At 45.2% G+C, this 72,089-nt stretch overlaps 1 long non-coding RNA gene across 1 annotated transcript; it reads left to right on the plus strand.

The window, feature by feature from the left end:
* The first annotated feature begins 19,485 nt into the window (after positions 1-19,485).
* Positions 19,486-42,518, plus strand: LOC131394095 (uncharacterized). The gene is made up of 3 exons (XR_009216063.1): positions 19,486-19,514; positions 35,610-35,731; positions 42,467-42,518. It is a non-coding gene; the product is annotated as an uncharacterized LOC131394095 (long non-coding RNA).
* Positions 42,519-72,089: the final 29,571 nt, after the last annotated feature.

A 72,089-nucleotide genomic window follows, 5' to 3' on the forward strand; every position in this document is an offset into this window, starting at 1 on the left:
AAGCGGGGGGAAAAAACCTAAGGTCTGTGCATAGAAAAAAATTTGAAGAAAACACAACAAAGTGTTTACAGTGGTTATCTTTGGAAAGGAGAACTATGGTTGATATAGCTTTTAACATTTTCTGCTTCTCTAGGTTGTCAGATTTTCTCAAATGGGTTCATATATATAATTTTTAAAAGGGAAAAGTAGATAAGGAACTAAAAATATATTGCTTCCTCCTAGAAAAACAGCTTTTGCTGACTTGTCTTTCCTCTTCTGCTCCCTCTGAGGGATTCTGTGTGTTTTTAAGGGGCCGCTGTTACACCCTGAGAGGATGGAAGTGCCGCCAGCATAGAGGAGTGGGCCCTGGAGAGGGACTTCTCAGATGGATTTGGGTGCAGGTGGGTCTGGAGACCTCTGCCAGGGCTGCCTGCTCACCCAGGCCCCAGTGGGCCAGCTGGAGATGCAGGCTTTCAGGCCTTGGTAAAGATCTGGTGCAAACACCAGATGGCCTCACTGACAGAGGAGCCACAGGGTAAGCTCCGGCGACGGAGTTCCTGCCCCTCCAAGGCCTCGCCCAAGTCCAGCAGAGCTGAGGGGACTAGGAAGAGGGCAGGGGCTGCCACCACCGGTGGGACTCTAGCAGCCTTTCTCAAGTGACACCTTATGTGAAAACCCCATCAGCGGGATGGACTATGTAACTTGTGGCCCAGTGCAGAGAAAATATGCAGGACTCCTTAAAAAATGACAAAATTTCAAGATGGTGACAACAGAGCACTAAATCAAACATAGATTTTTCTAAACATGGATCACACGCCCCAGAAGATGGCAGAGGATGGGAGCTGCTCTTGTTGCCAGCCCTCCTGGCACCCTCAGTGCCCACCTGCTGCAGTGACCCCAAGGGATCTTAGAGGAACTCAGGGCTCTGGAGCAATCAGAGGAAATGCCACTGATGATGTGAAAAGAGCTAGGGCTTGAGACCCACGCAGAGCAGGCTCAAATCCACCTTATCCTGCTTCTGAGCTGTGTGACCTCCAGCAAGATGCCTAACATCTCTGAACCTCAGGCCTTCCCTGTAAAATATGAAGGTGAAATGACTTCACCCCTGTAAGTAATGAGACAATTTGAGGGCCTGGTACAGAGAAGTTGCTCAGTAAATGCTAGCTCTCCACCACCCCCTTTTGGGGGGACAACTTAGAAAAGCAAAAACACCCAGATTCTCCCATGCACGTGCCCTGTCACCACCTAAAGAGCCCTGGGGATCATGCCTTCTCACTGGCAGCTTAGCACCAGGCTGGGTAATGGGCCTCTGAGCGCCCCTGGCAGCCACATTTGCCGTGGCTCCCCTCCCAGCATCCTCTTCCCCGCCCATGGTCCCCAGCCAGCCAGCTCCAGAACACAGCCCGAGTCTCCTATCCCAGGATGAGCTGTAAGGATGCCAGAGAGACTTCTGCTACTTCCTGAAGCCCCCTCCTCTCCCAACTGTTCCTCCTCTGTCCTTGTTCATCACCCTCAGCTCCTACCACCCTGGAGACTTGGGAACCACCCCAATGTGTCTGGGGTTTGAGCTGAACGACAGAGGGGAAGCCAAAGGGACTCTGTCATGCACCCCATTTGTGGACAGGAAAACAGGCCCAGAGAGAAAGAGTTAACCCCCCTGGGAGTCAGGGCAGCCCCAGCCTAGGAGCCTGTGCTCGCATCCCTGCAGTGGTATCTGTCTTTCTTTGCCACATCAGATGCCCCTCCCTACTGCCATTCTCCACGTGTGCTCTCTGCTCCCTCTCTTTGTGATGACCAAGCACTTTGACTGTTGGAGGCGCCTGGTGCTTTCCTCTTCTGTGAGCTATCACAGGGGGCTGTCTCCTCTCCTAGCAGTTTGTGCCCTGAGGGCAAACCCCCACCCTGGGGTCTCACTCTCTCAGTACAACAAGAGCAGGGGCAGAACGTGCTGAGTGGACACAGAGACACCCTTGAGCTGTGTGGCACACGTCCAAAGATAGTAGCTCAGGAAATCACAAACATGCCACAGAGCCAGCTCCCCTCCCTTTCCAGGGCATGTGGCTTTGTCCCCTCAAGGCCACTTGCTGAACCACAGGATGAATGGGCTCTGACAATTGAACGAATGGAGCACTTTGAAAGCAAAATGGGACAGTTACCCACTCTCCACTTCCGGGTTGCTAAAAGTACCAAGCCTGTGCTTGAAGAGCAGCTGAAAATATCTAATGGAGAAATATTCAGTGCCAATGTAGGCTTTTCTATTTTTTCCATTCTCTGAGAACCTTGGCACATGAAATAATGGCTGTTCTTGGATCTGAACTCTAAAGAGCTAAGGGACTCACACACATGCTCATGGAGAGCTCAGAGACATGTGGATGCCCAGTCAGCACCCTCACTGCCCTGATGTCATCACCCCCATGCCAGTCTGCTCTCTTTGCCAGTTCTGGGATTTGTACGTGGTATCCTTTTCTCTTTAGGATTGTGGGGTATGTGTGTGGGAGTGTGTGTGTGGGTAAATGTAGTCTGTATGTAAAACTGATGGTGCTCTTCTCAGAGTCATCTACAGGACATCTACTCCCCAGGGACCAGAGCAAAAACCAGATGTAGTCAGGTGAGACGCTCTGCTCCCTGCACAGGCAACACTGGCAGTCTGGGAGTCTGATTTAAGGATTGGGCTGGGTGGGCAAAGCTCTGGAGAGCTGTGAGCCTGGGGACCCTGCAGAAGCCTTGGGCTACGGCCCACCCCTGCTAGGAGCCAATGTCAGGATGGTAGCAGGAACCTCTGAGCTCACAGAGCCAGCCTTTCCCTTATCCTGTTGGTCCCTTCTGAGGATGCATTTGCTTTGAATCCAGGTTGGCTTGGCTGACATCCAAGACCTGCTCAGTTGACCCTTGTCAACGATGACAATGGACAGTTGGGAATTTGGCTTATTATCCCAACTCGCCGGCTAGAGTCTAGCTCTGGCTAACCAACCTGGCTCAATGTCTGGCGTCTCAGCTGAGCCCTGCCCACTTGCCACCCCACAGTCTGGCCTTCTTTGCCCATCAGAGGTAAACCCTCATTTGCCACATCCCTTGGCTGCACTGCTCATTGGCTCCTGCCCCACCACAGTGCCCTCTCTGGAGACAGTGTCTTTAATCCAGAATGCATTTAGTCAGTGCAGTCATTGATGGAGGAATTAGTCTATGTTTTCTCTCTTTTGTTAGCAGTCAAGGTTTTGCTAAAGATCTCTGTACTTCTTGTTTTTCAAACAGCTGCCACACAACTCAGTTCTCTCTCCTTCCTTCTCCATTCCCTCTGGCCTCTTCCAAGCCTAAGAGATGCCCATCTCTGTCTCCCTTTGTGCCAATGCTGTCAGCATGTCCTGATGGAGTTCGTGTGGTGGCACCATGCTGGGCATGAGTGAGACAGCCAGAGGGGGATAAGTCAGATCCCTTCACTGGAGGAGCTTCCAGCCTAAGAAAAAGATCAGAAACCCACAGAGGTAACTTATACTCCAACAAGGTGAGGCCAGAACAGAGGTGGGCCTCTACTGCAGTGGGAGGGTCTCACCATGGAATCCACCAGCGCTACCCAGAGGTTTTGAAGGACAAAACAGGAGCCCAATTGGGCTGGCCCCGTGGTGTGGCAGTTAAGTGCATGAGCTCCGCTGCTGGCGGCCCAGGATCCAAACTGATGCATCGCTTGTCAGGCCATGCTGTGGTTGTGTCCCATATAAAAGTGGAGGAAAATGGGCACAGATATTAGCCCAGGGCCAGTCTTCCTCAGCAAAAAGTGGAGGAGTGGCATGGATGTTAGGTCAGGGCTGATCTTCCTCACAAAAAATAAAAAAAAGGAACTCAACATGTGTGCTAGAGTATAGAAGGAATTGGAGCAGAGGGGATGATGTGAACAAAGATGCAGAGTACAACAGGGTGTTGAGTTCAGGGCAGCAGGGGTGGGGATGGCAGGAGGAACATGGGAAACAGGAATCAAGGCATAGAGTGGGCCCTGCAGAGGGGCTGCCTGGGGAGGGGTCAAGGTGGCCCTCTCCATGTCAAAGTTGGTTTGTAAGCCTGATCCCAAGGCTACAGTTTTACCTTAAACCCTGAACTAAAGATCTCTGCAGTTTCTTGCAGAGTCAGCCTTCCAGGATTCTGAGTGCTCCCAAGCCAGGAAAATACCACGACCATCTCTAAACTCCTACCCTGCCCTGTAGGGCTGCCTGAGCCGTTCCAACTTACTTCCAATCATAAATGGGAGAAAAATAGCTATTAAAACAATGAAATGGTGTCAAACTGAGGATTCTAGAGGAGGGGAGGATTCTTCGCAGAAGAGGATGCTCCCTTTGTTTTAGATGGTCCTTGGAGCTTTTTGCTTACAAAAGATGAGGCACAAGAGGACTCTTTAGATCGGAAAGAAGAGACTGAGCAGACTGGATAGTTTTGCTTAATAACTTTGCTTTTGTTTGGGTGTGATCTCCCGTTACCTCTAGGGAGAGTTGGCTGCTGGTGGAGGCTCTGGGTGTAGAGGGTATAGAGGGAGTAGAGACAGGGCAGTGTCCTCGATGTCTGACCTGTGCACAGCCTGCTAAGAAGGGCCTAATGCCTGGTTTAAGGCTCTACTGTTGTTGCCTTGAAATTCTTAAGAGCCCTGCATTTTCAATTTGCACTGGGCCCAGCAAAGTGTTTAGCTGATCCTGAAAAAAGGTGTAGACAAGTGTATATTGGTAAAGGATTAATTACCAGCTCTCTGAAAGAAAAACTCTGACTGGTAGCACTGGCCAGTTTCCATGCTGTAAACATTCTTACCTTGGCCCATTTTAAGCTACCAAAGAGTGAATAACAAGCTTGCAAGATTCTTGAAAATTTCACAACCGACTTGCAAGTTGGTGTGAGCCAGCTCCAGCACATCACTGGATGTAAGGCGAGGGTCTTGGCAGATAAAGGGATTATGAACACCCCCCAGCACCACCAAAATGGCAGTTGGGAGAGTGTGGAGAGAGGCCAGCGTGAGGAGAGGAGGTCAGCAAGAAATCCCTGTAGCAGGAAAGGCTGAGTGACTGGAGGGCAAGGATGTCTTCTATTCAGCTTTCAGCTGTTTTCTGTTTCAGTACTGGAAACCCCCTCGAGTGTATCTAAGCCTTTCAGAAAGTCTGGTCCATACTTGGCCCATGTTGAGGGCTTTGGGAGTGAAGGAGGAGCCAGTTGGGTGTCATTAGAGCTTTCCTGGATACTCTGGTTCTCCTCCTGGGTCAGGGCAGGACTGTACTGCCCAGGGCCCTGAAGTCGGGTGCGGTCATGTGACTCGCTGTGTCCAATAAAACGTGAGCAGAGTTGTCAGGCATCATTTGCCTTGTTGCTTCCCCTGCCCTGGGACTGGTGAATTTCTTGATGGTGGGACCCCTGTCAGCCTGTGTCCCTGACTCTGAGTGAGAATGTGGTGGAGCAGAACACACAATGGACACACAGTGTGAGAGAGAAAGCATTCTTTGTTGTTTTAAGCCTCTGAGACTTGGGGGCTGTTTGTAATTGCAGCAGAATCTAGCTCCACCTGACGGACACATGGAGCGACCACAAGGGGGTAAGGAGCAGTCAAGACTGAGTGGAGACTGGCACTGTGAGAAGTGATACAAGAAGCCAGGAGAGCAGAATTGGAAGCCAGATGTGGCCAGGAAAATGGAAGACCCTGAAAATCCTCAGGAATACGTGGGATGGGTCTTGAGGAAGTTTTCTGGCTATCAAGTGGACCCTGAGAGCTTGAGGCCAGCCAGGTGACACAGTGGTTCCTGAATATGCACATTTTATATGGCCCGTCTCCCCAGCAAGGAAGGAATAACGTGTGTGGCAGGCACAGGCCACGGATCTACAGCCAGGAGACCCAAGGTTGAGCCTGGGTTCCAGCGCTGGAAGTGACCTTGGAGTGACCTTGGATAAGTCCTTTCCTCTTCTGTGGACCTCCCAGTTCTCAGATCCCTCCCAGCTCTGGCGTTCTATGACCCTCTGTCTTTGTCACAGGCATCACTCATCACTTACTTGGCTCCTCAGCACGTCCTGCCTACCTGATGGCCTACTTCCTGGGAAATGGGCTCTGTTTCACCTTCCTGGAGCCCCTCCAGAGCACACAGGTGCCCTCTGCTCTGCAATGTGTGTGTCTGTGTGTGTGTCTGTGTGTGAGTGAGGGAGTGAGAGAGAGAGAGAGAGAGAGAGAGAAAGACTACAGCCAGAAAGGTTTACCAAGCTGATCTTGCAAAGTCTTACTTAGGGGCCAGCCCCATGGCTTAGTGGTTAAGTGCACCCGCTCCGCTACTGGCGGCCCGAGTTCGGATCCAGGGCGCGCACTGACGCACTGTTCGTCCGGCCATGCTGAGGCGGCGTCCCACATACGACAACTAGAAGGATGTGCAACTGTGATATACACTTATTTACTGGGGCTTTAGGGAGAAAAAGGAGGACTGGCAATATATGTTAGCTCAGGGCCAGTCTTCCTCAGCAAAAAGAGGAAGATTGGCATAAATGTTAGCTCAGGGCTGATGTTCCTCACAAAAAAAAAACAGTCTCACTTAAAAAAATTGTTTTCCCTGGAGAGTAATGTACTCAGTTGGAAACGTTGCTCCAAATTCCCATTACAAAGGCCTCTGCTGCCACGCTGACACACACACACTTTCACCAAAACTGACCAGTTTTGTGCCCCCAGCACCAGAGTGGGCCCTGCCCTTTGCAGCCACCCATTCTCTTGCCTACCAACCCCCGAAAACTTTCAAGGCCATATGCGACATGAACCCATACCTTCTTTGGCCATAAAATGACTCGTTTTCTACCTGGGTTCACACTGCAAGCTCTATTATGGTACCAGTCACACTCTACCACAATCAGACCTTAAGGCTTGAAACTTCCATCTCTTTATTGCCTCCCACAGAACCTGATGTCCATTCATTCATCAAGTCCTTACAGAGTACCTACTATGTGCAACGCAGAAGGGATAAGTGATAAAGGACACCCCTGCCCACCAGACCAGGTGAGGGACAGACACCTGTGGAGCCGGCTCTGCCACGGCATGCTGAGGGTGGGAAAGCTGTGGCAGCAGGGGTCATGGAGCACATTCTGGGATGAGAGTCCCCAGGAGGAGGCAGTCGAGCTTGGTAGGATTCCACCAGGCAGAGAAGCGTGGGAGTGGCAGGGGCACTCCAAACAGAAGCCCCAGCATATGCAAAGGCCAAGATGTGCACAGCTCATGACCAGAGAGCACTGGCTGGAGCCCCAAGTGATGAGGGAAGAGGAGCCTGGGGAATAGGATGAGGAAGTGGTCAGCTGATCTTAAGCAGTTAGTGAATGAGTGAGTGAGTGAATGACACCCTTGATCATGAAGCCACTAACCTGGTACTGGCCCCTAGACCTATTCCTTTTTTCCCTAGCAAGGACTCAGCTTGGTTTCAGGGATATGTGTAGGGCTAGGATAGATCTCAGAATGAACCAGATGGTTTAGACACGGGACAAGCCCCCATCCCAGGACCCACTAGTAGTGTGGCAAGACTGGCAAGTAGACACGCAGACCTGGGTTCTAGTCCTGGCTCTGCCACCTCCCAGCTGTGTGAGCTTGGGCAGGTGCCTTGAGTTCTCTGAGCCTGCTTCCTCATTCCATCCTATGAGGGTGGTTATGGGGACTGACAAATAAAGCATCTCTGACAGTGCCTGCTGCAGTGTAGAGGAGGTGTGTGGAATCTGAAACTTTTGTTCAAGCTCAAGTTTCAAGCTGATGTGACCATTAGTTTAGGGCTTGGCAGCGGCACCGTAAGGTGGAATTGGAAACTTCAGACCTTTGAACATTCCAGGCAGAGCTGGCTTCAAGGGCATGTGATGGGGTCCTATGCTCAGAAGGCACAAAGCTTGGGGCTTCAAGTTCTGCAGTTGCAATCTTGAAGTTATTATTTCTCTTTGAATTTGTTTTCATGAGAAACATCTGATGGAACAATGGAGCACACCCCAGGGGCTTGGAGCCTCAGCCCTCATGTGTTGCTGCCTCCTGCTCCCTCCCTGGATTGGTTTCTCAGCTGCTCGCTCCCCACACGCCCGCACCCCAGAACCCATGACCTCCTCTATCCTCTGGGAGCAACTGGGTGGAGTCAGCCAGAAAGACTCACATTCCACAGTGAGTCACCCTCCACCCTCTGCAGGGGCCTTGGGGTAGGTGTAGACAGGACGGGTGCAGTGCACACCCGATGGTGTCTCAGGGCAGGGCAAGGAGACAATGCCTGGGCACTAGGTGGGTGACTCAGCAGGGACATCTTGCCCAACCCTCATCTAGGTACCAAGTGTATCATGGCACAGAGGTTAGAGGAGGTTGGAGGTTGAAATTGGGGGGTCTCCTGTCTGCCATGGGTGGGTTGGTGGTCTGTGAGAAGGGAAGATCGACTTCCCTGGCTCCACCCAGGGCCTTGCATTTTTCCCTTGCATCAGGCCCTACAAATCACGCAGCCAACCCTGGTTAGAATCTGTTTCTATTTTCCCATCCTCAGCTCAGAGTCCACGGTCCTTATGTGATGTGGCCAAATTGCTCTGAGCATCTGGTGCGCACTGGTGAGATGAGGGGGGAGAGGCAATCAGATCATTTGGCGCTGGGGTAGACAGCTGGTGAGGGGCGTCTAAGGGACAGAGAGCCAGCGCCTCCCAAGCTTTAATGTAAATGGCAATCAACTGGGATGTTGTGAAAGTGCAGATTCTGATTCCGGAGGTCTGGGCAGGGCCTGAGATTCTGCATCTCTAACATGCTCTTTCTTCATTGACCACAATTTGAGTAGTGAAGTTCTAGAAGGCTTAACCTAGGAACAGCGTGGCCTCCAGACCGATGCCCGGCGAGCCCCTGTAGGAGCTCTTATGACAGGCAGAGGGAACGACTGCTTAGAACTGAGCCAGCAGCCCACACTATGATGACTCACCAGTAACTCTGTGTCCCCGGACACTTCAGCTGATAATGTGGGAATGCTTAGTCAATGTGGTCATCAGCAGAGTAACTAAAAACTCGCCCATAAATAACCTCACTCAATCCTCACAACCTTGTCAGGCAAGTATAAAAAGGCTGCTTTATAGATGAAGGAATGGAGGCACAGAGGATGGGGGGATGTACTCTAGGTTGCAACTGTCAAGTGGCAGAGGTAGGATCTGAACTCAGATCTAATGAAAGCCTTTCCCACTCTGCCAGCATCACTAAATTTAAGTTTGGAGGCTGGCATAGCTGTGACTGGAAGCTGGTCCCCCTCCCCGTCATGTGCCCCCTGGTGCTCCCTGCAGGAGCCCAGAGTGTGAGGTGTTGGGCCTGTGCCTTGGGCCCCCTGGCCAGCCTCCTCTGCACCCCTAGCCAGCAGTCACCTCTGCCTTCAGCCACTCGATATTGATCTCCCCATCCTCGATCTGCTGCCGTAGCTGCTTGGCCACTGTCTTCTTGTCTCCACGATCTGCAGCAGGTGCAGGTACTTCTGCATCAGCGTTTCACGCTCCCTGGCCAGGATCTGGTAGCTGTGGACAGACATAAGTGGCAAGACACTGTCTTCTTGTCCCCCAGAGACCCAAGCAGAAATGAGGCTCCCCCACTGACTGCAATTAGAAGATCCTGACTCCCAGGCATGGTGAACAGGGCCTTGACCTGGCTGCAGTGCTGTTACCGACTGCTCTGGACCCTTCTCCAACTCCTGTCTCACACTCTGACCTCTGGTTCCTCTAACTGATCCTGTTCTCTCCCCTCCCCCTCCAGTCCACTCCCTGGGCCTTTGTACAGGCTCACTCTCTTGTTAAGGGTAATGCATCCGGTGACTTTAAGTTAAAGTCAATGCTCAAATTGAACAACAAAGCCTAGATAACAGCACATCTGTTTACAACATTGTTCACTGAATATTTTGAGTCCACTGTTGAGACCTACCAACTCAGAGAAAGAGATTCCTTTCAAAATATGACTGCTCACTGGCAAGTGCTGTTGTTCCCATGGAGAGACTGATGCTGGTGTGTGCCCCCCTCCACACACGCACCAAAGTTAGGAAAAGTCTTATGACTCACATAATAGAGGTCTCCGAGGAGAGCAGCGACAGAATCTCAAGCAGCTCTGAAATGGCTTGAGAGAGCAAAGAAAGGAGCCTGGCCTGGGCTTTTATTGTGGTTGGAGGTTTTAAAGAAATATTATTTAATGACACTTGTCAAAATTGGTAAGGCATATTTCATTCAGAACCACTGTGATACGCAGAGACCACCGTGATGGGATTCACAGCGGGGGAGAAATGAGATTGGGCTCGACTCTGAATGCAGCATGGGCAAGTGGGAATTCATGGCCAGGCAGCATGGTGGGGGTCAGGGGATGGAAAATTACTAAGAGAAAAAACAAGTGTTGGGGTTTCTGGCTAACCTGACCTAACAGGATTCTTACCAAAGAGAGGCCAGAGTGATCAGACACCACCTGAGGGATGGTGGAGGAGGAGGAGGAGCCTGAGCAGATCTCAATGGTGATCAGACATACGGGTGGGTGTTCTGGTTAAACTGACTTAGCAAGGTTCTTTCTAAAACTGGATTTTACAAGGAAGTGCACAGACAGGCCTACCAGAAGGTTCAGGAGCCTGACTAAAGTTTGGTCAAAGCAAGAAATCTTTGCCAGGGCTGAGACCAGGGCAAGAGTTGTGCGTACAGACAGGGATTGTGTGGTTGGATCCGAAGCCAGTGCCAGAGAAGGGAGACTCTGAACTTGTTCCTCAGCTTTCCAGGTGTGGACACGAGGGGAAGAGGGAGAGGAGAGGCGTAAGATGTCAGCACACATCAAAAAGTGTGGAGGACAAACATGCGTACAAAAATATGCATTCACAATGGCTTGTTTTTATAGAAAGAAACACCAACAGGAAGCTCAAGAATGATCAAAACTATGTACTGGGGGTGGCTGGAGTAACAGCGCTGGAGGGGACCCAGAAATGTTGGTAGTGACTCCTCTGAAGTTAGACTTTTCTATTTTACAGATTTATCTAATATAAACAGAAATTTACACATACCATGTTTTCCCATTTCACAGTCTTTCTTTAATTTTAACTTCTGTACATAGGAAACCATTCTAAGATTTAATTCCTTTAGCACACTAACGGTTACAAAAGAGTAACCATACGAAATGACATTTTCATATCTCTCGCTAAGTAAAAGGACAAGTTGCATCCTAGTTTGTCCTCCACTGTGTTTCATACAGGCAGGATTTTCAGGAATCAGTGGCATATTATAATGAAATAGGAGTTTGGGATTAGCTCCTTAAACATAGTAGGATTAGTTTGATTAGTTTTCTCCACATCAATTAAAATAGAAATTCCATTGCTTTAGCTTTTTAAATCTCAATGTACTCTAGGGACATGCCCACGCAAACAATGATGTAAAAACGAAAAACGCACCTGAAAACTTCAACACATTCATTTCACACCTTGAGATTCTCTTGCATAAAAAGAACAAAAATTCTCTTTAGTTCCACAATTTTCTTGCCTTATTGACATTATATCTCTCCATCAATTCACATTTTTCAGCCCAAGAAACTCAAAATGTTATTTCTCATACAGGAAATAAATTTACAAAGAGCTAAGGGAAACCAGAAACATAGGGCTGCACTGTTCAATCGATACAGGAATCCAAAGGAAAGAAACACAAATATTGGGATCAGCACAGATAAGCAGCCTGCTTCCCACAGGACAGAAGGAAAGCCACACGCAGAAAGTTAAACACATTCTAAAATCTCCTGGTGGAGACAGAAACCCTGGAGTGGGTCAGTTCCTGGTGCAGGAGCGTGGGGACACATGAGCAGCCACAGGAATGGACTCTGGGAGCTCATACACCCTCCCCTGCCTGGGGAGGAAGAGAAGGGCTCCATCTCTCAGCTTCCACTCTCACAAGCGAGGAGACTCTCGACAGGATGCAGTTTAAGGTTGTGACTCAAATGAACCCTAAATTCATAAACCCTAATCCAGACACAGAACTCCTGACATTCACAGACTTTCTCAATGTGCACAAATTACCCTATGCAGGTATCTACTCTGTGGGTGCAAAACTCCACCCTGTGTGTAGACATAGGCCCAAGGGGAGCACAGGGACAACCTCAGGAAGGGCAGCAACTCCCTCCCCCTGTGCAGGTGCCTTCCCAGCTTTCCAGGGCTCTGTAGCTTCTCTCAGCAGAAAGGCACCTTCTGCGGTCTATATGAGCAGAGAGGACATGCAGCAAGAAGGTGTGGGCCTCAAGTACTTCCCTGTGCATGCTCAAGGGGGGCTTAGCTTAGAGACCTTGACCCCAGGCCTCTGCTCCCAGTCACGTTGCTTTCGGCTACAGTGATCTTGTAAATGGCACAACCCAGTGCTTGAAGAATCCAGCAAATTCACACAAACCTACACTTTAATGGAAAGGAGGGAAGAAAGTAGTAAAGCACTTTTCTAGTTCAACAAGAAAAGCCACATGTATTTATTACTTTCAGAAAATAATGTTAATTAACTGTTGTTTCCATGGCAAGACACTGTTTTATAAACAATTAAATCATACTTAACACTTGCTGATCAAGTGTAAGCCCTGGAATTCCAGTTGAAAACACTGCATCCCAAAGAAAAGAACAGAACTAACAATATGACTACCCACGCTCAGGGGAGGCAGAAAGGGAAACAAGAATTTTTAACATATTCAATGTAATACTAGTATCTTTTACTTTTTCTGAAATTTACCTATTTCTTGCCTCTTTGGAAATATTTTATACTGCTTTTCAAACCCACTGATTACATAAACTTTAACTTTTGAAAACCTGAGGCTCCACTAAGTGAGTAAATCTTTTCAAGGTGACAAACCCAGGGAGGGGCAGTGCTGACAGGCCAGAACACCCAAGAAAGTTTGCACAGAGGAACCTCCACTCCAAGACCTTCCCGTAGGATGTCTGTGCCAGGAGAGAGCCTGGGAGGGGCACAGGGACTTCATACGACAGATTCCAGGTGGCCATTCTCTGCTCTCCTCTCGTGGAAAAGAGCCACAGACAAAATACAAATCTCACAGTCAACTCAGCCAAAAGCAAACTCCCAACAGCTCCCCACCAAGCAGGACAGCCCCCAGTCTCTCCAGCTGAGTTTCTTATTTCTTAGCTCAGGCCATAAACTCAGCACTGACTTCAACTCCCCCCTCCCCAGCCCACACCATTTCTCATCTGTACACAGTCCTACTGTCTCGATCTCCAAACACACCCAGAATTCAACCTCCTCTCTCCACCCTGACCTAAGCCTTCAAGGCCTCTTGCCTGGCTTATTGGAACAGCCTCCTAACTGGTCTCATTGCCTCTGCCCTGGCCCCTCTGTGGTATATTCTCAACAGAACAGCCAGATCAAGTCTGCTAACCTTTTGTCCAGCCATGTTGCTCCTTCTCTCAAAACCTTCCAAATGGTCACCATCTCATTCAGAATAAACGCCCAAGTCCTCACTATGACCAACAAGGCCCCATGATTGGGCCCAAGCCACCACTCTGCCTTCAGCTCCTGCTGCCCTCACTGGCTGTGCCCTGGCCACACTGGCCTCCTTACTGCTCCCAGAGCAGGCCACTTGCTCTTCCTCCTACACTGCTTTTGGGCCTTGTTCAAAACCTACCTCTGCAGTGAGACATTTCCTGGCCCTTTGGCAACTCCACCTCCCTCCAGCCTGGCACACAGCACTCTCCCACAGGAGTCACACCATTGGTGTCACATCTAGAACGTCACCCAGGGCATGCTTTTTGTGTTTTGTTCACTTCTCTCGCCCCAGGGTCTAGAACAATGCATGACACAAACCTTGCACTCAATAAGAAATGTAGCTTAACGAATGGATGACTGTAAAAACAACAAGGAACTGCCTAACACTTGGGCAAGGAAGGCCAAATCTGTAAGAACACCAGGGGCCAGGGGAGGCTGGTCCATTTATCAGCCCTAAAAGGACGCACAGCATCATGTTAGAAAGAAAACTCCCCACCACATCCTACAAATACTATACATCTTTTTAGCAGCATCAACAGAGCCCTTCAAATGTAAACAGCTTTTCTACTTTGAAGCAGCCTTCAGTGTCCCATTACCACTCATCACATGCCTACCGCTAACTTTAACATGATAACTTTCAGATCTAAGGTAATATGACTGACATTAAACTGTGTTTTCTACCTTACCCAAGTCTCTCTTGGGAATGATTGTAGGTATGCAAGCAGTAATAACCTGAGAACAGATGGAGAAGTAAATAATTCTATTCCTTCCCCCACCCTGTGCCCCCACCAAACAGTACAACACTGTCTGATTCTTTGTCTTTTTTAAACAAACTTCACCAGAAATACATCTGCTGAACATGCTCCTTTGGAAGTCAGGGCTACTGTTTCCTTCAGACACCTAATGCATTTAAGTGTCCAGATGCCACAAACCATTGAAATATTGCTCACGTGTCTACCGTACAGTTCCCAAACTGAGATTTCAGTAAACTTACGTTGCAGCTGCCAGGAAAAGAAAAAGGAACCAAAAACAATGCCATCCACGATGAGAAGTGGAATTAAACCAAATGAAAGTTTTCCTTTACAGATGCAGGGATACTTGAAAGCAAATCACTCCTTACAAGGAGTGAGGGAACTAAAATTGCTGTGGGAGGAAAAAGAGAGCCCATGTACAAATGCTTTCAAGGCAACTTGCAAAATTCCAAATTATCTTACCAGCAAAGATTAATGAACTGTCTCCTCTGGAGCAGAAGCGTGCTGGTGATGGTGGTCAGGGCAGGCCACCCCAAGATGCACCACTCTAGTATGCGGATTATTTTGAGCTGAAGACAATAAAGAGTCAGGAGACTCAGGAAGAACATTTGCTTTTCACCTCCAAAACTGCCTAAAGAATTTAACATAGAAGACCTGTTTCAGGAAGGAGCCAATATCATATGATGGCTGTAATATAATGTAAAATAGATGTTACAATAGGATTGGCACCAACAAGCCCATTTTATCAAAATTTCTGTCTCTTCCTGGTCACATTTTCTATAGCTTGCCCTCAAAAGAGTTGTCAGACAAACATTTGTATTTCTATTTCCATGTGAATTGTCTTCTTCCCTGTGAAATCCCAAACCACTACCCCTCCAACACCTTCCACGCCTTTAGCTACAGTACAATACTTAAGCAAGCAGCTTAGACAGAATGACGAGCTGCTCATTTCCGAGTTTCTCACATGTATACATGTTATTAAACTTGGTATTATTTTCTCCTGCTAACCTGTCTTTTAATCATTTGGGCAGCCATAAGATCCTTAAGGGAAAGGGCAGAGGAGGATTCTCCCTCTTGCCCAACACTAGCATTGACCAAAGAACCAATACCCCTCCCCTGCTCCCCCAACACATTGTATTAGGACCCCAAGAAGTTAAGGCCCAACGAGATGGATTGTTTCTCTTTCTCATCACAGAAAAAGAAGTTGGAATGATCTATCAGTCAACAAAAACATGCATGTGTTGTGAGCATTGGAATATGTCCCTCCCCTCCAGCCTACATCATAACTACAGAGGAGTTAGAGAGCTTCCACTTCTTAAATCCTGGCGGGGAAGGAAAAAGCCTCCCAAGAACCATTGCCCCAGACCCACCCAGTGCCCCCCCTCCCCTCCCTGACTCCCTGCTGCCCTTCCCGCCCCAGCAGCCATGGGCTTGTCAGGCCAGCGCCGGAGCACCAAGCCTGGATGGAAAGAGCGTCCAGACCCACAGGGACCTGGTTGTCAGATGCACCGGTCTCATTATAGGAGCTGTCCCCGCCTGCTCTGCCTGAGGAGCCACTCCCCACAACGGCCCTGCCCCAAACTGCGCCAGCCAGTCCCAGCTGCTAAGGGCCCAGGCGAGCACAGTCTTCCATGCCGACTGGTGCAGGTGCACTTACCCGCGTCCCTCTCCCCGCTGCCCAGGAGAATGAGGACAATGTGATGCTCAGCCGCTGAGGCCAATCCAGGTGAGCAACGTGGGTGGGGCCAGAAGTGCGGGTGGAAGTGCATCAGTCGCCATCTTGGTGTCTGGCGGGGCCCCTGTCAGAGGGCCAGCCACATTCTCCCACCCCCTCGGTCTGGGTCATTTGCTATGAATACCACAGCAGTGACCCATCAGGGCAGCGGAACAGACGCGTTTTGGCAGCATGACCCCAGGGTGGGTGCATCAGGCAGCAGTTTGCCTAGGCCCACAGACGTGGCCATCTTGCTTTACGGAGGACAGATGGGCACACGCCGCCATCTTGCCATCCTTTGGGGCCTGGGGACCAGCTCCCACTTGCTGCACAGTGTCGCTTTGAGCCCTACTCTTGTGGCAGTCCCACTGTGGGACAGAGAGGAGGGGGCTGGAGCCTGGCAGCATGACAGCCTGAGGCCCGGGATGGTGATCACTGCACTGCCGCGAACTGATCCCACCACTGGGCAACGAGGAGAAACAGCCATCTCCTTCCACGGGTAACCAGCTGCTGCTGCCCAGTCAGCCCCCTTGGTGGTCCAGCCCAAGGCAGGAAGCACTCTGTGCTTGGGGCCTTGGGGCCGGTCCAGCGGGTGAGTGAGCACCAGGCGCTATGTGGCCTTGGTCTGTGCCACTGTCTCTGCTCCAGGCACCTCGGGCTACCGCGGCCATCCCATGGCTACTGGCGTCCACCTTATGGCCTCCACCACACTGTCACCCCCACCCCCTGGCCACTCTGCTCTCCACTGATTCAGGCTGGGGCCAACAATGTCAAGAAACAGGGTACTCTGGAAACACTCTTTCTTAGGTCACTATCTTCTTGCATTTGCCGTGACTTTTCTGCTCTTTTGATGGCAGGGAGCCTGCCTTGATCTCTGCGATCAGGAATGTGGCTGAGCAGATGCAGCTTCTACCTCAAAATGGACACCCCTCTCAGATGCTCTGTTGCTAAAAGGGTCCTGGCAGTGCAGGGAAAGGTGGCTCTGCACTGGAGGTGAGTCCTGGAGAGGCGTCTGACTCTGCAGACTCTTCATGTGACAGCATCCTGGGTGGAGGAGGTTGCAACCCACTCCTCACTGGGAGGCTTACACTGGGGACTCAGGGAAGGGGCTCCTCTCTTCACTTCTTCCTTGGGATCCCACAGCAGGATGAGGGGTTTGCCTTCCCCTTGGCCTGGCTCCCTTCATGAGGGCTTCTGGAATTCAGCCAGTTGAGTGAGTCCTTTCCTGCGGACTCTGCAATGGAGGTCTCAGAACAGTGCACTGAAGACATTCTACTTTGAAAACCTCCTGGCAGATCCTTTTGTTTCATGTTGCAGGTTGTTATTGAATTTTTAAAGACATGAATGCCACTTGTTGTCTTTAGTCTTATTCAAAGTTAACAGTGGTTTTTTTAAGTCGGAAGTTGTTACAATCTATCCAAAGGACTAGTAATGTGAGTTTGTTTCAGAGGTCAGACAACATGCTTTCTTGACAGTTTCCTTCAGAGTCTGTGTCCCAAAAGATTTGTTACTGTTTTTGAGAATGAGGCAAAGCACTGCAGAGAAGGTTGTTCTTGGCATGTGTCATTGTTTAACGTGGTCTGGGGGCAAAGAAGGTGGGGGTCCTTTGGTAATTCGTCACAAAACATTGAGAAATGTTAGAAGGTCAGGTTGCTTGGAACTCCCTGAGGACCTAGTATCCACCTGGTCTGGTCCACAGCAGCCTCATGGGGGTTAGATGAACTCAGGAGGAGAAGAAAGCCTCGAGAGAGACCCCCTACGTCCCCATGTGCACAGTTTTCTCTAAATAGAGATTTTACCTTAATGAGGAGAAGAGATTATGAAGTGTCTTGGTCAGTACATTTCAGGGGCTGGTTGCTTGGTACAGGGAGCAGCTTTCCTCTTGGTAGTGGAAGGACAAGAGGAGCAACGAACCACGGCTCTTGGGGCTGACCTCCTCTTGGCGGCAGTCCTGCATCCTCAGCTGCTTGAGTAGAGCTGGGGCCAGGCGCCCTGCTGAGTGCCTGGGAGGCTCTGCTGGCCGACACCTGGCCTGGCTTTGAAATAGGGGGACCAACCCTCCCCGTTTTAGCACCAAAGTCCTGCATCCCAGGGACAGCAGGAGGGTTGGACAACCATGAGCTTCTAGGAACTATTTCTGAGGCTTCCTGAAGCCTTTCCTGTTGTCTTGGTGTCATCCTGTGCTCTCTGCCTGAGCATCTGTGGCCCTACAGGGCACTTACCACAGCCTGGGAGGAGGTCCTCACCTTCCTTCCTTCTCTGCCCTACAGATGGTCAGCTCCTTAAGGTAGACAGTGGGTCTTTCATCTTTCTATTACAGTAATAACTTGCAAGCAGAGGTGTTCCTTACATCTTTCCTAAAGGTTTAAATGGGCAAAGTTCCTAAGTGTGGGTGTTCCCAAAAACATTTGTTTTGCTTTTATAGTTGATTATTTTAGGGGGAGACATTTAATTCTTTCTTTTTAATTACTTTTTCATGTATCCTTGCAGGCTCCACATAAAAGGCTCAAAACTTCTGGTCCAGTGGCTAAAAGCTGTTCACAGAGATGACTGGACCCTACTAAGCATTCTTTCATCAGCAGTGAACATTTCACCAAAAAAAAAAACTCTTGGACAGGCTGGAGGATCAGTACTACATGCTCAAGCCCACGGCCTTGCCCTCCAACTTCCACCTGACTGAGAAGGAGGAGCTGAAGGCCGTGGCCGCCCAAGGAGAAATAACACCAAGATAGCCGCCGGGGGCCTGAGGAACATACGAGTGAAGCAGATGGGAAAGGAGCTTCAGGTTCATCCTTATCCTTGAGGGAAAACCTGAGGGCCCAGCCAGGGTCCCGCAAGTTGAAGCGAGCCTCTCTGCAGGGCGAACCCGCACCCAGTGCCACCCAGGAAGCCACCAGTCAGGCGCGGGCACAGAGTCTCTGGAAGGAACTCCAGGAGACAGTGTGGCCTCCACAGTGTGTGGCAGCCTGGGAGATACAAACACGTCTGCTGTAGATGCTGGCGATGAGACCCCCTCTGCCCAGCCAGGGCCGGTTGGGTAAGAGTGGCATTTCCGTGGGTGACTTTATCCCTCAGGATCTGAGGCATGCACATTTATTGGATGTCTTCCTTCTTACAGTTTCTCCTCAGCACACACTCAAAAGAGGCCATCTGTCCCTTGAGAGGCTGTTGATCGAAAGAGGCTGAAGAGAGATGTGGAGCCCAGCTACAGCTGGACCAGCCCTGGGCCTGATGAGAGCTTGGCCCAGAGCCCCCACATTCATCATTCACAATGATGCCTCAGAAACCCTCCCAGAGCCCCTTCACCCTCCAACAGATGTCACCCCCGAGCCAGCCACAGAAGATGTGCAGGGCGAACACAGCGACACCGGCCCCACGTCCCTCAGCGGGGTCATCCTGTCAGCACTGGGGGTGCAAGAACTCCTCGACTCGCTGTCTCCTACTACTTCTGCTCCCGGGGGAACCGGAGCACGGGTGCCGCCTGCGGCAGCAGGTGGAGAAGGACAGCGAGCTGAAGAGGGGCAGCTGCCGACAGCCAGGTGCACACGCTGCAGGAGGAGATGGACGAGCTGAATGAAGGGGGAACCTAACTGAGGAGCATGCTGCCCCCCACTGAGGTCAGTCCCCGTGCTCGGGGCTCCCCCACTGCCTGCTCCTCATGAGGGGTTTCCTGCTCCACAGCAGACGGCCCCTGAACACTTCTGTGTACAGCATGCCTGCTGCTGTCTTGGGAGAAGGCTCTGCTGGTAGCCGCCCCTCCCAGACAGGGAGCCCAGGCTGCAGAGCTCACTCTGCTCGCTCTAGGGCGCTCGAGAGGCAGCATTAGTTGTCAGGGTTTAGCAGGTGGGAAAGGAGGCATTGCAGGTCAGCTGAGAAAGCCACGCCTACCCAATGAATTGTACCTGGATCGTTGGTTTACCACTTGAACAGGAGAAAATCAGCTTCTATTGCATCCCTCACACAAATGTAAATTCCAATGAGTTAGGATCTAAATGTGAAATAAAATCGACATAGTAAACTATTGGAAAAGTTATAGGAGACTCTTAAAGTCATGGGGAGGTTCTTTCCATTTGTGTTTTAACGAATATCCTTGAACTGAAGTCATTTTGAACATTTTAATAATTTCTTTAAAATTTTAAACATCTTTTTGAGTAGAATACATTCTCTTTTGTAAAAATTAAAACACCAGAGAAATATATAAGCTAAGAAGTGGTAAAAACTCCTATTTCTCACCTACCTCCCAACTTTTATTCCTTGTTGGTAGTAAAATTTGGTGTGTAATCTCGACTGTTCCCTGTGCTTTACATACATATTTCTCCACCTGTACAAATTGGTTGGATATATTTTTGGTGTGTTTCTTTGTTATGTTTCTGATTTTCCTGCTCTCTTACAGTTTAGTAGTTGTAAACATTGGTTTCTCGATATTCCTTATGTATTGAGGGTACCACCTTTTGCCTGTTATACATCCATGGAAAACATTTTCCTACCACATTGTTCATTTAATCTGGATCAGTGCTTGTCTTCCCAGATGCCAGTAACACTTCAGGAGGGAAATGGGTCTATGTGACAGGCTATTCAGGATCTCCAGGACCCCCAGGGCAACAACCAGTAGGACAACCCAAAACAAGAAACAAAACCCATCCCTTGTGTTTCCAGATGCATCCTATGGGAAGGACAGCTCCAGTTGAGGACCACTGATGTCCTGGTCAGAGTTATCCACTATGTTCTCCTATCACGTTAAAGCTGTTTCTGTAGTTTCTCGTACCTGATGGTACAATTTGGTGCCTTTGTCTGTTCCTCTTGGTGCCTTTGTCTGTTCCTCTTGGTGCCTTTGTCTGTTCTTCTTGGTCAGACTGCCCAAGGTTTCTCACTGTTACAGGTCTTTCCAGACAGCCAGCCCTTGACTCCATTGCTCAGGTCTATGTTGTTGCTCCTGCCTGGTGAATTCTCACTTCATTCTGCTGTCATTGGTTTTATTGTGGTGTTGTTCTTGCTCTTGGAGGGAAGGGCTCAGCTTCTTCGTGTACAGGTGATATTCCCTGATACCTGCAGTGGAGGCTGTGTCCCTTCCTCTGTCCCCTTGTCCCCACGCCATGGATTTGTCTCATGCTGCTCTCATTGCTGTTCATTTCTAAAGAGTTTCTCCTGTCTGTCTGGATTCCCTCTTTAACCTGAGAGATTTAGAAGGGTGTGGACAGATTTTCAAGTGGATAGGTTGGGGGAGGGGAGCCAATATTTTGTGATTACTTTTTACTTTTATTACTTTAAGTTCCAGTAATATGGTCACTTATAGATTTCTACTTTTTGGACTCTTTAGAGATTTCATTGTGGCTTAGTACACAGTCCATTGTGGTGACTGTTTCATTGTGGTTTGAGGAGAATGTTCGCTCTCCACTAGATGCTTACGTTGTTGTCCCTGGGGCTGAGGCTAGATCTAGCTTTTTTGTGTTCCTCAGCAGATCTGTTTCCTAACTTACTGTATCACTTGACATGTGGCTTTTTAAGAGAGGTAAGGTAGGTTTCCCTGTGGAAAGGGAAGGCACCTCCCTTGGGGTGCCTGTGTCTTCTTGTTTGTCCAGTTTTGCTTTATGTTTCAAGACCATGTTGTTAGGTGCATAAGTGTTCCTGACAGTTATCAACACAGAGAACCCCTTTTTGTCCCATTTAAAGTCTTATTTCTTTATCTCCTTATTTTCAACCATATTATATCCCTTTATTTTATAACAATATTTTAACTCAACTTGAGAGCCTTCATGTTTTTATAGAGCAATTTGATCCATTTACAATTGTGATTATTGATAAATTGGAATGTGAGTCTACCATTTAATTTAATTTTTAATTTGTTAGGTTTTCTCATGATTTTTCTCTTCTTTTAGTGGGTGTCTTTCAGTTTTTAGGAACAACCATTTCTGCCTCTCTTTCTGTAAATGCTTAGAGTTGATCAGTTCCTGTGTTCTACACTCCCAACTCATCACCTTCTGGTCCCCAGCTTGAGAATATCTGATCTTAGTTCTGTGTTCTTATTTTCCCCATCAAGCAACCATGATTGGATGTAAGTATAAGTTTTATTGGTTACTTTGTACACAACAGTTTATTGTATCAAAATTTTTCCTCCTTTTGGAAAGATTTGATGTTATTTTGGAACTCATATGACAGTGAAATTTTGAGATGAATCGAGTCTGAGATACTCCTTAGGTGCTGATGCTGGGGACCTAGCACCTAAACTCTTAAAGTTGCATCAGTGTGTCAGCAGAGTCGGGATGAGGTCAGAGATGTTTAAAGCCATGGAATTGAATGAGGTTTCCTGGAGACACTGTAGCTGTAGAAGGGACCAGGGCTCAGCCTAGGAACAGGCAGTGTTTGCAGAGGTGCAGCTGAAGAGGGTCCAGGAAAGGGGACTGAAATGGTGGAGCATGAAGTTGCAGGAACCATGAGGGGAAAGGGTATTGCAGAAAGGAGGGGTGCTCAGCTGGGTGGGATACAGCTCCGATCAGAATGGAGAAAAGATGGCTGGACTCGGCCATGTGGCATCACTGGTGACCTCAGTCTCCTTGAGAGGGTGGGAATGAAGCTGGGTCTAGAGTGAGTGAAGGGGGTCCATGGGAGGGAAGTAGGTATGAGGCACTTTATTTAAGAGGTTTAGCCATGAAGGGGAGTTGGGAAAGTGGACAGTGGCCAAAAGGGAGCCTGGGTCCAAGGGAGAGTTTTGTTTGTAAGGCGGAGATGAGCTAGCAGGTGTCTGTGCTGCAGGTAGGACCAGATGGGGAGGAGGAGTCTGCTGGGCCCTGAGGAGGTGCCAGGCTGGGCTCCTGTTATGAGAGGTTTGGGGATTCGATTGGAGACGTAAAAGAAACTTTCCACTCCAAACGAATGGACTGAAGGTATATTTTATTATAGAGAAGATGGTAAAGGTGATAGTCCGCAAACAGATCTGAATAGGTCAAATAATAAGAGGGAAAAAACACCAGCTTGACTGGGAAGGGAAAACATCCACATCAGCTGAGATAGCAGCAGATTTGAATAGGTCATATAATAAGAGGGAAAAACGTCAGATCTATCAGATAGGGAAACACCAGATCGACTGAAGGGAAATGACACAAATCAACCAGAAAGAGAAACTCCAGGTTGACTGAAAAGAGAACACATCAGATCAATTACTTCACAATAAATCAATTACTCACAACATCCACGCCCCACTGCTGGGAGAGTCCTGTCAATTGATACGGCTGGGCGGGAATCACACGTCCTGGGCAAGGCGTCCCTTCCACAGGTGGAACTCTCACCGGGTCTCAGTCTCCAGCAATTTATATAAGCGGTTACAGAGTTTACAGAGAAAGCATTCAGTGTTCCCATGCACAAATGGTTATCAGTGACGTACATGCACTGAGCCCCACACTCTGGCTATCGTCCCAGCCCAGTAGTTGTGTACGTGCGTTGTTTACCCTGCTTATCCTCCCAGCCCAGCTCAGATGGCCAGTCTGCCCCAGGCTGCAGTGCCCAAAGGGCCTTGAATTTTTTACACATTGCAACTATCTCCATGGGAGAAGGGCCGGTTCCCACCATGCAGAAAGCAGCTTTTATATTTCTTTTTGTGCTGGTGGCTGTAGGTCAATGGAGCGGCCAAACATGGCTGTACTCATGTCAAGACAGCTCCGCTGCCTGGCGCCGTGCAGAGAGCAAGAGGACAGATGTGCTCGTGGAAAGGGCGCCCTGTGCCTCTGCTCCTGTATTGCTGGAGCGTGAGGTGGGCAGTGGTTGGGAGTGGATGGGCGATGCAGAAGGTGTTAGGTGAACGGCAGGGGGAGGAGGGAGAGGGAGAGAGGACACTGTGGCTTGTTCTTCATGGCTCACACGGAGCTCCCCACTGGGATCTCCGATCACCAGCTGTTGACTCTCTTTGATGTTTTCATCAAAATGTCGGCTCTCTTGATGGTTCCCAAGGCTAGTATGAATTTGTTCATCAATGAAGGAAACTTTGGGTCATGTTTAAGGGATTCTATGTCAAAGGGGCGCTACAAGTGTTTATTCAGTCCATCATCTTTACCCAATCTCTTTGTTTTTGGACAGATTCCATACAACAGAGCAGCCGGGCCAGTGGCCTGCAGGTTCCAGGGTTTGGGAGATTTGCCCTCCAGAAAGCCGGTGCTGATTGGCATTCTCACAGGACGTGGTGCTCTGTCCCAGAGCCCACTCTAATTCTGGGTGTCATGACATTGTAACTCCTGGGGCAGTTCTGTCAGGGCCCATCGTTGGCATTTCTGTGATCAGTGAGGGCAAACATTTTTCTGTGATCATTATCTGTCACTTCCCTGACTGTGTTGTTGCCTGCCTTGCTCACTGAGCTCTGAACCTTCCTGGTGGAACCAGACGTTCACTCTTTATCCAGTGTGATTGCACGTTCCCTCAGTGTGCTCCTTGAGTACTTGCTTCAAAAATATCTGTTTTCTTCACATTCTTTGATTCCTTGTACATATAATCTAGATTTAATCTGGAGCTTTAAAAATGTTTTATTGTGAAAAACCTTGAACATACACAAATTAAACAGAGAAGTGCGCTAGCCCCCCATGTCTCTATTACCCAGCTTCAACATTTATTAATATTCTGATATTCCTGTTTCGTCCATATTTCTACCCACTCCCTACCTTCCATTGATTATTTTTTAATTAATAGATTTTTTTTTAGGAAAGTTTTAGATGAACAGAGAAATTCAGCAGAGAGAGCAGAGCATTTCTCTCTCTTCCCCCACAGTTTCCCCTACGGTTAACATCTTGCGTGACCACCTGTGTTAGTGAGGTTCATTCCTTACAAGTGAGGAGCTGATGCTGCTACAGCGTCCGTAAGCAAGTCTGTAGTTTACATTAAGGTTCATTGTCTTGCTGTCATGTACTTGGATTTTGACAAATGCATAATCACATGTATCCACCACGACAGTATCCTACAGAAGAGTTGGATTGCCCTAAAATCCCTGTGCTTTACCTCTTCGTCCCTTGCCCCCCAACTCCTGGCAACACTGATCTTTATACTGTTTCTATAGTTTTGCCTTTTCTGGAATGTCGTGTAATTGGAATATATGAAAACTATGGAATAGTGTATATAGCCTTTTCCACTTGGGTTCTTTCACTTAGCAGTATGTATTTAAGTGTCCACTATGTCTTTTTGTGACTTGATAGCTCATTTCTTTTTTTTTTCTTGTTGTATATTGAGTCAAAATATACATAACAAAAAATGTTTCATCTTAACCATTTTTAAGTGTACACTTCAATGGCGTTCAATACATTTCCACAGTTGTACAGTCATCACCACCATTCATCCCCATAACTCTTATAAATCTGAAACTCTATACCTATTAAACAATAACCCTCCCTTGTCCCCTCCCCCAGCCCTTGGCAGCCACCATTCTACTTACTGTCTCTATGATTTGACTACTCTCAGTTCATACAGCATTTGTCTTTTTGTGACTGGCTTATTTCAATTAGCATAATGTCTCCAAGGTTAACCCATGTATAACGTATTGGAGAATTTGCTTCCTTTTTAAGGCTGAATAATATTCCATTGTATGGATATACTACATTTTGTGTATCCACTCATGTGTCAATGGACACTTGGGTTGCTTCCACGTTTTAGCTATTGTAAATAACACCGCTATGAACATGGATGTACAAATATCTCTTCAAGGCTCTGTTCTCAGATCTTTTGGGTGTATATGCAGAAGAGGAATTGCTGGATCACATGATAATCCTATGTTCAATTTTTTGGAGAAACATCAATACTGTTTTCCATAGCAGCTGCACCATTTTACATTCCTATCAACAGTGTACAAGCGTTCCCATTTCGCTGCATCTTGGCCAACACTTGCTGTTTTCTGTCTTTTCAATAGCACTCATCTTACTGGGTGTGAGGTGGTGTCTCATTGTGGTTTTGATGTGCATTTCCCTAATGATTAGTGGTGTTGAGCATCTTTTCATGTGCTTATATGCCATTTCTAAGTCCTCTTTCGCAAAGGAGTCTTCAAGTCCATGCCCATTTTTGAATTGGCTTGTTTTTAGTTGTTTAATTTAGGAATTCTCTGTATATTCTGGATACCAGTCTCTTGTCAGAAATATGATTTGCGAATATTTTGTCCCATTCTGTGGGTGCCTCTTGATGTACCAACTTATAAAATTTTCATGGAGTCCAATTTTTCCATTGTTTTTCTTTTGTTACCTGTGCCTTTGGTGTCATATCCAAGAAATCATTGCCAAATCTGGTGTCATGAAGATTTAATCTTATGTTTTCTTCTAAGAGTTTTCTTGTTTGAGGTCTTACATTTATGTCCTTGATCCATTTTGAGTAAATTTTTGTATGTAGTGTTGGATGGGGTCCAGCTTCAAGATTTTGCATAGGGATATCCAGTTTTCCCAGCACCATTTGTTGAAAAGAAACCTTTCTCCATTCCATGGTCTTGGCACCCCTGTCAAAAATCACTTGACCATATATGTGAGGGTTTGTTTCTGGGCTCGCTATTCTATGCCATTGGTCTCTATGTCTGTCTTCATGACAATACCATACTATTGATTACTGTAGCTTTGTAGTAAGTTTTGAAATCAGGAAGTGTGAGTCCTCTAGTTTTGTTCTTCTTTTGCAAGATTGTTTTGGCTATTCTGAGTCCCTTGAGATTCCATGTGAATTTTAGGACGGGTTTTTCTATTTCTGCAAAAAACATCATTAGGATTTGGCTAGGGAATACATTGAATCTATAGATTGCTTTGGGTAATACTGACACTTTTACAATAGTAAGCCTTCCAATCCATGAACATGGGATGTGTGTCCACTTATGAATGTCTTCTTTAATTTCTCTCTGAAATGTTTTGTAATTTTTATGGTGTAAGCCTTTCACCTCCTTGGTTAAGTTAATTCCTAAGCATGTTATTCTTTCTGATACTATTATAAATGAATTGTTTTTGTAATTTCCTTTCCAGAGAGCTCATGGTTCGTGTCTAGAAATGCTGCTGATTTTTGTGTGTTGACTTTGTATCCTGCTACTTTTCTGAATTCATTTGTTAGATCAAACGGCTTTTTTGTGGAGTCTTTTGGATTTTCTACATAGGAGATGACATCATCTTCAAACAGAGACCATTTTACTTATTTCTTTCCAATTTAGATGCCTTTTATTTATTTATTTTTATTGCCTCATGGTCTGGCTTGAACTTTCAATACTGTGTTGAATAGAAGTGGTGAAAGTGGGCATCCTTGCCTTGTTCCTGATCTTAGAGGAAAAGCTTTCAGTCTTCCATCATTGAGTATTATGTTTGTTGTGTATTTTTCATATATGGCTTTTGTTATGTTGAGGCACTCTCCTTCTATTCCTAGTTTGTTGAGTTTTTTATCATGGAAGGGCGTTGAATTTTGTCAAATGGTTTTCTGCATCAATTGAGTTGGTCATTTTTTTCCCTTCATTTTCTCGATGTGACTTATTACATTGATCAATTTTTGTATATTGAACTCCTCTTGTATACCAGGAATAAATTTCACTTGGTGGTAGTGTATAATTCTTTTAACATGCTGTTGAATTCAGTTTGCTAGTATTTTGTTGAGGATTTTTGCATCTATGTTCATCAGGGATAATGGTCTGTAATTTTATTTTCTTTTAATGTCCTTGTCTAGTATTGGTATCAGGGTAATGCTGGCCTCGTAAAGTGAGCTTGGAAGTGTTCCCTCTTTTTCAATATTTGACAGAGTGTAAGAAGTCTTGTTTTTAATACTTATTTATATGTTTGGTAGAATTCACCAGTGCAGTCATCTGGTCCTGGGTTTTACTTTGTTGTGAGATTTTTTCTTTAGATTTCTTTAAATATAGGTGACATATAACATAGGGAAGTTTTAGGTGTTCAAGATGATGATTTGTGAAAGGATTACCACAATACGGTGAGTTAACACCTCCATTCCCTCACATAATTAACTTGGTTTTTCTAGTGATCACTTTCAAGATCTACTCTCTTAACAACTTTCAAGTCTATAAGAATATAGTATTGTTAATTATGGTCACCATGCTGTATATTATATCCCCAAAACTTGTTCATTTTACAGCTAGAAATTTGTTCACTTTGACTCACATCTCCCCATTTCCCCCAACCCCGTGACCCTGGGAAACCCATTTTTGTCTCTATTCCTTTGAGTTGGGCTTTTTTAGATTTCACATATGAGTGAGAATATATAGTATTTGTCTTTGTCTGTCTGACTTATATCACTTAGCGCAATGCCTCAAGGTCCATCCATGTTGTCGCAAAATGCAGGATTTCATTCTCCTGCATGGCTGAATAATATTCCATTATATATTACATGCATACATATATCTCACATTTTCTTTATCTATTTATCCATTGATGGACACCTGGATTGTGTCCATGTTCTCTGTGAATAATGTTGAAATGAACATGGGGGTGCAGATATCTCTTCAGAATAGTGATTTCAATTCCTTTGGGTATACAGCCAGAAGTGGAATTGCTCATTTATATATATTTCTATTTTTATTTTTTTGAGAAAATTCCATATTTTTTCCATAGTGACTGTAGCAATTTACATTCATGCCACCGGTGCACAGGGTTCTCTTTTCTACACAGCCTCGCCAACACTTGTTGTCTGTTGTCTCTTTGAGAATAACCATTCTAGCAGGTGTGAGGTGATATCTCATTGTAGTTTTGATTTCATTTCCCTGATGATCAGTGATTACGAGCATCTTCTCATGTACCTGTTGACCATTTTTATGTCTTCTTTGGAAAAGTATCTACTCATGTCCTTTGATCATTTTCATATTGTTTTGTTGGTTTCTTTGCTGTTGAGTTGTAACAGTTTCTTATATACTGTGGATATTAGCCCCTTTAGTTTGCCAATTGTTTCATTTGCTATGCAGAAGCTTTTTAGATTGAAGTCATCCCACTTGTTAAGTTTTGCATTTGTTGCTTGCACTTTTGATATTATATCCAAAAAAATCTTTGTCAAGACCAGTTTCATGGGGCTTTTTTCTCTATATTTTCTTCTAGTTGTTTTATATTTGGTGTCTTACCTTTAAGTCTTTAATTCAATTTGGGATCATTTATAGAGTGGTGTAAAATAGGGGTCCGATTTCAGTTTTCTGCATGTGGTTATCCAGTTTTCCCAGCACCATTTGTTGTAGAAACTATCCATTCCCCATGGAGTCTTCTTAGCTGACTTGTCAATTGTTAGCAAACTGTATGTGTGTGGTTTTATTTCTGGATCCTTGATTCTGTTCCATTGGTCTAGGTGTCTCATTTTATACCTGTATCATACTGTTTTTATTACTATAGATTTGTAATAAAGTTTGAAATCAGAAATTGTGATGCCTTCAGCTTTTTCTTTCTCGGGGTTCCTTTGGTTATTGGAGGTCTTTTGTGGATCCACATGAGTATTAGGATTATTTGTCCTATTTCTCTGAAAAATGCCATGGGAATTTTAATAGGAATTGCATTGAATCTTGAGATGGCATTGAGTAGCATGAACATTTTCAAAATATTAATTCTTCTGATCCCTGGGCATAAGATATCTTTTCATTTCTTTGTGTCTTTGAGTTCTTTCATCTGTGTCTTATAGTTGTCAGTTTCTAGATCTTTCTCCTTCTTGGTTAAATTTATTCATGAGTATTTTACTGTTTTTGATGGTATTGTAACTAGGATTTTTTCTTTATATCATTTTTAGATAGTTCATTGTTAATGTAGAGAAAGGTAACCGATGTCTATATGTTGATTTTGTCTCCTGCAGCTTGAGTGAATTTGTTTATTATTCCTAACAGTTTGGGGAGGAGTCTTTAAGTATTTCTCTACATAAAATCATATCTGCAAACAGAGACCACTTTGTTCCTTCATTTCCAATTTAGATGCTTTATATTTCTTTCTCTGGCCAAATGTCTCTGGGTGAGACTTGCAGCAGTATGTTGAAGAGTGGTGTTGAGACTGGGCACCCTTGTCTTGTTCTTTGTCTTAGCAAGAAAGCTTTCAACCTTTCACTGTTCAATATGATGTTAGCCGTGGATTTGTCATGTAAACCTTTTATTATGTTCAGGTATGTTCCTTCTGTAACCCTTTCTTGAGAGTTTTTATCATGAAGGGGCGTTGAATTTTGTCAAATTGCTTTTTTTGCATTGAGATTATTTTAGAATTTTTATCTTTCATTCTGTCAATGCGGTATATCACATTCATTGATTTGCATCATGTTGAACTTGATCATGTTGTTTGATCCTTTTTTTGAGTTTAGATAGTTTTGTTATAGTGTGTCTTGGAGAAGAAAGTTTTAGTTTGAAATTTTAGGGTGACCAATCGGCATCAGGACCTTGGATGTCTACATCTCTCCCCATATTTGGGAAGCTGTCAGCTGCTATTTTTTTAAGTCAACTTTCTTTTCCTTTCTCCCTGTCTTCTCCTCTGGTACTTTAATAATGCTTATCTATTTCTTTTCAATGTATCCCATAATTCACACTGCCTTTCCCCAATCCTATCCGTTCCTTTTTGTCTTTTTGCTCCTTTGACTGGATGATTTCAAATGACACATCTTCTAGTACACTAATTATTTCTTGTACATGGTTGAATCTGATTTAGAAGCTCTCTATTGAATTCTTCAGTTCAGTCATTGTGTTCTTCAACTCTAGGATTTCTGTTTGTTTTTCCTTAATGCTTTCTGTTTCTATGTTGAACTTCTCACTTGTTCATGCACTATTTCCTTATTTCATTTAGTAGTCTATCTGTGTTTCCTTAGAGTTTTATGAATTTCTCAAAGAACATTGCTCTGAAGTCTTTGTCACATAGTTCCTATATCTCCATTTCTTGGTCGGTCATTGGAGTTTTATTCTTTTTCTTTGGTGGTGTCGTGGATCTTTGATTATTCATGATCCTTGTGGCCTTCCGTTGGTGTCTGCAAATTTGAGGAAGTAGGCACTTCTTCCACTCTTTACAGACTGGCTTTGTAAACCAAAGCCTTCACATTCAGCCCATCTAGGGGTCCTGGGTGGCCCATCTGGTGGTGTCCAGGGGCAGGCTTGCTGCTGGAGTCCTTGAGCTACCTGGTACTGGGGTGAGTGGAAAGTTTGGGTCCACAGTATTGTGTCTGGCCCTGGGCAAATCTGGGACCCTGAGTTCATGAGTAGCCCCACTGGAGCCTGTTTTGGCAGGTCCTCATTGAGAGCCTGTGACCACAGTAGTCATCCAAGGCCATGAGAGTTGGCCAGTGCTGGGATGATCTGAGAGTCTCGGCTCACGGGAGCCTGCCAGGAGCCTGTGCCATGAGAGACAGTTTGTGCTGGTGTAGGCCAGAAGTCTGGATTCCTGGGAACCTGGGGCCACAGGAGCTACCTGAGATTGCAGGAGCCAGCAGGCGCTGGGGCAAGATAGAAGCCTGGGTTCATGGGAACCTGCCGGTGACTGGTGCCATGAGAGCTGCCTGGGGCCGCCTGAGTCAGCAAGCACCTCGGTGGGCTGGGGGCTTGGTTCTGTAGAAGCCTGTCGGAAGCCTGGTTCCATGAAAGCTGTCTACGGCTGCTGGAACTGGCAGATGGTGTGGTGAGCCATGGGCCTGTGTTCCTAGTAGCCCCCGGGGAGCCTGGAGCCATGGAATCTACCTGGGGTTGTTGGAGCCAGTAAATGCTAGAGTGACCTGGGGTCCTGGGTTTGTGAGAGCCCACTGGGTGCCCTGTTATGGAAGCTGCCTGTGGCTGTGGGTGCTGCCTGTGGCTGCCTGGAGTAGGCAGAAACTTGGGGGAGCCAGGGTCTGAATTCATCAGAGTCCACCAGGAGCCTGGTGCCAATGACAGCACTTGTGGTCACAGGAGCCGCCTTGGGCTGCTGAAGATCGCAGCCCCTAGGCTGATATGGGGGCCTGGGTTCCCAGGAGCCTGATGGGAGCCTGGCGTCAAGGATGCTGCTTGGGGCCGCCAGAGCTGGCATGCTCCAGGGTGAGCCAGGGGCCTGGATTTGCAGAAGCCTGCAGGGAGCCACCTAGTTCTACAAGAGTCAGCCTGGGGCTGGGGCAGGCTGGCTCAGGGATTTGTGGTGAAGTCGAGCATTCACTTTACTCTCCTCTCGTTGGGAGGTTTTTGATTACTGATTCAGTCTGCTTGTTTGTTACTGGTCTGTTCAAGATTTCTGTTTCTTCATGATTCAGCCTTCATAGGTTGTTTCTAGGAATTTATCTATTTTGTCTAGGTTACCCAATTTGTGAATGTACAGTAGTTCAGAATAGTCTCTTCTGGTCTTTTTCTTTCTGAAGCATCAGTTGTAATGCCTCCTCTTTCATTTCTGATATACTTTGTTTGAGTCATCTCTCTTTTTTTCCCTAGATATTATATCTAAGGGTTTGTCAATTTTATTTTTTCAAAAAATCAACTCTTACTTTTATTGATATTTCATACTGTCTTTCATTTTTTCCCACTCTCCTCTTGGTGACTTCCATCCTTCTGCTAACTTTGGGTTTCATTTTTTCTTTTTCTAATGCTGTGTGTTGTAAGTCAGGTTGTTTCTTTGACATCTTTCTTCTCTTATAATGTACAAGTTTGTCACTACAAACTTTCCTCTTAGTACCACTTTTGCTGCATCCTATAAGATTTGGTGTTTTTATTTTTTCTTTTTGTATGTCTTGAGCTATTTTCTAATTTCCCTTTTGATTTCTTCTTTGATCTAGTGGCTGTTTAAGAGTTTGTTGTTGAACTTCCATGTATTATGAATATCCCAGTTTTCCATCTCTTATTGACTTTTGGTTTCATGCCATTGTCTTTGGAAAAGATACTTGGTATGATTTCAGTCTTCTTAATTTAGTTAAGACTTGTTTTGTGACCTAACACGTGATCTGTTCTGGAAAATAATGTGTGCCCTTGAGAAAAGACTGCATTTTGTTGCTGTTCAGTAAAATGTTCTGTGTATGTCTGCTAAGTCCATTAATGTTTTCATGTCTGCTGTTTCCTAATTTTCTATCTGGATATTCTATCCATTGTTAAAAGTGAGGTACTGAAGACCCCTACTATTTGCAAGTTATATAACTGAGAATGCTCTAATATTGAGACTATATAAAGATCTCTTAGAACTCAATTATAAAAAACAAAGAAGTTTGAAATGAAACTTCATTCAAAGAAGTTTGAATTGAACCCATTTTCATTGGGTAACCAATGAAAATGGGTAACTAGCTGCAATGGACATATCTCCAGGAGAAACATAGATGGCCAATAAGCACTAGATAGATGTTCAGTATCATAAATTATTAGGAAAATGCAAATACAAAGCATAGTGTAATATTATTTCACACTCAAAATGAAGGCTATACTCAACATAATGGAAAGTAACAAGTGTTAGTAAAGATATGGAGAATGGGAAACCCACATACATTACTGGTGGGAAAGTAAAATGATGCAGCCACTGCAGAAAACAGTTTGCCATTTTTTAAAATCTTAAACCTAGAATTACCATGGACCAGGAGAGTCACAAGGTAGGTATGTCCAAAAGACCATTGGAAACATATGTTCAAAGAAAAACTTTTCCATGGATATTCAAAGCAACATTATTCACAATGGTCCAAAAGTGGAACAAACCCAAATTTCTATCCAGTTATGACTGCATAAACCAAATGTGCCCTCTTCATAATATAGGACATTATAGAGCCATAAAAAGGAATAAGCTACTGCTACATGCTCGGCCATGGATGAACCTTGAAACATGTGTGCTCACTGAAGTCGCCCACAAAGGCCACAGATAGCATGATGCCATTTGAATGAACTGTCCAGAATAGGCAAACCAATAGGGAGAAAAAACAGATGAGTTGTTTTCATGGGCTTGGGTTAGGAGAAAATAGTGTGAATGAGAATGGGTTTGTTTGGGGGTGTTGAAAATGTTCTGGAATTAGATAGTGGTGATAACCACACGACATAGTCATTGTACTAAATGGCACTGAACTGTATACTTTAAATGCTTACAACAGTGTATTCTGTGTTAAGCAGATTCTTCATAAAATTTTTGAATTTTTTAAATTAATCAGGGTATTGATTAATTTTAATTTAGTTAATTTAAAGTTGGTTGGGATAGTTAATAAGGGTAATTAATAGAGTTATTAGGGGTAGGGCACATTGTAGCCAAGAGAGTAAATATCCGATGATGGCTATAGTAACAGATCCTATAATTGTACAAGCAACAGTCTAAAATCCAGTCTGTTTCCATTGTCCCCAACTTGGAGAGACCAGCCATGAAAATATGTCAGTGATCTCGGGGGCCTTGGGTATCTTTTAAAAGATTTAGGTAACATTACGCAATATTTTAACCTCTCGGGCCATCTGGTGGAGGTAGGTTTGAACTTGTGAGTTGATGTACATTCAGCAAGTGGTTCTAAGAAAGGCAAAAACCCCTCCTTCCTTGGTTGGTATAGACAGTCTAGGGCCAGGCCATTCTCTAAAACCATTTAGGCGAGAGACTCATGAGACTGTTCCACAAGGGCTAAGATAGGGTCTTATGGAGTTGTTGTCGATGTTGGGTTAAGGTTTTCGATACTTCTTGGTTGCCTCAGTTACCTGATTTTGTGTGGGTAGGGCCACCGCACCTGTGCCCAGTCCAGTCAGCCAGTCCTAGTAGAAACCAACACCCAGTCCTATAGGACTGACAGTGTCTCTATGGGTTGGTGGTAGCCAGTCAGGGCAAGAACCTCAGGGGACCTGCAACCTGAGGGAAGCAGACTGAGATAGACACAATGATGCATTGCAGAATATAGCCTGGAGAAATCTGCTCAGAGGGCTGGGGAAGAGAGAGCCTCACTGGGTGAGAGCCTTGTGATATCAGCCTACAGTAAAACCCAAAAGTGGATGCTCCTGGTGTGAAATATTCATTACGGCCCTTGGAAGTAAAACCAGTAATTTGCACCCATTCACTAGTTACCTATGCTATATGATTTCAGGGGGTATAGTTAAAGTGTTTGTTGGCCAAGAGCTGCTTGGGCCTGGGTTGTGCGATTGAGTTGGGTACAACTGAGTGTCTCCGCAGGGTAAGCCCTTCAGCTGGCGCACAATAGGTGATTGGAGGCCAAGTGACAGACCCTGCGACTCCTGATTCCCAGTGCACAGGCAGGCCTCTCAGCCCATTGGACATAAATGGTGGTGGTGTTTGTGAAGCATCTTGATGGCAGTGTGGAAAGTATAGGGGACGTGTGGTGGGAGACGACATGATAGTGTCTGGAGGAGCTGTGTGTGAGATTACGGTGTTGAAGGGAAAGGACTGGAAGCAGGTGCAGTGGGTGTGTGACCAACAATGGTCAGTGAAGGGACAGCCGGGGTGTAACTGGGGAAAGCAGGGACCAGCAGAAGTCATGTGTTTGAAACAAGACACCAGGCCCAAATGGAGCCGCTTAGGCTATGCCTCACATAAACAAGTCGAGACTTAATTAGACTTTTGGCCCTCCCAGGAATAGAATCTTAAACCAGTCAATCAGGAATCACCTGATGCACAGCAGGTAGGTCATCTTCCTGATAGAGCCCTGCCATCCTCTAAAGGAAGGTAACCTTGCAGTAACCAACCCGCTTTTTTATCTAGTGTAACTTCCTTGTTCTTGCTCCCTTCTGCCTATAAAATCCTTCATTTTCTAGAACTCCTTGGAGCTCCTTTCTCTCTGCTAGACTGGATGTTGCCTGATTCATGAACTGTTGAATAAAGCCAATAAGATGTTTAAAATTTACTCAATTTTATTTTGTTTTGTACCAGTTTGGTGGCAACAGTGGGATCCAAAGGAGACACCTGATGGCTTCGAGGATGAGAAACACAGTCATTGGTACCCTCAAAACCTTTGAGTTCTCCATCTTTTTCGCTGTTTCTGAGGGCTGTGGGTAAGTTCCTCTTGGGTATGAGATCCACTCTGTTTGCCTTGAGCTCCTGATCTAACTGGCTTTCCAGTCCAGGGTCAGTGGGTCAGTCTAGACTGACAGGATGCTCTAAGAGAGCATCAGTCTTAGCACTTGGTTAGTCAGCAGTGCCAAGCAAAGGCTTAGCGGTTCAGCTTGAGCTGCCAGATGGTTCTGCCAGGAACCCGAGTACCTGGCCATTAGTTAGTCCACAGTCCCCATGTGTTAGGGTCTGCTGGTTCAGTCCGTGGTTCTTGCTAATGGAGAAGAGTGGAAGAAATGTGTGCTCCATGCACACCCAGTCTTTGAAAACTTCCCATGTGCATTTTACATGCATTTTGCCCTCTGTTGACTGTAGATGGGTTCTAAGGAAATGGTGAAGGCACAGTGAGGAGGAACTGTGGGTTTCTGCATGACTACCTCAAGGAGTGCCACCCCGTCAACCTGAACAGCCATCTGGCACTAGTAGAAATGAAAGACATCCCATCACCGTGGATAGGAAGACTCCTTATTGTGCCGGTGTCAACATTATCCAAAGAGATCAACAAATGCAGTGCAGTCCTTATCAAAATTCCAAGGGTGTTTTGTGCTGAAATAGAAAAAAACCCATCCTAAGATTCTTATGGAGTCTCAAATAAGCCCAGATACCAAAAATAATCTTGAAAGGAGATACTAACTTGGAGGACTGATTCTTCCTGATTGAAAACTTACTATAAATCTACAGTATCAAAACAGCATTGTCATGGCATAAAGACAGCCATATTGAGCAATGGAAACGGAATTGAGAGCCCAGAAGTTAACTCTCACCCATGTTCAAATGATGTTTGACAAGGGTGCCAAGATTATTCAATGAGGAAAAGTCTTTTCAACAAGTTGTGCTGGAAAAAGTGGATATCGACATGCAAAAGAATCAACTTGGACATTTACCTAACACTGTATACAAAACTTGATTCCCAGTGAATCAAATACCTAAGTGTAAGAGCTAATGCTATAATACCCTTAGAAGAAAACATAAGGCAAAACTTGACAAGATAGGATTTGGTAATGATTTCATGGTTCTGACACCCAAGGAGCAGCCAATAAAATAGGAAAATACATATGCTGGACTTCATGGATATTAAAACGTTTTGTGCCTCAAAAGTCATTATCAACAGAGTAAAAGCACAGCCCACAGGATGGGCGACCATATTTGCAAACCATGTATCTGACAAAGGCTTAATATCCAGAATACATAGAGAACTCCTAAATTCAACAACAAAAAACAAACAAATCAAAATTGAACAAAGTATATGAGTAGACATTTGCTCAAAGAAGATCTGCAAATAACCAATAAGCATATGAAAAGATGCTCATCATCAGTAATCATTAGGGAAATGCAAATCAGAAACACAGTGAGAGACCACCTCACATTCATTAGGATGGCATCTATCAAAAAAAAAAAAAAAAAAAAAAGAAGAAAAAGAATAGAACCACTGTTGGCCAAGATGTGGAGAAGTTGGAACCCTTGTGTACTGTGGCGGGAATATATAGTTGCGGTAGAAATCAGTATAACAATTCCTAAAAAAAATTAAAAATATAATTATATAGGACCTAGCAATTCCTCTTCTGGGTGTATATCCCACCAAGGAGTTGAAAGCATGTTCTCAAAGACATATTTCAACACCCGTGTTCATGGCATCATTATTCATAATAGCTAAAACATGGAAGCCACCCAAGTATTGTAATCAAGGAAGGGCTCACAGCCCAATGCACCCCTTAGCCAAAAGGGATATGTGCTCTTGTAGAAGGGAAAAAAGCTTTATTATGAGGTTGGCCAGCAAGGAGACAACGGTTAAATCTTTCTCCTCAATGGGCTGTTGAAAAGGGCTTTTCAAGGGCAAAGGAGCGGGTGCAGTAAGTTTGGGAGCAGTCCTAGGCATTTTGTGCAAGCACAGATTTTCATGTTCTGTCACACATCCCACGTTCAAAAGACGGTGTCCTTAACATGATTGGCAGGGGAGTTCTTGGTCCCCCAGTTCATCCTCCAGTCACTTATGCAGTTGCAGTTTGAGTCTTGCAAGCCATCTTGTTGTCTCATTGGCTCAAAGTAGTTGAAACTTGCTTAAGGAAGAGAAATGGAGTTTCTGAAAAGCAACTCACGGCCCAAGATTAGATCCTTAGTAAATATCATATGGGATATGGCTTAAGAAAGTAGTCTCCAGGGTACTGTTGAGAAAAATCTGGCTGGGGCCCCATTTTATTTTGGGCTTGGTTGTGGGCCTTGCTATGGTATCTGTCCAGGGATGTATGGATGAGCAAAATGAGCTATATACATACAATGGCATATTATTCATCCTTGAAAAATGAAGGAAAGTCTAAGATACGGCACACCATGGATGAACCTTCAAGATATTACTCTAAATGAAATAAGCTAGTCACAAAAATACAACCTTGTGTGATTTCCCTTCTATGAGGTTCCTGAAATCACCAGATTCAGAGAGACAGAAAGTAGAATGGTGTTTGCCAGTGGCTGGGAGGAGGGGGAATGGGGAGTAATTCATGAATGGGTATAGAGTTTCAGTTTTGCAAGATGAGAAGTGTTCTGAAGATGGATCGTGGTGATGATTGCACAGCAATATTAACGTCTTCAATACACTTAAAACATACTTAATGTATCTATGGGGCCTGATGACTTGTCCTGGCCGAGCACATGCTTGTGCTGTTGCACATCTTACCCCGCACTGTACAGTTGGGAAACTGGCCTAAAAGAAGCAGGTACTGTCCCAGACCACAGGAGGTGGTCAGAGTCCTGAAGACTAGAGAGAGCTCCACCTTACTTGGCCAAGGCTCCACCCCTTCCCTCAGGTTTCCTTTGGCAATGAGAGGCGTTAAGATCCTAGAGGATTGCTGCCCACTCCTTTCCATATGGGGTCATTTTCCTCTCCTCATCATCTCATGTGCACAGGCACACTCACTCACACTTGAATTCTCATATGGAGAACTCGGAGGTGCAGTCAAGAAAGAGCCGAGACCGGGGAAGTGACAAGAGTCATGAGGGAGAGAGGTTGGAGGCAGCTCTCCCACGGGGCAGTAGCACCCATTCTCCTAGATTCGTGTGCAGGGGCCCAGAGATGGGAAGAGGAATCCCTAAGGTTCCTAGGTGTCTACCTGTTCCAGATCCATCCCTGGCCCAGCCTGGGGAGCACAGGACTGGGGTCCTGCAGTCCACCTCTGTGGGCACCCAGAACTGTGATGAGCCCATCCTCCCCTTGTGTAGGCATTGGGAACAGGAGAGAATACCTCAGTGAGGGTCCTCCTGTATAAAATGGAGTGCATCCAGCAAGTGACTCCAAGTGTTCCATGCACTCACAACATGTCTGTTGGACTAGGTTCTCTGTTGATGACCTACTGTGCTCTGAAACCCTGAGAAAATGATTTCCAGCCTCTGGAGATCCTTTAGAACTGAGGAGGCTAGGGGGCTTGGGTGGATGAGAACTGAGGATAAGGAAGAAGATGCCAGAGCACTGGACACCAAGTCCAGAGTCCAGGGAGAAAACTAATCCTTGTTGGACCCTTGCGGTCCTCATCTGGAGGTAGGGGGAACCATTGTCATGGCAGCAGTTAGGATGCATTAGGAGTGAAGAGGACACCTGGTGGGGAACAGCAAGAGGGGCCACGGTAGGCTCCCGAGATTCCTCCCACTCCCCCGAAGCTGACAGGTCCTGCTGCTTTACCCCTGGGTCCCTGGAGAGCCTCTACCTTTAGGACACCTGAAGAAAGGTTGCTTTCTGTTTGGAGTTCCTGCCTGGGCAGCAGTGCTAGTGCTGGCCACGAGGGGGTGGGCAGCCTCTTGTGTCAGTGGTGGCCAGTGAATTTTTGTTTTTATTTTTTTTCAGTTGTATTGAGATATACTTGATATACAACACTAAGTTAACATTGCTGTGTGGTATATTTGAAACTTGCTAAGAGAGTAGATCCTAAAACTTCTCATCATCAGGAAACAATCTTTTATTTCTGTTTGGTGATTGATGTTAACTAAACTTATTTTGGTAACCATTACATAATATATATATATCAAGTCATTCTGCTGTAAACCTGGAATTTACTCGGTGTCCACTGAACATTTCTTGAGTTCCTGGAGCAGCAAAGAGTCAACCAGAGGTCTTTCTGGCTGTCCCCCTGCCTCAGAAACAACTTGTACCTCCTATTACTAGTGTTCATCTCCAGAATGAAAGTTGGTCAAAAGTAGGGGGCGAGGTGCAAGATCAACCCATGTACTCATTCAGCAGCTGTGCCCTGAGCGCTCATCCTGTGCCAGGTGCCCTGGTGGGCTGAAGTGAAGGATGAAAATAACCAAGTGGTCCCTGCCTGCCAGGAGCTCACAGTCTAGAGGGGAAATGGACAAAAACAAAGACATGAGAAAGAAAAGAGCAAGTGCTGTAGAGAAACACATCAGGGGGCTGTGAGGGAGGGCTGGGCATCACTGGGTAGGAGAGTCTGAAAGACCTCACTAGGGTGACAATTTCTGGGACCAGAATGACAAGAGGGAGCCTGCCCTGCACAAGTCTGGGAGCAGTGTGTCAGAGAAATGGCACCACTGGTCCTGAGCCTCACAGGCAGAAGTGAGTTTGGCCAGAGGAGGTTAGAAAGGTGGCCAGTGCAGCTGGAGGGAGGCTGGGAGGAGAGAACAGGAGCTGGGGTGGAAGGTAGGACCAGGGCCTGGTAGGCTGTGTTCGTTACTTTTCCCTCTCTGAATTCATTGCCCCTAACCTTGCATTTCAAAACATCAAATGTTGACAATATCACAATTTTTGTGTATCAGCAATCAGGCGTGTTGTAGCTGGGTGTCTCTGCCTCAGTGAGATTAACAGATTGGGGCTGTGGCATCAACTGAGGCTCGACTGGGGGAGGACTGGCCCACAAGGTCACTCTCAGCCTTCAGGATTCATTTTGGATTGAGAGCCTGAGTTCCTTTCTGTCTGTTGGCCCAGGCACTCCCTTGCTTCTCTCCTCAATATGCCTCCACATTGGGCAGCCCCAATACACAGGTATTTGATTCCTCACTTCCAGGGATTTGACAGAGTGAGAGAGAGAGAGATGGCACATGAGAGAGGGAGTAAGAGGAAGTGAGAGAGACATTTTTAGTTAAAATTTGGACAAGACATCCCATCACTTTGGCTCTTATTATGTTCAGAAGCCAGTTACTAACCACTTTGTGGTTCCACGGGGATGTATATAACATGGGTGGGGCTTACTGGGTACCACTGTGGAGGCTGCCCACCTCATAGGCCAAGATGAGACACTTGGGTCTCATTCTCCATAAAACAGGAAACAATTGAATGGTTTTATGCCACAGGATGGCAATATCTGAATTTCCATTAGTTGCAACCCCCTCATGGTGCTGACCTGAAAAGGAGGCCAAGTTGGAAGTGACTGTCCCAATATCACATTCTTGGAGCCCAGGCCTGTTTTGAGTGGTGTTCTGTACTACATCCCACCCCTCCTTGTTATTCTTCCATCTCTAAGATTGTGCCTTAGGTACATGTGACACCAGCCCACAGGGGTAATAGATATTATCTCATATACACCGGGTGAGGTCCCTAGGAAGTAGATTCTAGCCTGATCCCCATGGTGCCGGTTTAGAGACTGGGGAGGACCTGAGAGGCACAGGGACTATCCCAGGATGAAGAAATAGTAAGGAAAAGGAGGTCTGCATTCATCTCTGTCTCCTCAAAGCTAGGTCCCTAGTTAGGTTTCCAGTGAGCTGTGGGTAGGGCTGTGTAGGCTCTTTGTGTACAGTTCAGGAGATGACGTGGGGTCATAGACCTCAACAGATCTTAGAACTCAGGTAACCAGGCACCCACAGCCCCCCATCCAGCTCACTTGATTGGAGACAGTCAATAGGCAAAGATGTTTTGTTGTTGTTTCCCAACTTTTGGAGGATCTGGGCTCAAAAAATCCCAGAAAGAGAATCTTTTTGGTAGTTGGCGATGTTGGCTCATCCCTCATTTTTGACGCCTCTGGGCGTCTGGCAGGAGGCAGTGAAACGTAACACGGGACAGCCCAGGAAAGAGTAGTGCAGGCCAGGGCACAGCTGTGATCCCACCTGATCAGCCCCACACCCCTTGCCCCTCTTTGTGTGTGTGTGTGTGTGTGTGTGTGTGCATGTATCTGTGAGGAGGGGAGAAGGCAGGACAAAAGAGGCGGGTCATTCCTGAGCAGGAGCTGGTTGTTAGGTGTTGGAAACCTGGTGAGTCTGTCATGTTCATACCCCAGGCCATGCCTGGCAGCATGAGAAGGTGAGCTCCTCTAATCATATGTTACCAAGCACTAGAGGATTCATTTCCTTCCCTCCCTGACCACAGTTCTTTGAAGGGATGCCCCTCTGTGCATGAACTGAGGAGCAGACTTTCTCTTGGGCATTGGCCCCAGTGGCAGTGTGCATGCAGCCCATGATTCCTTCTGGCCCAGCTCCCAGGCAGTCTTTGCAGAACTCCACTCAGGAGGTTGTCGAGTAGCTGCCCAATGGTTTCAACTCCACCAACTCACTAGACAAGGGGCGGGTACATGAGGCCACCCACACTTTCCAGTACTGCTCTGAGGTGAGAGCAGGAGCAGAGGGTCTCCACACTCAGAAGATTGAGATGACGGTGTTGGACTAGAACTAGGGCGGAACCAGACTGGGGCTGTCCCTTTTTCAAGCTAAAGGGGATGTACATGAATGTCACCTTGCCTGGTTAGGAGATGAGCTGCCGTGACCCTCTTACCTTTGTCCGGTGTGAGCTTCTGGAGGCCACTGAGGCAAAGCCAGAGGGTAAGGGGGACTTCAGGATGGGTATTCCTGGAAGGGAGGGGGATCTTTCCTGTGTTTAGAAGGACACATGGAAAGCCAGCTATGTGGGTGAACCTTTCTCTTTATCCCGCTCCAGCGCCAGCTACGGAGCTCCAGCCAGCGGCAGAAGCAGAGCAGTGGGCAGTGGTGGAGGTAGAGCTGAATCCAGCTCCGTTGACACCACCCCCTCTAGCACTGGAACCAGTGTCCCCTCCATCAGCAGTATTGGAGCTGGAGCAAGGGCCAACATGGGCTCCAGCAGGAGTGGGAGCTGCTGAGCTGGAGTCACCTGGACCATCATATCTAGTGAGAAGTCCATCTCCACCTGTGGCTCTTAAGGAGCGTGAGAAGCTTAATCTCACGGCCTTCCCTCCTAAGCTGGCAGTGGAGCAGTTGACCGTGATGGATGCGGTGAGCAGCTGGGCTTTCAGAGCGGAGTGGGGCAGGCCTTCCCTCTGCCATCGTTGCCCCAGACCTGATCCAGACTCCTATGATCTGGGCCCAAATCCAGGCTCCACCCTTTACCAACTATAAGACCTGGGCAACTTTCTGAACACCCAAGCCTTTGCTGTCCACCTGCAGACCGTGGAGGTGGACATTAAGAGGACCTGCTGCACAGAGTGACTGTGCCAACTCCATGAGGTAGAAGAGACGGAAAGCTGGGTGGGCCCTGGCTCATCTGTGCAGGGAGGGGCTCACTGTGTACAGCCCGGTCCCTGGTGGCCCAACCGGCTGCTCAGGAGGCTCAACAGCCTCCGGACTTATTAGACATCTGATGTGTATTTCACTACAAGGGAGACAGACAAGGCCTGTGGTTGTAGCTGCCACGCGGGGATGTGCATCAGAATGGGGAGTGGGACCAGAGGGGGGATCAGGGTATTGGAAGATGCCCCCTTGGGATGAGCCGAGTTGAGCCACCGTCTGGAGCTTGGAGTTAGCCAGGACGGGCTGGGTCAAAAGCCCCTCTCCCTTCCCTGCCAGTATTGGGTCCTGGGTCCTCCTGTGCTGGGTGTCCTCGGGGGACAGAGAAGAAAAGCCAGGGACTGTCACAAGGCTCAGGCCACATCCTGAACTTTCTGAGCTCCAGCTCTAAACTGTGACTCCTGTGTGGGACTTTGGGGGCTGTGGACACAGACCTGGGGTGTGGCAGGGCTGGGTGACACTCCCCCTGTTCTCCAGGACCTCTTCCGGAAGGTGATGCCCTCTCCGTGCCTGGGCTCCACCTGGGGCAAGAGGAGCAAGCCCGTCAATGTGCACCAGACACCCACCGTCCAGGCCACCATCGACCCCGTCAGAAGGGTGGCCAGCTTCGTTGTCACCACCTGCCTCGGGGACCCGAGCATGACAGCCCAGGACAGGGCGAGGATGGTGGAGCGCTGGATCCAGGTGGCCCAGGTATGCTGGGGGAGGCCCAGTGGAGCCCCTCTCTGGAGCCTAAGGAACTGCCTCCACCTTTATCAGCTCCCAGGATTGCAGTGTGTGGTCTAATCCCTTGCACAGTCCCTAGGACCTTCCTGCCAGGGGCCCGCTGACCTTGACTCCAGGTCCCAGTGAGAAGATACTCACTTCCTACCTTGCTCCTTCCCTGGGTTGAGCTAAAATCCTGCTCCCTGTGAGTGTTACTCTTTGGGTCCTAAATGTGCCCTTCTGGGACTTCCTGAGCATCTGTCTCATCCAGGAGGGGAGATTTAAATAGAAGGATACTGAAGCTAGAGCAAGCTGGGCTACAGTGCCCCACCTCACAGCTCATTCTCTTCCCTTCCCCAGGAGTGCAAGATCTTGAAGAACTTCTCCTCGCCTCGCACTGTCATCTCTGCTCTGCAGGAAACCTCCACAAGCCACCTGAAGAACACACGGGGGAAGTTTCCCGGTGGGTAGGCCTCTCTCCATAGGAGGACCAGGGTGGATGGGGGATCTCCCGTATGTCTGCCATTGGCCCCTCAGTCAGCTGGGAACTCCTGGGAGGCAGCAAATGCTGGGGACAGGGCCTGGGCCTCGGCAGGGGGTCTCTAAGTCTCCCGGGTCCTTAGTCACCAGTTCTGCTTCAGGACTGGCTTCCCTGAGTGTCAGGTACTAAGTTGAGCCAAATTGGAGATTTTCAAGTGTTTATAGCAACAGAACTCTATGCCCAGTTGAAACTCAAAGCAGTCAAAACAGAGCTGCTCTGTAGAGCTGGGGAGTGGAGACCCCAGTGACCAACAGGAGAGCCCCCTCCCAGTACCACGAGACCTTAGCGCTCAGAGGAGCCCAGTGAGAACACTCCTTCAGGCAGTTTGAATCTCTCGGGTTTGCAAAGAAAAGAGATTTGCATTCAGACCCCTCACATTATTCCTAAATTTATCCCTCGTTCTTTCCCCTCCCCTGAGAAAGAGTCCTGAAAATCTTAAGGAACTCAATAGTCAAGACAAGTCCTTGAGCAGAGACCTGATGATCAAGGTAGAGTGGAGGCTGGGGGTCTGGAAAGAGAGGAGGGGTGCAGAGGAGGGGCATTGGGCAGGCTGTGGTTTTGATAGTTTCTCCCTTGAACTTTCTCTGAAACATTCCTGTCTATCTTATGCAGATTAACAAGCAGAGGGATCTGTTCTGCCCATGGGCAGGTGGGGAGCCATTTGTGGGCGGGAGGCCCTGGTCATGGGACACAATGGTGTTGGCTGGGCTCTTCCACGAGGAGTTGCCGAGCTGGCACCATCAACAGGTCTCTGGCTTCCATGTATGTCCATCCTGCTGGATGTAGCTTCTTCCATGCTGTTGGGTGGTTAGTGTGGGTTTAGCCCTCAGCCTACAACTATCCTCAGGAAGCCAGGACCCCACTGCTCCTTCTATCTTCACCACATCTCCAAGGGGCTGCAGCCTGCCTGCCCCAGGGATGTGCATGGCAGAGGATTCCCATGGCCCAGGTGGACAAACAGGCTGCTCATCCTTACGTGGCAGATGTGTGTGCATTCTGGGACTCCCCCCTGGACCCCTAGTGCAGTCACTTGAGTGAACCACAGGAGTCTAACCTGAGTGCCTGGTTGGCAATGACATATGCCCCCGGTGGCTTATGAGAAGCATCTAGGCAACTGATGGATTCTTAGCGGATCCTGCTGAAAGGAAGTTAGGAGCCTCATGTAAACAGGGAATCAAAATGTCCTGTCATCCCCTTCCCTGTTGATCAGAGGTGGCACATTGGGGGTCCAGTTCCTGAGTGGATAAAGAAAGAGTTCAGGGGCCTGCCCCATGGCACAAGCGGTTAAGTGCGCGCACTCCGCTGCAGCGGCTGAGGGTTCACCGGTTTGGGTCCCAGGCGCGCACCGACGCACCGCTTGTCGACCTATGATGTGGCAGCGTCCCGTATAAAGTGGAGGAAGATGGGCATGGATGTTAGCCAGGGCCAGTCTTCCTCAGCAAAAAAAGAGGAGGATTGGCAGATGTTAGCACAAGGCTGATCTCCTCACAAAAAAAAAAAAAAAAGGATTCAGTGCAGGGGAATGTCCTGAGGCATTCCTTGGGGAGGAGAAGGCTTTGGCATGTTCTCTGGCCCAGCTTGGGGGCCAGACACTCCACATGACTGGGGCAGGCAGGAGCCACTCAACCAGACTCCCAAAACACCCCATCCTCTCCATCCATGACTCGGCCCAGGACCAAGCTTTGAGAACTCAAGGGACAGGACTGTTTTCAGTGGTGGGGCTGGGGGTTAGGCGAGGATGTTGGAACAGGGCCTCTGGCTGAGAGGGGCAAGCGGCCTCTCCTCTGTGGGCCCCTGAGCACCTCTCTGCCCATGTTTGGGCCTTTGTCTCCTCATCAGGGAAATGGAGGGATGGTGATTGTGTTGTGCAGGTCTCACAGGGTGGTGTTGAGGTAAGAGGGAGGAAAGGAATGTGGGAGCTTTCTGCCTGCTCCACCTGGAGAAGTGAGGGTCAGAACAAGGATGACAGTCTTGTGACACTGAGTCCTCATGAGAACCTGTGTGGTAGCTGGAGTTCTCACACTTTCCAGATGAGGAAACAGGCTCAAGGAGGCCAGGCCACGAGCCCAAGCTCACACCCAGAATGAGAGTTGTAGCTGGGCTTGTTCTGGAATCACAAGACCTTGGAGGATGGAATGACATTGATACCAGTTGACTCAAGTCAGATGTCCAGTGTCGGAGGCCAGTGGTGCTGGAGAGAAATGGGGTGAGGGGAGTATCGCCTCGCTGACACTGTCCTCGACCCTGACAGGAGGGGCCCTTCACGTTTGCCCCCCCAGGGTGCAACCCCCAGAGAGTGCAGGAGAAGCAGCAGCAGCAGCAGGTGAGTGTGCCTGTGGGGGAGGGGCTCTGCGCTCCCAGCTGGAGGCCTCAAATCAAGAGAGGAGGGCCCTTTCTCTTGTTGCCACAGTGCCCAAATCCCCCAGTAGAAGTGACCAAGAGGAGGGCCTGGAAGAGCTGGTGCAGGATGGGTTGTTTTGGGGAGGGCTAGGGAAGGCACACCATGTGATTTGCCAGAAGCCGGCCCTAGGAGGTGAGGAGGAGGAGTGTGGTGTTCTTGGGGTGTGAAGGGAGGAAGAATTGAGGGGAGGCTGCTGAGGATCCTAGGCTGCTCCTCATGGGAACCCTGTGGTGGGCCAGGAGGCTGAGGGTGGGGACTTTTCAGGAGAGGGTCTACATGGGGTCTACTTGAGAGCAAGGGCTCATCCCACCCGCACTCGATGTCACAGGGTGTCTTCCCCTATCTTGGCAATCTGCTCAGTGACCTGCTGATGCTGCACCTGGCGATGGGTGACTGTCTCGAGGTGCGTGAACCTGAGGACTAGGAAGGAAGGACCAGGATTCTGAGCCTTGGGATGCGGGAGCCCCCAAACTGAGCTCTGAGTTCTCAGCACTTGGCACATCTCCTCTCATGAGAGCCTCGCAGCCGCCCCTGGGAGCTGGGGCATCAGGTGCATCTTAGGGATGAGTGAAAAGAGGCTCTGCCAGAGACACCCATTCCAGTTCCCCAGGCTGGGGAAGCTCAGAGCTGCCTGATGGCACAGCTGCGTGAGGTTTTATTTGAGCTGGACTCAGCCTCTAACTCCTATGCTGTCCATGAAGGAAGAGAGAAGTCGGGCCCCCCCAAGTCAGGCAGCACATAAGTTGCTGAGCAGTCCCCTCTGCCTGAGGCCTCAGCCTCCAAGTCTGTCATCAGAGAGAGTTGTGCTGCCAGGTCCCTCAGTCTCACCCCCATGTCCTCCTACTCTGGAGCCCAGAGCCCGGCCTAGGTCCAAGTCCTCTTTTCTCTGCGTGCCCGGCCCCCTCTGGGGACCTGGCAGTAGTGCAACATGAGAAGGGGTGGGCATAGGGGCTAGTCAGGCTACGGGGCTCTGTCTGATGAACTCTGGCTGTCTACTTTCCAGGGGAATGAGATCAACCTTGAGAAGAGGACTGAGGAGCAGCTGTGGCACTCCCTGCAGGGGAGGGGAAAGAGGTGGAAATCAGAGACCTTCTGGGCAGAACAGTCCCTGGTTTCACCCCCTGTATCTTACATTGAGTGGAAGAGTTTGATACCAGAGGAGTGGGAGACCCATCCAATTGGCGGGTGGGTTGAGGGGAGGATGGCATCAAGGATATCTTCCTGGAGGAGGGGCTGATTATTCCCATTCTGATAACTGGTAGAGCCTGGATGGAACTGGAGGGAAGGATGGTTTCCAGGACTGGTCCCCTGACCCACTCCTCACCTCCAACGAGGTCCCTGCAGCATCCCCCACCCAGGCCCTGTCTGCATCCTCTCCTTCCCTCTGGTCCCAGGAATACCGAGTCATGAGGAAGATCCTGCTGCTCCAGGAGGCTGCCAAGAATTACAACCTAAAACACGAGGGAGCGATTTGTGGCCTGGTTCCAAGACATGGAGTTGCTCAAGGAGAATGAGAGGTGAGGCCGGGCAGGAGTTGGGTGAGGGCAGGGGTGGACCCTCCCTGTTGACCAGTCCAGAGAGCCTGTCTCCATGATCCCCCACTCATCCCCCGGCCTTATTACATGGCGACCTCTGGGACACCCAGACTCCAGCTGCTGGGCAGGCAGTAGGGGGACACCTGAGGTGTGGTTCCTGGTAGGCTCACAGGTGCCTCTCTGTTCTGTAGCTACAACCTGTCCTGCCAGCCAGAGCCCTAGACCTAGTTGGCCTGCAAAATATGCAAGGCCAAGAAGAACCGGCCATCATCAAGGTCTGGGATGAGTGAGTGTCTGGGCCGGGGTGACTGACTCCTGGGGGTTCAGAAAGGCTTCGGGTTAAGCGTGGCCTTGGGGAGTCGGATAGCTGGCACTGGGATCCCAGCTCCACTATTGACCAGTCCTGCGACTGGGGTGACTCTCTTCAGCTTCCTGAGACTCCGTTTCCCTCTCTGTGAAATAGGTGATACTAAATGATCGCTCACATGGCAGGGAAGAATGGGGTACTGGTGGCTGACAACACTGAGCACAGGGTCTGAAGCACCCAGTGCAGTGGGGACAGGGTGGGGGGCCATGATTCAGAGGGAGGCCACAGAAGATAACCAGACTCTTCTACTCAGCCCCCAGGGCCCAACGCCGAACCCCATACCAGTGGCTGATCACAGCCCCATCCTCAGCAGCGGGGACACAGTTGGGATGCTTGCGATGCACCGGGCCAGCTCCTCCCACTTGATGGGAAGGGGAGCATTGTAAGCTGATTCCTGGGGTCCCCTGAAGCCCAAGAGAGAAGGGACGACCCCATCCCAGCTCCCTGACATCTCTACCTCAGCACCTACTCACCCATTGGGGAGGGTCAGTGGTTATTTGTTGTAAATAATAAATGCCATATTTGAATATTATATTAAAGTCCTGTTCCCTTTACAGCTTGGGAGTTGTGGTGTGGTTCTGTCGCTTTCTGTAGGCATGTGAGTGAGACACAGAATCTCGCATTTCTCCTTGAATCAAGAACTCTTCTGAGTCATCAACTTATTGTATGTTGGAGAAGGGAGAAAGGCCAGCCCCTTTTTTGGCTAGTGACATCACTCCCAATTCCCCCTAACTCCGAGGACAAGTTTATTTCAGTATCATTCAGCTGCTCCAGGGGTGGACACGGTCCCCCGCCTGTTCTCTTGGGATTTAATGGTTGATGGTACTGTCACAGGCAAAGCAACAACCACTGAAATGTGGGTGTCTTTAAAACAGCACTACCCAGGACCAGGTCGTGCCACAGGCAGGGGATGCCTTTCTGCATTCTGGAGGAAGAGGGAATGTTTTCTGCTTCTCTTGTTGAGGTTTCTTTTGACCAAATTTTAGGAACTTGTAGTTTTCTAGTTCAATCTCTGGAATTGCATCAGCTCTAAGTGGGGAAAACAATATAAAAAGATCAGAACATGCACATGGAGAGGACAAGACCTGAAAAGGTGATGTGCAAATGGACTAAAGGCAGACAGGACTTTCCCTCCTGAGACCCCTCTAGTGCCTCCATGTTCACTACTGACCTAGAATTGAATCTTGCTGGGATCCTTGTCCAGGACTCTGAATTCTGTTTCCTGCTTGTTTTGTATCCAATGGGAAAGATTTGTGATGCAGCTTTAAGGCTACCACTGGGTCTCATTCCATAAACACGACCGCTCTCTGTGAACCAGGATTTCCTGCGCACCTGCCTTCCTTATGCCATTCACTTTAGGGCAGAAATTCCCTAGAAGGCTCCTCCCTGGCTTGGCCTGATGGATCCCGGGTGAGCTCTACTTTACCAGGATAAGGGACCATAATCCTGACCAGTGAGTGACCCCACACTGTCCCTTGCTGTCCAAGGTGACTTCTGAGGCCGTGTCATTCTGAGATCCACGGTCTTGGACAATCCTCCAGTTTACACACTCAGTGTTGATGTTGCCAACTTGTCCAAATGGGGCAATGGGGCCCGAGCCATTAAAGTGTGTCACCCCTACGTGGTTGTGTTTTTTTCCCCAGTCTTGTGCTGTGGTTACATTACAACCACCTGATGGGGTGTGAACCCTGTTTGGAGCTTTGAAAGATGAGGCATGACAGGGGTGTTGGGAGGTCCAGCAGGGAATGCCACGGAACTGATGATCCATGGTCGTGTATGAACACAGCCTTACCAATTAAAATACTGAAATGCTTCCCATCTGGTGGTGAATAGACACTGCTCTGAGCTCACACCGAGAACCCACCCCACGACAAGGGCTTTCAAAGGGTTACCAAGTGGCATTTTGAACCTCATCCCTTGGAAACACCCTGTAAGACAAGGGCCAGATGAATCACTTGGCACTTGTGAGTTATCACCTCCTGTCTGATGGCTACAAGTGTCACCCAGACACACAGGCTGGACTCTGCCAGGGAAGCCTTCTTAGGACAGCTAGAAGCTGAGGATGACTCCTGGTTCCCGGCATCCCAGGCCCTTCCTGACATGACACAGCCACCCAGGAAAGTGATTTGGTAATGGAAAGACTGGGAAGGCAATACTTCGCCTCCAAAGAGAAAGAGAAGTGCCAAAGCGAAAGCTTGATCCCTCAAATAGACAATTAAATCTCAACAAGCAGTGAGTTCTTGTCAGATTACTGATGCCGAAATGGTCTCTTTTGATAAGAGCATGATCCCCCAGCTGCCATATCCATCTTCATGAATCAAATTTCCAACACATATGGATCTAAAAAACTGAGGGAAATCTGGTATTTCCTTAGATGCAACTCTTAAGTAGCATGCAAGAAGGAACACAAAAATGGAGACCAAAAGTAAATATCTAATTTGAGAACATAGACATCGAAGTGCTTTTGAAATAATATTTTGGAATCTATTGGAATATTACACAAAAAGAATAATCCACTTTAAGTAGGTTTTACTGTGACTGTATGGGGCAAAACTGAATCATCCTGTGACGTTGATAACTCGCTGATGACTTGAAAGTACAAATAAATAACATACATAGTAAAGGAAAATGAGAGAACAGCATGAAAAAGGAAGATCTTTCTCTCCTCACTTGAAACTCAACCTCTCACCTCAGAAAGAAACCACTGTCTATATTTTCTATCATGCAGCAGAGTTTAATAAAAGAAACATATTGGTATATTTCAAAGTTTCAAGAGCTCAAAGTAAGGAAACATTAGGGACGCTGCCAAGAGACATCACTGAGGTGTCTGCTCCATTTCGTCTGCTGTCAAGACGGCCTTCCTGGCCCCTCACTTTCTCTGCCTTGCTAGCAAGTCTGTTCACCATCAGTGCTATCACCAGTCTCTCTCCTGTGCTCTTCACTGCCCTTTCCTCCTTCCTGATACTTTCCTCAGTCGCCAGAAATTGTTGGCAGTGGAACTGTGGAATGCCCAGATCAGCTCCTGGAATCATCTCTGCCAAATCTGAAGACCGGCAGGAGTGGGCATGGGACCTGGAGTGCAGACCACCTGCGAAAACAGCTGGAAGGGATTCACCTGTGTGACTAGAGGCAAGTTTTTCCAACGCTTTGGAAAGATTGAAAGGATTTACTAGTTGTCCTGCACTGCTGCAGGCCTTGAGTCCTTGTGGTCTCTCGGGCCAGCAGACCTGGTGGGGTTCGTCCAAGGTGTCCTCCCAGAGACCCTTCATTGCCAGGATGGGATGAAATTCTAGTAACTGGTCTCTTGAATATGTCACTAGACATCCTCAAAGGGATGGAGATGTTTAAACCAGGCTTTGGTTTGGACTGGTTCCCACAGTTATGCTGCTTCCTCTGTGAAGACTTGGCTATCATCCTTCTTTTCCTCTTACCTTACAAAAATAAATCATGAAATTGGGTCAAATGATAAAGGAAGCCTGCCTTTTTAGGACAATTATCCTGGCTGTTTTGTACTTCCACCCTCCCTCTATCCTCCGGGAATAGATCTGACCTGTGTCCTGGGATGTCATCAGGCAGATTTGCATCAAGAACAGAAAGCTCAAGGTCAAAACTCAAGGCTCCTCCAGATCATTTCTCCCCTCCATCCTGTTAACACCCCCTCCTTGTTTGAGTGTGATTCTATTCTCTTCTTGTCCTTGTCAATCTCAACCGCACAAGTCCTGGCACTCCCTCTCAGGACAGTCGGTCCCCAGTCCTTTACTAAATCCCAAATCCTACCATTTCTGTGTTTTCTGACTACTCATTTGCTTAATCATTGACCACTTGGTGTTCATAGAAGTTAAATCAATAGTGACATTATCAACCACCCCCTGTTAACGACTTACTCCCATATCCCAGATGTTCACATAATCCAAATTGTTATGTTCAAAAGTAAATAATTCAGAAAACATTTTCACCCACCACAAATTCCTGATCTCTAATATTTTTATTCAAACACTCATACAGTAGATACCTGTGCCTCATGATCAGAAGTAATGCTAGATCACCGATCCTCACCTTAATTTCCTCCTACACCTATCAATCTTGGATTCCATGGACTATGATCTCAATAATTTCCTTGGAATAATAAAAAATTCCTTACCACTCATTTATGTTGTAAACCTCCAAACCCAGAAGATCCTGATTATCTGCCATGCCGCAGCTACTGCTGGTCTTATAACAAGCTGAATAAAAAGCATGAAACATGATCTTTTGGTGCCATTGTAAATACAAAACCATCTGCATCAACTGGGAAACATCCATAATGCCTGGAAATTTTGTTCTCTTTTTTTGTGTTGGCTCAATAACAGGAAGACAAATCAATTTAAAAAATGGGCAAGGGACCAGAGTAGACTTTTTCTAATGAAGACATACAAGTGGCCAACAGGTGTATGAAAAGGTGTTCAGCATCACTAATCATCAGGGAATGCAAATCAAAACCACAATAAGCTATCACTTCACACCTGTTAAGATGGCCATTATCAAAAAAACTAAAGATGGCAAATGTTGGTGAGGATGTGGAGAAAAGGAACCCTTGTGGGAATGTAAACTAGTACAACCATTATGGAAAACAGTATGGAGCTTACTCCAAAAATGAAAACTAGCATATGATCCAGCAATCCCACTTCTGGTATATGCCCACAGGATTGAACTCAGGGTCTCAAAGAAATACCTGCACTCTAATGTTCATTGTAGCTAATTCACGATAGCCAAGATATGGAAGTAACCTAAATGTCACTGATGGATGAATGGATAAAGAAATGGAATATTAGTCAACCTTGAAAAAAGAAGGAGATCCTGCCATTTTTGACAACATGGATGGACCTAGAAGACATTATGCTAAGCGAAATAAGGCAGACAGAGAAAGGCAAATACTCACTTATATGTGGAATCTAAAATAGTTAAACTCATACAAGCAGAGGTGGTTGCCAGGGGTTGAGGGGATGGAGAAATGGGGAGCTGATGGTCAAAGGATACAGAGTTTCAGTAATCAAGATAAATAAGTTCTGGAGATCAAGGATATGGCATAGTGCTTACAGCTAACAAGACTGTATTGCATACATCACATTTGCTAATAGTGTAGATATTAAGAGTTCTTACCACACAATAATAGTAATAAAGGAGGTGAGAGAAAATTTTGGGAGGTGATGGATATGTTTGTGGCCTTGATGGTGGTGACAGTCTCAAGGGTGTATACTTATGTCCAAATTCATCAAGCTGTATATGGAAAAGTATGACACCATCGTTGATTCTTCTGCACCTTGAAATACGCCGTGTCCTCATAACAAGAGAAAAAAATTTGTAACTATGTATGGGGACGGATGTTAACTGGACTTATTGTGATGATCATTTCAACATTTATACAAACATTGAATCATTATGTTGTACTGCTGAAACTAATTTAATGTTGTATGTCAACTTTACCTCAATAAAAAAAAAACACACACAACAGAAAAAAACATTTTAATATTGTAAATGAGTTCAGTGAATCCCTGAAACTGCCCCATTCCCATATGAGAGTTACAGAAAGCAGAGAGGATGAAGTAAGATGGAAGAAAGTTGTGCAAAACAGTATTCAAATTAAAATCATTTAAGTTGATATCAACTCCTTGTGGCAAAGTTCTGTGAGCACCGATCTTCTTTCACGTTTTTCCTGGAAAAGCATACCTTCAGATCCAACCCATAATAGTTTCCTCATTTGCTCTAATAAGAAAATTTTAACTTAATAAATAAAACCAAAAGCATCCCTCATGTATGAATAAAGTTAGTGAACTTTACAGAGAAAAGAGCATATTTGCACAATCTCAATAAAGGTAACAGAAGAACGAAATGATGATGAAGTCTCATTCAAGCTTATCTTTGAAAGCCAGTAAAACCAGGTTATCTTTTCAAGAACGTGTGTAGAGCTGTCAACCTTGGAAGATAGAAATAGTGGCCTCCTCTGGAGCAAAGGTCATGCTTGCTTACTGCCCAGTATAATAAAAATAACACCCCTCCCCAGGCCAAAGGTCAGCAGACTTCCTGCCTGTTATCAAAGATATGAGTTCCTTAAGCTCTGAGATCTTGCAACCCTCTGCATGTCTCCTGGCCCACTGTGTATCACCCTTTGGGAAGTGGGATTTAGTGAACCAGTGCAAATGTTGATACTCTGGCCACTGTCATTGCTCTGTCATTAAGTCCTGTGTCTCTGACCCATGGGTCTCGTGTCTTTTGCCAGCATCTGTAAGACCATGGTAGGCAAACTTATTGGTTTGCAGGTAAGGTAAAATATCAGACCATTCACAGTTCCTGACAAGCCCTTAAAGTAACTAGTAGTCTTAGGAACAGAGAGCTATCCAGAACAATATGCATGGATGGTCTTCATAGAAGACTTCATGCAACCAAAACTTTAATAAGGCTCTCTGACCTTTTTTATTTCTACCTCAATTAGAAGGAGAGGCACCAAGCTTTATAGACCTAGGGTTTATGCAAGCCACGTGGAGACACAGTGACCAGAAACTTCCCATGGGAGCAAAGACAGATGGGCATATTTCCAAAATGGACCCATATGCCTCCCGATCATCCAAAAGACAGTACATTATCTTAATTTATGATGATTTGATTCATTAAAATCTTGTGACGGGCCAAAGATACACTTCTAAGAGGAATGAGGCACATGGCAGTTGTAAGCAGATTAACATATTTGGTGAATATCAAACTCTGAACTAACTTTAGTGTTCTAATCAATCAAAAGGTACAACAAATTTAATTAGGTAGATTAAATGATATTTAATGGTATGCCTGATTATTACTCTGCAATAATGAACAAGCAGCTCATGTAAATAACTACAATTGGTCTTTAAAATATGATAGTCAGGACTGTTTGAGATAAGCTGGAGAGAAGGAAGGGGAGAAATAGATAAAAGTTATCTGCTCTGACGCCACTCTCAAGACCCCTGGATCTACATGTAACCCAGGAGATCGAGGCAGATGGCTGTGTGCCTAGATCCTCCTGCACTGTGGTTCTCAGGGATGTCACAGGGCTGAAGCAGCTTCCTGAATCGTGTTTACACGTCCATGTGTACAATACCCCTGACCAAGGGGATGAACCACCATTCAATCATCCCTTACACCCCTCTAATTAACAATTAGATTTCAGAATCATTGTACCATTACATGATAATTTATTCCTCAAACCTGTAGGATGGCGAGCTAAAAGAAAATCAAATTTCAATGGCTTCTTTTCTTTGAAGGACCAAGATGTTCTTTCACACTTAGAATCTGGATTAGAGGATAAATCCCTCAAGTCAATGGAAACAACTTAAGAAATGGACAGAGGGATATTTCATTCATATATACACATTTTGCACTGTGGCAAAAATAGAGTTATATTTTAAAAAATTAGAATTTTTTGAAATTTTATAGATATTACTGACTTTGTTCTGCTTATACTCCCTTTGGTTTACCAAATAAAAATCACTCTTTAATGGGCATTTCTAGCATGGAGTGCTAATAACAGCAGCTTTTTTAAATTCTTATTTTTCCCAGGTCAAAGACCAAGGGAAGAGGTCGTCAAGAGGTCAAGTCTAATCTACCTATGGATGTGGCAGGCTTAACTATGGATGTTCAAACCAGACATTGCCCGCAGAACCACATCTCTTCACCCATAGGTGAGTTTTTACTAGTAATCACAGAGACTTGAGGATATCAAAGGAAATTCTTTATTAAGAACCAAAGTTATAGATCCCTATCTTGGGTTCATTACTTTGAATTTTTGACCCAAATCATATGCATCTATTGGACCATGTTCAAGTCTATGATCTTTAGAAGATGCAGCCTACAGCTGAAGAGAAACAGATACAACACCAATATCTTACCCTCTCTGAAGCCCAACTGAGAGCCCCTGGAGTCAGAAGTTTTCAAGACAAGAAAAAGTCATTCTTCTTCTGAACAGAGAGAGTAGAGGCTATTCAAACATTCAACTTTAAATTGTTAACATGACTTGTTAGAATGTGATGGAACAAGCCTCATACCTTCGAAGTTTCATGATTTTTCTCCAGAATACTGAGATGGATGACCTTAAAGTCAAGTTTCCCCATAAATGTCTTTATTCAGTGATAAAATTAAATTCCCTATAAAATAATTCCCATAGGGCTGGCCCCGTCGCTTAGTGGTTAACTGCTCTGCTACTGGTGGCCCGGGTTCAGATCCGACATGCACTAACACGCCGCTTCTCTGGCCATGCTGAGGCCACATCCCACATACAGCAACTAGAAGGATGTGCAACTATGACGTACAACTATTTAGTGGAGCTTTGGGGGAAAAAAAGGAGAAGGATTGGCAACAGATGTTAACTCAGAGCCGGTCTGCCTAGGCAAAAAGAGGAGGATTGGCATGGATGTTACCTCAGGGCTGATCTTCCTCACACACACACAAAAATAATAATAATAACAATAATAATAATAATACCCATAAAATTGTTAAAAATATATCATAGTTTCTGACCAAGAGGAAACAAGGAAAATTGAGCAGTTGAATAGCAGTGTAATAAACTCCATACAAGGATCTTACTGCAGCATTATGTATAATAGTGAAACTGGACATAATCTCATCTCTATCACAGAAGAAATAAACAGATCATGGTATTCCTGTTCTTTGGAGTACCTCTAAAACTTCTAAAAAGCTAAGTTAGAGTGGCGAGCACTGATAAGGAGAGACATTTATGATATATGGTTTGGGAAACAGCAAATTGCAAAATGATATAGTTATGTCATTTATGTTAAAAAAAACTTTATGTGTATTTATATATTCATAGGAAATGTCCAGAACAATAAGCTGCAACCTCTTAACTATAGTTCCTTCTGAGTAGGGGAGTGAGTTTGCAGGGAAAGTGATGGATGGGGGAGGTTTCACTTTACTCTACATAGATCTGGGTAACTTGACTTTTTTTATAGTATGTAATTCTTTCATAATTAGAAAAATGAGTGATGTGACCATTTGGTGCAGGGCAATACTATTATGTTCACCAGTCTCTGTACTGTATGTTATTGCACAGCACGGACTTTAGGAGAAAGCCCAGAGGAGCAATGAAGACAAAGAAGACATGACACCTGCAGAAAGTCAGTGGAGTATTTCTCCGTAACAAACCTTCCAGTTGAGTGACGGTCAGTATCTTCCACTGCTCCAGCTCTCACAATAAACCTAGAACCTGCCCTGGGTAAGCTGGAGGACCACGCCTGACTAGTCCACTCCCTGCATGGGGCCGGTTTGTGCAGGGTGACTGTCATCAAGCAGACAATGGACTCAGGTTGGGGCGTGTGCCTTTGGAGAGGATGGCAGAGAGGCACAAATTAGAACGCCAGCTAAGTGCACACACCTGACAGGCGGAGTTCCAAGTGGAGACTCAAAATGTACCAAGAAACTGTGTGAAGTGAAGGAAGCTACTCGACCTCTCTGAGCCTCAGTGTTCCCCCCTGTAAAATGGGGATCACAGGCCTACTTCACAGAGCTACATACATACATACATACATAAAAGTGCCTGTGACAGTCAGTGTCACATTATTAACAAAGTCGTCTCCGACTTCAGAAAATCAATGAAAAGAATAATGTGATGAGACCAAAGACGAGATGCCCAGCTTCGTAAGCAGCCCCAGCAGCATGAGAATGAGAGGAGCTCCGAGTAAGCAGGGTTCTTCACAGCTCCACTGGAGAGGACGAACATGGGCTACACCAAGATAAGGGGCTGTTGTACAGTGACTCGTGTAGTGATAGTGGGTCCCTAAAGATACTGTGAAATAGAGTTACACACAGTGGCTCCTAGGAAACAACGACAAAGCAATGAATGCAACAGATAGGAGTGGGGATGGGGCAAGCAGAGGAGGGTTAGAGCTACAAAATCTGACGGAAGACACTGAACCACGACGAGTGCCCAGCTCTGTCAACAGCTGCTGTGGTTGCCCCAGGAGATCAAACGTTTGAGACAGCCATTGTGGGGACTGCTGGGAGCACAGTTGTCACTGCGGCCACACCTCAACAGCAGTGCATCGGAGCACACACACCCCGAGACTTTCCTCTCCATTAATCCTTGTTTTAAGATGATGAATATCCTCATGTTACAATGTTTCCTTCCAACACTTGTGGACGAGTGTCATCAGAACACCCTGAAGAGGGCACAGGCCAGAGTAGGATGGAACACTGGGGGCTGGGGGAGGGGCGCTGCACCTGACTACACGGATTATCACCTGGGCCTATTGAACACAAGAGAAGAACCCGAGGATGTGGTCTAATGAGACTTCCCTGTCTTGCCACATTCAGAGACACTACACACTTTCTCATCCTTTCTTTACAAAAATGTTAAAGAATTCATGTGTCATTAATTCATACAGAGGCAAATTCTTGACAAAGTGACAGGGTCCAGTTTCCATGACCAGGTTTTTCAGTTGTTTTGATAATATCCCACATTCAGGAATCGGATATGTAACCTATTGGGATGTGTAATATAAACAGGGACTTTTTTTCCTGTAGATCAACGCCCAGATTTTTAGGGACGACATAAATCATGAAAGCTGCTAACCATTCCTCCACAGGTTTCAATAAGACTTTTAAGTTAATTTACCAATCTCAGGAAAAGAGAATTTGGCAATTCAAATTTTTTGTTTCTGCATTCAAACGTACAGTACAGCCAAGAGAATGAGCAGAAAAAAATTAACAGGAAGTTCTTGCTTGCATTTTATCTTTTGCAAATGAGCAGGATATTTTGTGTTCTATTCCTTTCACCACTCTAATCAATTTTTAAAGAATATCGTACCTCTGACTATCCCTAGGCATGTTTATCTGGGAACCTTGTCAGAATTCAAAGCAGAGATGTTAAAGCTGACGGGTTTCAAATGCTGCCCAAGTGCTGTCTACCTTGAACGTCCCTCACCCAAAGCTGGATGACTGGTCTCTTCCTGAGTGATCAGAGTCACCACCCGTGTCCCTGAGAGACTGGCCACTCAGGTCTGATCTGAGATTAGGTGATCAATCTAAAAGGCAAAATGCTTAAGCTATTCTCATCTTAAGGTTGCTGTTTTGGAGGCCACTGCACTGGAATGCGTTGGTGAAAACGGCCTACTAGAATTGCCTGGGAATTGGGTTGTTCTCCTCTGCTCTTAGCGGATCCTGGGGAAACCAATGATTAACCTCACAGATGTCTCAACTTCCATATCTGCAAAAAAGGCAAGCAACAGCCAATGTTACCACCCAGCAAAGCTCTTAAGTTGTACTTGCAAGAGCGGCCACAAGAGCGAATCTCTCTCAAAAGCTGATGAAAGGATGGCACTTTGGCTGGAGAAGGCAGAGGGCAGCAGGCAAAGTGGAAAGTTTCTGGAATGTCAAACCAGTTCCCATAGGCAGTTTAGAGAAGCACCTGGCCCTGGACTATGTCGGAGGCAGTGGAAAGACCCACAGGCACACAGGTGGGAGGAGGAATCAAGCAATGGAGGGAGACGATGTGGAAGAGGCACGAGTCCGACTTCAATTTTGGACAAAACCAGTTGCACGCTGCAGGCCCTCGGCTGCCCATGCAGCCGCCACATCCTCCTAACTCCCTGGTCCCGCTCATCCCGTGGCATCCCTCCGGGACTCAGCCCACGTGCAGCGGGTGCAGGACCAGAGTCCTGAGTCAAGGGCGGTTTGTCCCTCGGCCAAGCGCACACCGCCTTGCTCCTCCCCCCGGGGTTAGGCACCGCCCCATGCTCACAGCCTCCTGGGATTTGTAGTCCTGAAGTCCTGCAAGCTCCCAGCTGGGAGCGGTTAAGAGACAAAAGCTCCCAGCATACACAGCTAGGGGCCCCAACTCCCACCTTGTCCCCCCGCCCCTGGTCCCCATCCCTCTGCTTCTCCACCCCACCCTCTACCCCGCCTCTTCTTTATACCATGACCACTCTCTATGCCCTGCCCACCTCCCAGAGTATGCGCAGTGTGGTTGGGCTGCATCCCTTGAGGCCGGCACTCAGGTAGGGATGGGGCTCACCAGCCTGGCTATTGCTGAGGATGCTTGCAGCCCTCGTGGAAACTTCCTGGCCAGTATTTGAAGGGTAAATTCAATATCTAAAATGGAAATACTGGGTGTCTGGGATTCTGGAATTTGCCTTTTCAAGGCCACCTCTCCTACCATCCCCTCCATCCCTCCAGGTTGCCATGATCCTCCCTCTGATTCCCGTGGTCAAGGTCGCTGCAGAGATCCTTCCCTTGGACCTCGCCCACCTGAAGGGCCCATACCCATCATAAAAACTCAAAGCCATGACACTTGCCAAATTGAGCCAAAAATGGAAAGACCCAGGGGGCCACGCAAGGGTGAGGGCATTAATAGATACTTGGAAGTATTAAAATCCATCTGATGATGCCGTGAGTGAACATGTTCCACTTTAAAACAAAACACTGCTGTTATTCTGAGATATTGAGTTAAGATCTTTGTGCAAATATGCAGGATTTAAAGTGTTTATTGATGTATAACCTGAGTACAGAAATATATGCAGAAGTCATCCATGTAAACCTGAAAGAATTATTACAAAGTGAACACACTTGTGTGACCAAGAACTAGCACCAGCTTCACTCAGGCGCTGACAATCCCTTTCTCCCTCCTTCCTCCCAAAAGGTAACCGATATCTTACCAGCAAACACTGTATATCCAGTTTGTCTTCTTATACGAGTGTTTTATTACAGAACAACTTAAACAATATACAAAATAAACAAAATAGTATAGTAGGCCCGTCACGCAGCTTCAACAACTACTAATTGTCTGCCAATTTTGTTTCATCCACATTCCATCCCATTCCCACCTCACTTTATTAATCTTTTAGTTCTTTGTGTGTGGGGGGGTAAGATGTATGCACACAGAAAGACACAACTCTCAACTGTACAGTTTTGGCAAATAAACATGCCCATATAACCTTCACCCCTTTAAGAATAGAATAGTTCCATCACCCTCAGAAAACTCTTTCCCGTTCCTTCCCAGGCAATTTTTTCTTTCCCCCGAGGCAACCACTGTTCTGGTTTTTTCATCATAGGTTCATCTTGGCTGAAATCATCCCACGTGTTTTGTTTTCTGTCCAGCTTGCCTCCCTCGGCACGAGGTTGATGAGACTCACCCAGCATGTGTGTGTCAGCGTTTGCTCCTCGGCACGGCTGAGGGCGTTCTGCTCTGTGGTTGCCCTACAGTGCGCTCGTCTTTCTCCTGGGGACTTGCAGGTCATCTCCTGTGAACATTCTTGTACAAACCCTTTATTTTGCTGCTTAATTCCTTTATTAGCATTTAAGTGACACACCTTTGCACTTTTTAGTGGTTGGTCCAGATTACAATATGCATCTTTAACATATCACAGCCTACCTAGACTTAACAGTGCACCAGTTTAATCAATGTAAAATATGGGAGCCTTGCTACAGAACAGTTCCATTTACCTATGTCTGTCCCTTATGCTATTGTTGTCATAAGTTTTACATCTATCCATGTTATAAATCCCACAATACAGTGTTATAATTTTTGCTTTAAATAGTCATAGGTCTTTTAAAGAAATTAAGAGAAAAAATTTAAGTATTTGGAGGGAGATGCTTTGAGGCTCTGCAAATGTACTGTTTCTTCTTTAAGTTTCACCCACAGTTTTTGCATTCATCAATCAGTCTTGCTCACAGTAATTCTTGTGTGTGTGTGTGAGGGAGATCAGCCCTGAGCTAACTTACATGCTAATCCTCTTTCTGCTGAGGAAGACCGGCTCTGAGCTAACATCTATTGCCAATCCTCCTCCTTTATTTTTTGCCCCAAAGCCCCAGTAGATAGTTGTATGTCATAGTTGCACATCCTTCTAGTTGCTGTATGTGGGACGAGGCTTCAGCATGGCCAGAGAAGCGGTGCGTCGGTGGGTGCCCGGGATCCAAACCCGGGCCACCAGTAGCGGAGCGCGCGCTAAGCCACCAGGCCGGCCCTTGCTCACAGTAATTATTACTGTGGTGTTTTAGTGGCAATTTTCTATTTCATGCTATCCAGCCACGTTTATTATTTGGAATTCTGTGAGGGAGATTCCGCCCCTACTTCTCCCTTCCTTCTTCCTCTCTTTCTCTCTTTCTCTCATTCTTTTTTTTTCTCTTTCTTTCTTCCTTTCTTATTTAATCTATTCTATATCAGTATAGACACATGGATATTTATTTTGTTCTCTGGGTAATAATCCAATGCCACCATTATTTATTTTGTTGCTCACAATTTTCCAGCTTGAGCCATTGGGAAGTCTTTCAGATTGATTCCTTTTGACACATCTCACCATATTCTGTGTTTTGTTAAAGCACTTTCCTACTTTCTGGCACTACAGGATGTTCCAGGTTCATCTTGTATTTTCCATCTCCAGTCCTAGAATTAGCCACTTCTCCAAGAAAACCTGCTTCTTGTAATTGGAGAATGATATAAACCCAGATCTGGGAACTAAGTGTGCTCATTGATACTAGAGTGTCACTGCTTCTAGACCCACTCAGCAGAGCTTGGAAATGTATGTATGAATAGAAACTCAGGTATACACATCTATCTATTGATCTATCAATCTATCTATCAATCTCACTATCTATCTGAATAGATATATTAAAAGAGACATGGATTCATACTGATACTTGCAACTCCAATCCAGCACCACAGAGTTTATTCTAGCATTCTCCTTTTGTTTATACGTAACTTCTTTTACCAACAGTGAGAAACTTAACTTCAGTTATCTACAATATATTTACTAATGTGTCAACTAGTTTCAGAATTGCTAATCCATACCCTTATGAAAAACACATTTATCACCTAGTGTACAGTGTTTGTGTCCAGTACTTTAGTTTTACAGTATCTCATCAAAGCACTGTCTTCCAAAGTTACTTAAGTCAGGACCTTTCATCCCCACCCCTTCTGTGTGGTTATGTCACAGGCTTGTAATAGTGAGATTCATTTGTCACTGCACTCCATCTGAGTTCCCCAGCATCCTGATTGATTTTTAAAATTTGCAGAGTAAAATTCACTCTTTGCAGTGTACAGTTCTATGGGTTTTGACAACTTTATGGTCATGTATCCACCTCCACAGTACCATACAGAGCTGTTTTGTCACCCCTAAAATTCTCTCATACTGTCTTTTTGTAGTCAACCTCTTCCCCCACTCCATCCCTTGGCAACCACTGATCACTTTGCATCCCTGTAATTCTGCCTTTTCTAGAAAGTCATATAAATGGAATTATATACCATATAGCCTTTTGAATCTGGCTTCCTTCACTTAGAGAAATGCATCCAAGATTCATCCATCTTGTTGTGTGAATCAAGAGTTTATCCTTTTTGTTGCCAAGTACTATTCTAATGTACCGATGCACCACAGTTTCTTTCTCCATTCACCTGATGAAGGACATTTAGTTTATTTCCAGCTTTTGGCAATTATGAATAAAATGGCTATAAAGATTCACACAAAGGTTTTTGTTTAAACATGAGTTTTCAATTTGCGTCAGTAAATCTCTAGGAGTGGGATATCTGAGTCATATAATAAGTGTATGTTTAACTTTATAAGAACCTGCTCAACTGTTTTCCGAATGCAACTATCATGCTGCATTCCCAGTTCTAGTTGCTCCTAGTCCTCACCAGCACTTGGTATTTGCAATTTTATTTTTTATTTTAGCCACTAATAGGTGTGTGGTATATTATTGTGGCTTCTGCTTCCTTTATGAAAGTGAGTTCTGCTAAATATAGAATCCTGTGTTGACTTTTGAGTTTTCTTTCTGCACTTGAAAGATGTCATTTTGTTATTGATTTGTTTCTTTTGTTTTTGATAATGTATCATCCATCATTCACATTATTTCTCCCTGTATGTAATGTCTTCCCCTGTATATATCTATTTCCCTGACTGCTCTCAAGATTTCCCTTTTATCTTTGGATATTAGCAGCTTGACTATCACGTGCCTAGGTATGGTTTTAATTTGTATTTTATTTTGTGTGTTTCCTGACTTTCTTGGATCTAAAATTTAAGACTTTCCACCAAATTTTGGAAATTATGCTATGACATTGATTTACCTTTCTGCCTCATTTAATTTTTCTGTCTCTCCCCTCTCTGCTGGGGACTCAATCATCTCACAGGTTGTAAGGTTCTCTTCATTTTTCTTCAAAATTTTTACATTCTTTTCTTCAGACTGGATAATTTCTATTGCCCTATCTTCATGTTTCTTCTACTGTTTCTAATCTAATGGTAAACTCAAAGGTATTTTTTTTATTTCATCTTCCTATTTGGTTCTCTTTTGTAATTTCCATTTCTCTGCTGAGTTTCCACATCTGTTCATTCATTATGAGAATATTTTTGTTTACCACCATGATCATCTTTATAATAGCTACTTTCTTATGCTGGTTTGCTAATTGCAACACCTTGGGGATAGCTTCTACTGCCTGCTTTTGCTCATATATGGATCACACTTTCCTATTTCTTCAAATCTCATGATTTTTTAAATTGTGTACTGGAAACCATGGATGAGAGTTAAAGAGCCTCTGGATTCTATTGTATTCCTTTGAAGAGTGTTGTTGTTTTTCTAGCAGGGAGTTGACTTGGCTGGACTGAAACTCCAATCCTATCTCTTTTACAGTGAGCATAGCTGAAATCCTCATTCAGTTCTTTCATCTTCCAACTGTTTTTACACTAGGCCCTCTGGGACCTACACTGCATGTGTGTTGTTCAAAGATCTGCCAATGTGGTGTGTGTAGGGGGGAGACATTCATACTTATTTTGAGATTTTCCTCTTTGTGGATCCCTCTCTTCCTGAATTTCTCCCCTAACTTTCCAGCTACTCTGCCAGCCCCAAAATACATCCTCTAACATTACAAGTAAGACTGTAGTTTCTCCCCTGTCTGGGCCATGTACAGATTTTGGAATGCTTTGAGGTAAAAGACTCAAGCTTGCAAATATCTCCTGTTACATTTCCCATTATTTAAGGGAAGACTCCCTCTCAGTTCTGCTTGCTTTGGAAGAGATTTATACATACATACATATACACATTTATTATATGTGTATTACATATAGATACATGATTCTCTATAAATATATATAATATTTTATGCAGATTTTATCATTGTTATCTGTGAAAGTGTTAGTTCAACATGCTACTCCTCCATTACTGGAAGCCAGACCTCGGTTTTGTTTCTTTTTTGGATTTTATATAAATGGAATTATAAAATATATACCCTTTTGAATATAATTTCTTTTATGCCACATTATGGTTTTGATATTTATCCATGCTATTGCATGTAGCTAGTGTTTGTTTATTTGTTGAAAATAATTAAATTTTTAAATGGTCATAAAATATGCATAACATAAAATTCACCATTTTAACCATTTTTAAGTGTACAGTTCAGTGACATTCAGTACATTCACATTATTGTGTAGTTATAACCTCCAACCATCCACAGAACTATTTTCACCTTGCACTGAAACTTTGTGCCCATTAAGAAACAACTCTCTGTTGTCTCTCCCTCTTGCCCCTGGGAACCACCATTCTCCTTCCTATTCCTATGAATTTGACTACTCTAAGTACCTTATATGAGTGGAATCATACAGTATTTTTCCTTTTGTGGTTGGCTTTATTTCACTTAGCATAAAGTCCTTAAGGTTCATCCATGTCATAGCATGTGTCAGAAATCCTTCCTTTTTAAGGGTGAATGGTATTCCACTGTGTGTATCCACCACATTTTTTTTGTCAATTCATCCGTTGATGGACACCTGGCTTGCTTCCAGCTTCTGGCTATTTTGAATAACACTGTTAACAACACGGGTGTACGTATATGTCTTTATACCTCTGCATTGAGTTCTTTTGAGTGTATACCTATAAATAGTGATCTGAGATTCATTTTCTCCCATGTGGGAGGGTTCCCCAGACCTCCAACAAGCAATTCTTGGGATGTCAGCTGGTCGTCAGATAATTCAACTCAATTTGATCCTGTCAACCCAGAGATACATCAGATTCCACAGGTTGAGAGCTCAATCCTATAAGACTGCACACCCACCCAAACTTACCTCAACTTCAGATGCCAGTTAGAAGCCCAGGCTGTTACCTGTACTTCTGACTGACTGGCTATAAACCAGAGGTTCCCACAACCTCCTCCTTGGGTTTGATTAATTTTCTAGAGTGGCTGACAATACTCAGAGAAACATTTACTAGATCACTAGTTTATTATAAAAGGATATAACTCAAGAACAGCCTGATGGAAGTGGCTCATAGGGGAAGGTATGTGAGAAAGGGCACAGAGCTTTTATGCCATCTCCAGGTGCACCACTCTCCAGGCACTGCTTGTCATTGGCAACCTGGAAGCTCTCTGAACCTCCTTCTATTGGGATTTTTATGGAGGATCCCACATGTATGCATGATCAATTATTAACTCAGTGTCCAGAACCTCTCCCCTCTCTGGAGGATAAGGAGTAGAGCTAAACATTCCAAGCTTCTAATCAGGGCTTGGTCTGTCTGGTGACCAACCCCCATCCAGGAGCCATCCAGGAGCCCACCCAGAGTTGCCTCAATAGAACAAAAGATTCTCCTAGTGTTCTTATCACTTAGGAAATTACAGGGGCTTTAGGAGCTCTGTGTCAGGGATGGAGTCAAAGACAAATATTAGAACAAGAGATGCTACTAGTGTTCTTATCATTTTGAAAATGACAAGGGTTTTAGGAGTTCTGTGCCAGGAACTGGAGGAAGAGACCAATAAATATATTTTCTATTATTTCAGAACCCATAAGTGGAATTGCTAGATGATATGGTAAATCTATTTTTAATTTTTGAAGGAACTACCATACTGTTTTCCACAGTTTTATATTCTCACCATCAGAGTACAAGGGTTCCAATTTCTCAACATTCTTGCCAACATGTTATTTTCTGATTTTGTGATAGTAACTATCCTAATGGGTATGAAGATGTATCTCATTGTGGTTTTATTTTGCATTTTCCTGATACTTAGTGACGTTAAGCATCTTTTCATGTGTGTACTGGCCATTTTTTATCTTCTTTGGAGAAATGTCTATTCAAGTTCTTTGTGCATTTTTAAATTGGGTTTTTTTTTATTGTTGAGTTGTGGGAGTTCTTTGTATATTCTAGATATTAATCTCTTATCAGATATGTGATTTGCAAATATTCTCAACCATTCTGTGGGTGGCCTTTTTACTCTGTTGATAGTATCATGTGATACAGAAAACTTTTGCATTTTGATGAAGTCCAATTTGTTATTTTTTTGTTGCTTATGTCTTTGGTGTCGTATTAAAGAAATCACTGTTGGCAATGGCATTTGGACACAATGACACACAGATTTTACCCTGTGTTTTCTTCTAAGGATTTTATAGCTTCAACTCTAACATTCAAATCTTTGATCTATTTTGACTTAATTTTTGTATATGGTGTAAGGTAAGCATCCAACCTCATTCTTTTGCATGTGGGTATCCAGTTTTCCCAGCACCATTTGTTGAAAAACTTATCCTTTCTCCAATGAATGGTCTTTGTACCCTTTTCAAAAATCATTTGACCGTATATGCAAAGGTTTATTTCTAGGCTCTCTATACTATTTCATTAATATATTGTGTGTATTTATGCCAGTACCACACTGTTTTGATTGCTTTGTAGTAAGTTTTGAAATCAGGAAGTATGAGTTCTCTAACTTTCTTTTTCTTTTTCTATATTGTTTTGCCTATTCAGAGTGCCTTGAGAGTCCATAGGCATCTTAGGATAGATGTTTCTATTTTTGCAAAATCATCATTGAAACTTTTATCTTTTTGAATAAGTTGATTCTTAAGTATTTTACTCTTTTTGATGATATTGTAAATAAAAATGTAAAGTTTGTAGATTTCTTTTTCAGATTACTTATTATTAATGTATAGAAGAACAACTAATTTTTGCATGTTGATTTTGTATCCCACTACTCTGCAGAACTTATTAGTTCTAACAATTTTTTTGTGGAATTTTTAGGGGTTTCAACATATAAGATAATATTTGTAAACAAATATAATATTACTTCTTCCTTTCCAATTTGGATGCTATTTCTTTCTTTTTCTTGCCTAATTGCTTTGTCTGGAACTTCTAATACCATGTTGAATAGAAGTGGTGAATGTGGGCCTTCTTGCCATGTTCCTGATCTTAGAGGAAAAGCTTTCAGTCTTTCACCCTTGAATATGATGTTTTGTGTGAATTTCTATATATGGCTTTTATTATGTTGAAGTAACTTCCTTTAACTCTGAAGGATTTTTAGTGTTTTAACATGAAAGCATGTTTAGTTTTGTCAAACGCTTTTTCTGCATCCATTGAGATGATCTTTTTATTTTTTCCTTCATTTTGTTAATGTGGTTTATTACATTGATTCATTTTCATATATTGAAACATCCTTGCATTCCAGGAATAAATCTCACCTAAAAATGATGTATAATCCTTTTAATATGCTGCAGAATTTGGTTTGTTACTATTTTGTCGAGGATTTTTGTATCAATATTCATCAAAGATATTGTAGTTTTCTACAATAGAAATTGTACTTTTCTCTTCTATTGTATTCTATTGTAGTTTTCCATTTCTGTAGTTTCAAAGACCTGTCATTTTATTTTCTCCTAGCGTCTTTGGCTCTGATATCAGGATAGTGTTAACCCCACAGGATGAATTTAGAAGTAGTTTCTCCTCTTCAACTTTTTGAAAGAGTTTTAAAAGAATTGGTGTTATTTAATTAAAAAAAATGCTTTGTGCCCAGGAATAAATTCAGCATAAAATAAATACAAATAAATATTTTTTAAAAATGTGAAAAAGTTGTTTTCCTAAAATAAGTTAAAAATTAAGCAAGTACATCACTTACCACTTTATTTCTTAAAATTTTTAACCTAATAATAGGCATGAACAAATTGTTAGAATTAAAATGACTCAAGTGTTAATTTTCTTCATTGCAAATTTTTTGAGAGAAGTATATGATGCCATCATATATGACATCTTTTATGAAAAAATGGTCATTTTTTGTAGTATTTGAGAACATTATGAATTTTCCCAGTGGCCTCTGATATGCAAAGTTATCTTTTCAACATATATGTCTTATCATCATCATCCTTACCAAATTAACAAACTCTGTCAAGTGCTAATTAATCAACTACTTTTCATATGATTCAAGTTCTCCACCATTAATTTCCCTAACCATCAGGAAATTCTACAACTTCTCAAGATTAAGAATTTTACCTTGCACTCTGTTTATCTCATGTGGTTTAAAACATCCAAATATCATTGATAAACTGACCCTGCCCAAACTAAAGCATGGTGAATTATAAAAGATCATCTCCGTTAAGTGGGGAGGGATTTCAGGTTGAACTTAATTTTATAAGTGGTCAATTTATTACAGTGTATTGTTCTCTTATGTATTTCAATTCTTTTTTAAAAAAAGTGATAGTTGAGGGCACTTAGATAATAAAAAGTTGAGAAAATAAGGAACTGATATACTTTGTAAACTTCAAATGTTTTCAAGCATAAGATACAATAAGAACTAAAACTAAGAAATGGCAGAGGAAATAGAGATAAGAGGATGAAATTGCAAAACTGAATCTATAATAATATCTCAATGGATAGCATTGTGGTGCCAAGAAGGTGGTGAAGTCAAAGAATTTGTAAAGATGATAATAAACAGACTGCAAAGAAAAAAGATCGAAATTTTTATAGAGAGAATTTTTACAGCGATATTACAAATAGAGAACAGGGAAGAGAAGTTGGAGTGAGAGACTATCTGCTTGTTAAATTACTCCCACTGTAGAGAACAAAAAACCAATTTGCTGAAATCTTTGTTTCCCTCTATGACCCTATCTTTATCTGTAAAATCTCAGCTCTGAATCAAAGTCACAATCCAGCTTTTCCATCACTGGGGAACAGAGCATTTACGCTCATCTGAAACCTCATCTGCCCAGCCTGTGAAATAAGGCTGGCCATCTATTCTCACAGAGGAGCCAACTGGAGGTAGGATTTTTGGTTCTGAATTCAGCTAAACATCTTCAAAGAATTGTATCTGGCCTTCCTCATCCAAGGCTATCAGTGAAGGGCTGGCTGGCTTTCAGAGAAGACCAATTCACAGTCAGCTGAGACATTTTCTGTTGAGCTTTCTAGAGAAGGCTGTGGGGCTTGTCAGTAAGAGTTGAATCTGTACGGGTTATATTTTTAAAATTTTATTCAGAGATTTATAAAGAAATTTATATGGTATTACTTATTATCAAGAAAAAGTGTTGTCTATTCTCTGGTCATTTAAGCAAAATCCTCCTCTCAGGGACCACCCATGGACAAAGGCCAGATTTAATCTCCAAGCGTCTGCCAGGCACACTGTGGTCAGTGGGAAGGCCTCAAGTTGGCAGCCTGTTCTCTTGTGTCCTGTGCTGGTACTTAATCTTCCATCTCTTCAGTGTACAACTAGACAGAGGCTCAAAGGACTTGACATTGGAGAAATGTACTTTTCATTGTCTTTAGACTTCCACACTTTTCAAAAAGACTCTCAGCATTTCCAGTAATTGTGCAGCAGTGTACCCAACACTAAGGTTCTCACTTTAAAAATTAAAATAAATAAACTTTGAAAAGGAAAAAAGTGATCTCTGCAATTTTGTACAGAATCTATATAATGGATGTATCCTTATAAATGGAGGAAAGATAACAAATTTAACTGTTTTGGTTAGTTAACACAGTATTATATTTTATATATTACCAATTTTGAGATTATTTGTATTTAAAAATACTGCTTCAAACCCCTAAATCATTGTAAGTGGTAGAGTCTGCCATCTGCTTTGGCTGAGCAATTATATACAATAAATCAGCCAAAACTCTTCCATTCCTGTATAATCTTATATGTGGGTGGTAATGGTTGGTTCTTATAGATTGTTTGAACACGTGCATATCACAAAATACAAGTGGCCATTAAAAATTAAAATGTTCACCAAATACAAGATTATCTGATTCCTAGAAAAAGAAAACAATACTGTAACATTAAGGCTAAAACTGTCAAAAAGGAAGCCAAGATACACTCAAGTCAAGCTTTTGCTGAAAAGCTAATTGGCTCATCTTTGAAACTTTGTCATGTTTATTGTGTAAGCAAGATACTTTCAGAGCCTAGAATATAGAAAGTGCTTATTGGTAAGTTAACATTGTGATCATTTATTTTGTAAATGTTAATATGAGAGATGTAATTCATTTTCTACTATATTCAGATTTTCAAGTTCTACTAAATATAAGGCCACATTACTGGCAAGTTGGGATACCTCTA

The sequence above is a fragment of the Diceros bicornis genome, chromosome 29 (genome assembly GCF_020826845.1).
Source record: "Diceros bicornis minor isolate mBicDic1 chromosome 29, mDicBic1.mat.cur, whole genome shotgun sequence".
NCBI lineage: Eukaryota > Metazoa > Chordata > Mammalia > Perissodactyla > Rhinocerotidae > Diceros > Diceros bicornis.